We start from the raw sequence: 72,089 nt of genomic DNA, 5'->3' as shown, positions 1-72,089 counted from the left end.
ACTTGGAAGTACTAGCTTTCAGAGCGCTGCTTCTTCATCAGGCAACTAATGGGGCAGGATCATAAGACACAAATGAACACAGTGCCACGCAATTAAAATGGTATATTGAACAAACCTAGATTGCTGTTAAGCCTTTCATCTTTTAGAATGGGTTGCAGGTTTCGGTTTATTAATATGTAAATCCCAGAACTTCCTTGAAGTCACGTTCTCGATATAGCTTAAGGTTTTATCAAAGTAAAAGTGACATCTCAGCTCAGACAATGTATTTCTTACTTTGGAGATAGAACCAGTCTGACTCAAGATTAGGATACAAACAGACTCTAACCTGACACTTTTACTGCACTGTCTGTACAACAGGGTACTGGGTCCCTTCTTGTCTGTGATCTTCATAAATAATGTAGGTTAGAATGTTGGGGCTTGAGAATAAGTTTTCGGATGGAACGAAGATTGGCTGGGTGATGAACAATGAGGATGAAGGTGTTAAGTTACAAGAGGACAATAGCAGATTGGTCAGCTGGACAGATCAGGTAGCAGATGGAATTTCATCCCACTAAGTGTGAGGTTTGGAAGAAGGAACAAGCCAAGGGAGTACTCAAGGAATACTTGGAAGCTAAGAGGAATACAGGGGTCTTAGGCTTGTCCACACTTCACTGAAGGTATCAGGACAGATTAATAAGACACTTAAGAAAAAATATGGGCTGCTTGCCTTTTGTGAGTTGTGGCATGGATTATAAGACCAAGGAGGTTATGCTAGAGCTGTACAGGACTGTGATTAGCCCACTGATGGAGTACTGTGCGCAGTTCTGGTCACAACACTATAGGAATCATATAATTCCAACAGTGTGGAAAGAGACCATTCAGCCCAGCAAGTAGAGGTTTATAAAATCATGAGAGGCATGGATCGCATGAATAGACCATGTCTTTTCCCTGGGTTGAGGGAGTCCAGAACTAGAGGGCAGAGGATTAGGGTGAGAGGGGAAAGATATAAAAGGGACATAAGGGACAACTTTTTCATGCAGAGGGTGGTGTGTGTGTGGAATGAGCTGCTAGAGGAACTGGTGGAGGCTGGTACATTTACAGGGCATCTGGATGGGTATATGAATAGGAAAGGTTTGGAGGGATGTGGGCCGGGTGCTGGCAAATGGGGCTAGATTCCCTTAGGATATCTGGTCAGCGTGGGCCGAAGGGCCTGTTTCTGTGCTGTACATCTCTATGATTAGGGAGAGCAGCGTTTTTTTTTAATTTTAATTTGCTGAAGTTTAACATCGTTAAGACTTCAGTTGTGCATAAGTTGTTGGAAGTGATTATAAAAGATTAAATTTACAAACCTCTCGAGAGGCAAAAATTGATGAGGGATAGTCAGTATGGTTTTGTACGAGAAAAATCGTGGCTCACAGACTTGATTGAGTTTTTCAAGGAAGTTACCAAAAGAATTGATGAGGGCAGGGGAGTACATGTTGTTTGTTTGGACTTTAGTAAAGCCTTTGACAAGGTTCCACATGGTAATCTGATGAGTAAATTAGGTCACATGTGATTCAGGGTGAGCTTGCCAATTGGATATGTAATTGGCTTACCAGCAGGAGACACAGAGTACTGGAATATTATGTCCAGTTCTGGTCGCCCAGTTAAGGGAGGGTGTTATTAAGTTGGAGGGGGTTGAGAAGAGATTTGCTAGGATGTTGTTGGGTATGAGGTATAAAGAAAGGCTGGATAGGCTGGGACTTTTTTCACTGGAGCATGGATGTTGATAGAAGTTTATAAAATAATAAGGAGTATAAATAGAGTTAGTGGTAGTTGTATTTTCCCTAGGATAGGGCATTTCAAGACTAAGGGTACAATTTTAAAGTGAGTGATGAGGGATTTGAAAAAGTCATGGGGGGGAGCAAATGTTTTACACATGTTGGTTTGCATGTGGAATGAACTTCTTGAGGAAGTGGTGGATGTGGGTACAATTACAGCATTTAATAGATATTTGGATAAATACATGGATAGGAAAGGTTGGGAGGGATATGGGCCAGGAGTAGGCAGGTAGGACTGGTTTAGTTTGGGATTATGTTTGGTATGGACTGGTTGAACCAAAGGGTCTGTTTCTGTGCTTTATGACCAAGTTACACTTTATTTACACACGAATGCAATACTGCCTCATATACAATGAGGTACTGAAATAACTCCATGAAGATTGGTATCCCGTCAACAAATCACCCTTTATTTACCTGTGGAGAGCACTTGACACTGACCCAGCTAGCTCAGAGGTGTCTTCTAGCGAGAGCAGAGCTCCTGCCAATCCTGTTTATATCAGCCAGGTATGGTTATGTCAGCCAGGGCTCCCTGATTAGACCAGGGAGTTCCCAGTCGGAGAACTCATTCTCTAAGGTCCACCTGACTGACCCCATTCCTGTCACTAAATCCTTCTCCCTTGAAGTCCTGAGACGTAGGCCCATTCTGTCTCCTATAGCCTCTCCTGGGGTGGTTCCTCTGACTCTCCCTTAGATGCAGTTGGTGTCTACTGGACCATAAAACGCCTCTTGCACCCAGAGCTTCTTGGCTGAAACTCATTTTCTGTTTCAGGCAGTAATGGCGTCAGGGCTGCGACATCAGCCATCTTTGTTTCGTTGCCAGCGGTTTCCTTGACACTGAGTGGAGGGCGGGTTCTGACAGCATTGTCGGATGTTCTGAGGGGCCGGGTATGTTTTGCCCCTGCCTCGTTTGCGAGGTTCCAGCTTTCATGTGGTCCAAGTGCTTGCTCAGGACCGCTCCCCCTACCCGAACCTCGTTTGTCGCAGGACCTGACCTCGCATCAACCCACACCTCTTTACCCTTGCAGGGCCATTCCCGTAGATTCGACGCCAAACTTCATCCCCTGTAGGGAACCGTGCCTCTCTTTTCGATGAGTCTTGACTCCAGTGCTGGCGTTTCTGATGCCATTTCACCCCCAAGATCTGGCAGAATCAGATTTAACCTGGTGCAGAGTCTTCTCCCCATTAGCAACTCTGCCAGAGTGCTCCCTGTGGGCGCGTGAGGGGTGGTCCGACAATCCAATGGGAACCGCGACAGTTTGGTATCAAGTGAAGCTGTGGGCTGTTTCTTTAAGCCTGTCTTCAAAGGCTTGCTCTTCCCACAAGACCATCGGTTGATGGATGGAATGGACCTCTCCTTACATGCCGAATACCATTCACTTTCAGAAATTTTCAAATTCCCTGCTGCTAAATGATAGCCTGTTGTCTGTGACCAACACCTCTGGGAGCCCGAGTATTGCAAAATATGCTTGGAACCTTTAAAGACCATAAGACCAGAAGAAATAGGAGTGGAAGTAAGGCCATTTGGCCCATCAGTGAGGTAAAAACAATGATTCCTGATGAAGGGCTTTTGCCCGAAACTACTTGGATGCTGCCTGAACTGCTGTGCTCTTCCAGCACCACTAATCCAGCATTTGGCCCATCAAGTCCACTCCGCCATTCAGTCATGGCTGATGGGTGTTTCAATGCCACTTACCCGCACTCTCCCCGTGTCCCTTAAATCCTTGCGAGATTAAGAATTTATCAATCTCTGCCTTGAAGACATTTAACATCCTGGCCTCCTCTGCGCTCCATAGCGATGAATTCTACAGGCCCACCATTCTCTGGCTGAAGAAATGTCTCCTTATTTCCAGTTCTAAATTGACCCCCTCTAATTCTAAGACTGTGCCCACAAGTCCTTATATCCTCACATGACGGAAACAATTTCCCAGCGTCCACCCTTTTAAGCATTGTCCTCGAGTTTGACAAATAATCTCTATGCACGTCCAAACACTTTGAATGGACATTCATAATGAATAAGAACATACAGCCTACGAAAGGACCGGCAGTCAACATCCAATCAAGTCCATGGTTTAACCCAACCATTCCCATAGGGCAAATGGCATTTGGTGGGCCTTGCAGAATCGTGCAACTGCTTCCTGGTCAACATGTCCAGGATTCTCTCTCGGTCATCTTGCAGATTGAGTCAGTAGTTAGGAAGGCAAATGCAATGATAGCATTTATTTTGGGATGATTTGAATATGAAAGCAGGGGTATAGCTCTGAGGCTATGGTCAGGCAACATTTGGAGTCGTGTGCGGAACTTTGGGCCCATATCTCAGAAACAATGGACTAGCCCTGGAACATGTTCAGAGGAGATTCACAAGAATGGTCCCAGGCGTGAAGGGCTTAACATATGAGGAACGTTTGAGACTCTGGGTCTATACTCAATGGAGTTTAGAAGGATATGGGTAGATCTAATTCAAACTTACAGAATACTGAATGATTGGATTTGGGAAGGTGTGACCATTGATAGAAGAGACTAGAACTTGCAGGCACAGTCTTATAAAGGGACGATCTTTTAGAATGGAGATAGGGAGAAACTTCTTCAGATGGAGTGTGGTGAATCTATGAAATCTACTGCCACAGAAAGGTTGTGGAGGGCAGGTCATTAAGTATATTTAAGATGGAAATCAAAAGGTTCTTGATTGTTAAGAGGATCAAGGGTTACTGGGAGAAAGCAGGAGAAGGGGGTTGAGATGGATTACTGGGCTAATGGTAGACCACTTGGTAGTGTGGATGAGCAGAGGGATCTTGGTGTCCATGTACACAGATCTTTGAAAGTTGCCACCCAGGTAAATAGTGCTGTGAAGAAGGCATATGGCGTACTGGGCTTTATTGGTAGAGGAATTGAGTTCCGGAGTCCTGAGGTCATGTTGCAGTTGCATAAGACTCTGGTGCGGCCTCATCTGGAGTATTGTGTGCAGTTTTGGTCTCCATACTACAGGAAGGATGTGGAGGCACTGGAACGAGTGCAGAGGAGGTTTACCAGGATGTTGCCTGGTATGGTAGGAAGATCGTATGAGGAAAGGCTGAGGCACTTGGGGCTTTTCTCATTGGAGAAAAGAAGATTTAGGGGAGATTTGATAGAGGTGTACAAGATGATTAGGGGTTTAGATAGGGTTGACAGTGAGAACCTTTTTCCGCGTATGGAGTCAGCTGTTACTAGGGGACACAGCTGTAAATTAAGGGGTGGTAGGTATAGGACAGATGTTAGGGGTAGATTTTTTACTCAGCGGGTTGTGAGTTCATGGAATGCCCTGCCAGTAGCAGTGGTGGACTCTTCCTCTTTATGGTCATTTAAGCGGGCATTGGACAAGCATATGGAGGTTATTGGGCTAGTGTAGGTTAGGTAGGCTTCAGTCGGCGCAACATCGAGGGCTGAAGGGCCTGTACTGCGCTGTATTTTTCTATGTTCTAAACTTATCAGCCGTGATTGAATGGCGGAGCAACTTGATGGGCTGAATGGCATCATTTCTGCTCCTACATCTTATGGTCTTATGTAAGGTGGCCTTGACTCCTTTGTCAGTCCCTTGATTATCCCTAAAAGATTTCCGGATTTACTTAATGAGTACCTCACTCTAGCAGTCAATAATTAATCAAAAAATGTTGAGTCAATTGAGATGAATCTTTTTCTACCAACTCTGCCCCATCAAACTTGAGCCAGAACCTTTCACTATAATCACTGGTCACTGAAGCAGCTGCTCCTCATAGGAGACCAGAACCAAGGTTATACCCTTAACCTGTGGGGGTTCTCTGGTACAGGTTCTCGGCCTAGCTGAGGTGTTAAGCAAATTTAATACAGTGGAGGCGCTGGAATGTTAAATGTCTTCCAGACAGAAATCGATAAATTCTTAATCCCGCAAGAAATTAAGGGATATGGGGAGAATGCGGGTAAGTGGAATTGAAATGCCCATCAGCCATGATTAAATGGTAGAGTGGACTCGATGGGCCGAATGGCCTTACTTCCACTTCTATATCTTATCGTCTTATTGTCTTAATGGTTGGAATTCAGTGCATTTTTGTAAAGATTGGTTCTACAATCATTCATACAGCCACGCTGGTATCGACCTTCATTAGAACTGGGTGACCCTTTAACCAGACATTGACCTTGACTGGTTCTGATTTAGAGTTATAGAGAATTACAGCATGGAAACAGATCTTCACTCTAACTCTTCCATCTCAATGTTAAATTAATCTAGTCCCATGTGCCAGCATTTAGCCCATACCCCTCTAAGCCCTTCCTATTCATATACCCACCCAGATGCTGTTTAAATGCTGTAATTGTACCAGCCTCCACCACTTCCTCTGGCAGCTCAGTCCATACACGTGCCACCCTCTGTGTGAAATAGTTACCCCTTAGGTCCCTTTAAATCTTTCCCCTCTCAGCTTAAACCTATGACCTCTAGTTCTGGACTCTCTTGGGAAAAGACCTTGTCTGTTTACTCTCTCCATGCACCTCTATAAGGTCACCCTCAGCCTCCCACGCTCCAGGGAAAACAGCCCCAGCCTATTGAGCGTCCCCCTGCAACTCAAATCCTCCAACCCTGGCAACATCCTTCTAAATCCTTTTTGAACCATTTTGAACCATCTTTCCTATAGCAGAGAGATCAGAATTGCATGCAGTATTCCAAAAGTGGCCTAACCAATGTCCTTTACAGCTGCAGCAGGACCTCCCAACTGCTATACACAATGCACTGACCAATATTGCTAAGGATATTGCTAAGCAATTTAACTGTTCAAACCATGTGTAGTTGAACTTTCCAGGGTGTGCACGGTCCTGGATACAGGCCTATGAGTTCTCTTACTCAAGTCAGGCCTAGGGGTGTCTCTTTTGTTGTCTCAAGTTCATATACTGGCAGCAACTACAATGGCCTTGGCGAAAGTGAGGACTGCAGATGCTGGGGATCAGAGTCGCAATTTAGAGTGGTGCTGGAAAAGCATAGCAGGTCAGGTGGCATCCGAGGAGCAGGAAAATCGCGTTTCGGACAAAAGCCCTTCCTCAAACTACAATGGTCTGCCATCCTTAATGACAGTTTGACACAGCTTGGCTTTGTTTTTTTGGGTTTTTGCTGTGGGCTGACCTCTGTTCACGATATATTCTGAGTGAGGCTATGCAATCGCCTTCACTCAAGAGGAGTTCCCCAAACTCGGTCAGCCTGGCAAGGGTGTCCACTTCCATCGGAATACCATGCAACTGGAGTTGTGGACAGCGAAGAAGGATGTGGCAGGTTACAGCGGAATATAGATAAGTTGCAGAGCTGGGCAGTAAGGTGGCAAATGGAATTCAATGTAGCTAAGTGGGAAGTCATTCACTTTGGTAGGAGTAACAAGAAGATGGATTACTGGGCTAATGGGTAGACTACTTGGTAGTGTGGATGAGCAGAGGGATCTTGGTGTCCATGTACACAGATCTTTGAAAGTTGCCACCCAGGTAAATAGTGCGGTGAAGAAGGCATATGGCGTACTGGCTTTTATTGGTAGAGGAATTGAGTTCCGGAGTCCTGAGGTCATGTTGCAGTTGTATAAGACTCTGGTGCGGCCTCATCTGGAGTATTGTGTGCAGTTTTGGTCGCCATATTATAGGAAGGATGTGGAGGCACTGGACGAGTGCAGAGGATGTTTACCAGGATGTTGCCTGGCATGGTAGGAAGATCGTATGAGGAAAGGCTGAGGCACTTGGGGCTGTTCTCATTGGAGAAAAGAAGGTTTAGGGGAGATTTGATAGAGGTGTACAAGATGATTAGGGGTTTAGATAGGGTTGACAGTGAGAACCTTTTTCCGCTAATGAAGTCAGCTGTTACCAGGGGACACAGCTTTAAATTAAGGGGTGGTAGGTATAGGACAGATGTTAGGGGTAGATTTTTTACTCAGCGGGTTGTGAGTTCATGGAATGCCCTGCCAGTATCAGTGGTGGACTCTCCCTCTTTATGGTCATTTAAGCGGGCATTGGACAAGCATATGAAGGTTATTGGGCTAGTGTAGGTTAGGTAGGCTTCGGTCGCTGCAACATCGAGGGCCGAAGGGCCTGTACTGCGCTGTATTTTTCTATGTTTTCTATGTTTCTATGTTCTATGTTCTAACTCATTTGGCGCACTTGCTGCATTTTCCAACGGCAAAGCCACCTGTTTGAAGTCCATTTGGGCTTTCGCTGGTAAGCGCTTTTGCATGTTTATGCCATTAATCCCACACACCAAACGGTCTCTGTGCATCTCACTTCGGGTTAAACTAAAATCACAGGCCTCTGCAAGTTGTCTCCACCTCGTCAAAGATCCCAATATGGATTCCCCTAGTTCGCGAACTGCCAAGTGAAACCAATAGTGGGATCGTAATATTCCTTAGCTAAATCCTTAGCCATGGATTGAGATTGCCTGCTTATTGTGCTTCCTCTATGCTTTTTGGTACAAAATGTAATAAACTCCAGATTCCTTCACTATCTGCAAACAGGAAATATTGTACCTTTTAGTAATTTGAATGTGAACCTTGACCATAGACTGTACTCATTTGTTAGTTTTTGTTAGGAAATGTCTTAACACAATGTTGTTTTGTTCAATGTTTGACAGGCAGAGGTCTATTACTCCCACACACAGTTGTCTCTTGAGTCAGTCGATTTCCATCTAGCACATACATCAATGTTTCCGTAAACTGACTACCTTGACCTCTTCCTTTGAGTAAAAGAGGAACTACTGCAATGAAAGAGGGCTAATGCAGCGGTTCAGCCTTGGTGTGAGTTGATACTTGTTTTAAACATGTTTAAGTCAAGTCAATCATTAACCTTTTAGCAAAGCAGAAGAGATAATAGAGTGAAATCCCCCGATGATACAGCGTCAAATACCACAATCCTTCACTAACTGTTCCTCTTAGGTTTCTAAATAAGCTTTTGTATATTGTTTTTAAATTGTTTAGAATAAATGTTAGGCCTGATGCACAATCATCTCCAATTATTCACTCCACCCCATGTCCCTTCATGCAAACACTATTCCCCCCCCCCCGCCACCACTTGCCTTTAAGAGTTCAAAAATGTACTGTTCATTTCAATCAGCGGGAGATCGCAGAGAATAATCAGGCATCATTCTTCCTCCCCTCTGTTAAACCCTTTCCATTCCCACCAGCTACAGCGACCAGCTCTACATCTCTAAGTTGTTTCCAACTGATGTGGCACTTAATTGTGTCGGGATACAGACATGCCAAGGAAGGTCGAACATGGACTGGACCGAGCTAATCATAGAACCCCTACAGTGTGGAAACAGATCAGCTGGCCCAAGAAGTCCAAACTGACCCATTCCCTTACCCTATTGCGCTGTATTTCCCCTGACTAATGCATCTAACCTACACATCCCTGAACACTATGGACAATTGAGCATGGTCAATCCACCCTGACCTGCACATCTTTGGACTGTGGGAGGAAACCAGAGCACCCGGAGGAAACCCACGCAGACACGGGGAGAATGTGCAAACTCCGCACAGACAGTCACCCGAGGCTGGAATCGAACTCGGGTCCCTGGCGCCATGAGGCAGCAGTGCTAACCACTGAGCCACATACTTTTAATGATTTGCTTTACTTACAACATTCAAACAGTTTGCAAAAGCACAAAACCATACACACTATCTGTGGGCCAAAGGAGATTTGCATTTACTAAAGTGCTGTTTGAAATGGTCCAGCAAACCACTCAGTTGAGGGGAAATTAGGGATGGGTTGCAAATGCTGACCTTTACCAGTAGTGCTCATACCTCAGAGAAGAATAAACGGAAGTAAAGTTAGAATAATCACAGCGTTCTCCAGTACAGAAAGAGATCCTTTGGTCGAAATCATCCAAGCCGACCAGATATTCTAATTAAATCTAGTCCCATTTGCCAGCATTTGGTCCATATTGCTCTAAACCCTTTCTATTCATATACCCATCCAGCTGCCTTTTAAATGCTGTAATTGTACCAGCCTCCACCATTTTCTCTGACAGCTCATTCCATACATGCACCACCCTCTGCTTGAAAAAGTTGACCCCCTTCAGTGCCTTTTATACCTTTCCCCTCTCATTTTTAACCCATGTCCTCTAGTTTTCGACTCCCCTATCATAGCTATTGATACATCTGTGCTCCTGAAGGTTTTCTTTTTGAAAACCTCTATAAGGTAATCCCTCAGCGCTCGAGGGGAAATAGCCCTAGCCTATATAGCCTCTGTCAATAGCTCAAACCCTCCAACACCCAGCAACATCCTTGCAAATCTTTGTGGACTCTTTCAAGTTTAACAACGTGCTTGCTATAGCAGTGAGACCAGAATTGAACACAATACTCCAAAAGTGGCCGAACCACTGACCTGTACAGCCACAACATTATGCGCCAACTCCAATACGCATTGCAGTGGTCACATGCCAAGGTCTTTAAGAGGCTTCCTTTTCTTGGACCTTCTTCCTTTGGGCAGAGCTTCTCAAGGCTTCTGCAAATGCAATGTTAGACCTGCCACAACGTTTTCCTGGTGGCAATTACTGGGATGTGGTTGCCGGGGAGACCTGATCGGGGAATTGAATATCCAAGGGTACACTGTGTTTCAGAAGGGCAGGATAGAAGCAAAGGAGGTGGTGTAACTCTGTGACTAAATGGACAGTTCAGTGTTGTCGTGAGAAATTATATCTGCATTATGACAGGGGGGTAAGCTCTCCTGCTTAATTTAAACCAGCAACACAGAAAAGATTTCACAGCAATCTGTGAAAATTTGAGAGGTCAAGAACTATTTAAAGTAAAAATTAACAACTTTATTTCTTAAAGTACAACAAAGAATAATTAACTAACAACTATTTACAACTGTATTTTCTTGGAGTAATCGGTTGTGGAGCCAACCAACCCAGGAGCAGGCTAAACCAGATTTGTCAATGTGTAATGAGATGGGATTAATTAACGTGGTCAGAATGAAGCGTCATCTAGGGAAGAGAGATTATAACATGCCAGAATTTCAAATTCAGTTTATGGATGAGAAACTGGAATCCCACACAAGCATTTTGGAGATGAACAAAGGTAATCACATAGGCATGAGGATAGATCTGTCTTGAGTGGTCTGTGTGAGAATATTAAATGGTAGGACAGTTGATGAGCAGTGAAGGATGTTTAAAGAGACACTCAAGTATTCTGAACTCATTCCTCCAACCTATCTTTTGCCTTCCCCTTCTACAATACTAGTCTGATAAAATCTGTAAAATAAGATTGACAAAACAAAACTTCCTATCTCCAAATGAGGCAGCTTTTGGTTCTTCTCAGGTTACTGATCAATAAAAGTACCTTGAAGTGAGTTATTTTTCAGGTAGTCTGTACGTATTGGCTTGGCAGTTGTCCTCTCAACTGTCCAATTTTTTCTGGTCTTATATTTCCCAAAGCATCGGATTGAGTCATTGGCTTTTAAGATTGCCAATATACTCAATTCAAACTGGATTGGAATTTTTTTGGGGGTATAATTTAAACCAATTAGCCTAATTTGGATCTGTTTTTTCTCCAGGCAACCAGCTACACTAACTGCTGGACTAATAGGTTACATTATATCTTTTTTGCAGAACATTTGGTGCTGTCAGGTAGTTCTGTTGCTTTTCACTCTCTTACAGGTACAGTACGCCCACATCTTCATAACAACTGGACATGAAGATGCAGAATCAATCTGGGTAGATACAAGAAATAGCAAGGGGAAAAAAATCTGACAGGCAGTAATCTGGGTGCCCAAACACTAGGCCTGCATTTGGGGAAGGTATAAACTAGGAAATACGGGGGCTTATCAGAAAGGTATAGAAATCATTATGGTAAAATTCTAACCTGCATATGGATCGGAATAATCGAATGGCCAGGGAGAGCCTTGAGGGGAAGTTCATTGACTGTATTTTCTTGGAGTAATCGGTTGTGGAGCCAACCAACCCAGGAGCAGGCTAAACCAGATTTGTCAATGTGTAATGAGATGGGATTAATTAACGTGGTCAGAATGAAGCGTCATCTAGGGAAGAGAGATTATAACATGCCAGAATTTCAAATTCAGTTTATGGATGAGAAACTGGAATCCCACACAAGCATTTTGGAGATGAACAAAGGTAATCACATAGGCATGAGGATAGATCTGTCTTGAGTGGTCTGTGTGAGAAGATTAAATGGTAGGACAGTTGATGAGCAGTGAAGGATGTTTAAAGAGACACTCAAGTATTCTGAACTAAAATGTATTCCAGAAAGGAAGGATAATTGTAAGGCAGTAAAAATATTCCACGGCTTAGCAGGGAAGTTAAAGAGAATTTATAAAAAAAACAAAAACTAAGGCTATTATATTGAAAAGGTGGGTGGCAGACTGGAACTTTGAGAAATTATAAAGATCAATAAAGGATTATTATAAAGTTCATAAAAAGAGCAAAGGTAAATTATGGAAGAAAACCAGCGCAAAATGTAAAAAGGAAAAACTTCTGTAAGTATATAAAATGGAGGAGAGTAGCTAAAGTGAATCCCTTGGAAAATGAGAATTGGGAGATGATATTGGGGAACGTAGAACTGGCAGAGTCAGTAAGTTAATATTTTCCTTCAGTTTTCACAAGGGGAGGACACTAGTACCACCCCAAAATCAGCAGGTAATGCTGAGGTTATAGAAAGGGAGATACACAGAGCAATCATCATCACAAGGGAAAAAGTACTGAGCAAACTACTTAGAGCAGACAAGTCCCCAGGCCCTCAAAGACCCACATCCTCAGGTCTTAAAGGAAGAGACAGCAGAAATAGTAGATCTGTTGGTTATTATATTCCAAAATTCCCTGGATACTGGAAAGGCTTCAATAGATGCTAAAAAATGCTAACACAGCACCCTCCTTCAAAAAGAGAAAGAGGCAGAAAGTAGAAAGAAACAGAAACAGATCATTTTGTTTAACATGTGTTATTGAGAAATTGTTAGAATCCATTATTAAGGAAGTAATAACAGGGCATTATGAAAGTCAAAACACAATCCATCAGAGTCAGTGTGACTCTATGAGGGGTAAATCATGTTTGACTAATTGCCCAGAGTTCTTTGAAGATGTAAGAAGCAACGTGAATAATGGGGATCCTGTTGATGCAGTATATCTGGACTTCCAGAAGGCAATGGATAAGGTACTGCACAAAAGGTAAGATCGCATGGGTATGGAGTAATTTATTAACTTGGATAGAGGATTGGCTAACCAATAGAAAAGTTGAGAGAAATGGGTCCTTCTCCGGTTGGCAGGATGTAACTAATGAGGTTCGAAGGGTTTGGTTCTCAGGCCCAAGGTATTGACATTCTGTATTAATAACCTGGAAGCAGAGGCAGAAGGTACTGTAGCCAAATTTGGTGATGACACTAAAATAGGTAGGAAAGTAATTTTCAATGAAGAAGTAAGAAATTTACAAATGGACACAGATGGGACAAAATATGGGAGATGAAGGGTAGCATGGGTAAGTGTGAGATTTTGCATCTTGGTCAGAGGAGTAGAAAGGGAACTTATTCTCTAAATGGGGAGAAACTTCAAAGAGTACCTCTGGCCAGATGGATCTGAGTGCCCTTGTGTATAAATCACAGAGAATTAGTATGTAGGAACAGTAGGTAACAGGAAGACAAATAGAGTTTTGCCATTAATCACTAAAAGATTTGATTATAAAAGTAAGGAACTTTTGCTGCAACTGTACAAGGCATTAGTGAGACCGCACTTGGAGTACAATGTATAATTTTAGTCCACTTACTTGAGAAGGGGTGTAGTTGTATTGGACGCAGTTCACAGGAGGTTCACTAGATTGATTCCAGAGATGTGGGGTTTGTAAAGAGATATTAAGCGATTTAAGCCTGTACTCTCTGGAGTTCAGAAAAATTAGAGGAAATCTAATTCAGATATAAGATACCAAAGGGATTGACAAAGTTGGGAAGGATGTTTCCAATTTACAATGAGATGTCATAGCTTTAGGATCAGGGTCAGCAGATGTAAAACAGAGATGCAACAAAATCATCTCTCTTAACCTGTGGAATTCACTACCCCAGCATGCAGTGAATGCTGCGATGCTGAGTAAAGGTAAGGAGGAGGTAGACTGATTGGTAATTCGTAATGCATTAAAGGGTGATGTGGAGCAGGCAGAAGAATGGAGTGGGGACCAAGATGAGGCCAGCCACGATTGTATTGAATAGCGGAGCAGGTTTGACAGGCTGAATGGCCTACTCCTCCTCTGAGTTTTTATGCTCTTAACTTAAGAGTTTGAGATGCACAGGGCATGTAAGGAAGAACACTTTAACACAGCAAATAACAATGACTTGGAACTCACTCCCAATGAGGGCAATGGAAGCGAAGACAATGAGTAACTTCCAAAGGAACTTGGATGGGCTTTGGAAGGAGATACACTTACAGGGCGACAGGGATACCTTAGTGGCAACCATTGCAATGATGAATGACCTCCTTCTGGGCCATATGACCCCCTTCTGTGCCATAATCCAAGTGTCAGACATGGTTCCTTCATAGAGGTACTCAACACTGTTCACCAGACAAACAACTCATCTCTGGAATCAATCTACTGAGCCTCCTCTGGACTGCCTCCGATACTCAATTGGAGTCACTCAAGTAAATGTCCTCAGCCCAACCCCTTCAATCTGCTTCATCAGTGGGTTCACTTTCACCTTCCCTTTATAATGCACGGAGATGTTTATTTTTTAATGTGGTATTGGGTTCCATTCTCAGCTGGGAGCAATGAGAGCAAGAAAACAGTCAGTTTTTGAGCTGGTTTGTGACAAGTAACATACACCTCCCAGAGGAGAGAGTCAAGCCATCTTGACATTCAGTAGCATTGTGGAATCCTCCATCTATAACGTCCCGGGGAAATTACCGTTGACCATGAACTGAACGCTGTCAGCAATATCAATATCAAGGCGAATCCAAGATTGGGAATTCTGTGATGAGCAACTCATCAAAACAATATCCACCGTCCACGAGGCGCAATACTCCCCACTTGACTGGATGAGTGCAGTCCCAAAAACACTCAAGAGGCTGAACACCATCCAGGACAAAGCAACCCCACTTGATTGGCACCATACCCACCATTGTTGCTGCATTGTATAGCGCCTGCATGATTTGTTGGAATGCCTAACCAAAGCTTCTTCAACAGAACCTTACGAATTGCAACTTTTACTGCCCTTTTCCTGATTTGGAAACATACTGCCATTCCGACAAGTGTAACTGCTTCAAATACACCATCCTCAGCTCAAAGTGGGAATGCCAGGACACTCAGTGAAGAGCATGATGGGACATGATTTGACGTCCCTTGATCAGTATTGGCCATTGTGTACATGGATGTACAGTGACCATGGAGACTTGTTGCTATCCCCTCTCAATCAGATTTCGGTGGAGAATGGGAAAACTGGTCAGACTGTGGGAGACCTGGCCTTCCTCAGTCACAGAAATAGTCACCACCTCATCCACAACTGAAGGACTGAAGAGTTTAACCTGGGGAAAAGGGAGGAGAATTAGAGCGTGAATGTGCTTCCTGCAGCATTCCATCAGTCAGTGAACTGGATAACTGCCACTGTCTCCCGATAGTTTCACTCAGCGAAGTTAGCTCTTGACTGATTGAACTAGTTAAAGATTAACCTGGTTCATTGACCAGGGACTGCTGGCTGGACACTGTTTAGTACAGGGACCGACGCTGCTCTCACAGGATGGAGAGAGCCCGACTCACTGCCATTACTGTCTGGTCACTTCTATCTCTTGGTGAGAGTGCATTTTTCATGTTGGTATTGAGGGTTATGTAGGGACGATGTGGGGTGGGCGGGGGTGCTGGTGAGGATTATGTTAAATACAACGGATTTCACAGTCTTTCCCTGTCTCCATTTGGAGTTAAACTGGCTGAACATTAACCTGCGATTCTTCTTCCCCTTGTAGTTGACTCTGAGGCTTTGACCATCTCAGTGAGTAAGAGGCTGATTAATGCAGCAGTCGGAGACCCTGTGCTCCTGTCGGTGAGACCGTCGGAGAGGGTGAGGAGTGGATCTTGGAAGCACAACGGGTCAGATGTACTTGTGTGGATTAACAAAGCAGCAGACATTAATAATATTTACAGGGGACGGGTGGAGTTCTTACAGAGTAATGGCTCTCTCCTGCTCAAATCAGTCACTGCTTCAGACAGCGGAGAGTACAGCGTTACCATGAACTCATTCGGTGATGCTGTAGCGAATGCAACAATCATCCTTTCTGTGTTTGGTGAGTAACAGGAATGTTTTCCTTAACCAAGTCGTTCATGCATCGCTTGTTCACAGGCTGCGTGTGAAACATGTTGGTTTGGGATCATTTATTTTGTCGATCCTGGAAGTCGAATTCTGGCAAGGGAACCACTGAGAAATGTCCTTGTTCAGCAATGAGTAGGGCCTCTGTACCTTAGGTGAACACACACAGATTACAACCATCTACAAGACACACGACGGCAACTCCCCAAAACTCCACCGACATGACTTTCCAAACCGGTGACCACTTCCTCCTCAGTTTAACTCCCAAGCTTCCTCCCCCTACTGTTGGTCAGCTCAGCCCCAGCCAGTGTGAGGGAGACAGACTCTTATAGTTGTGAAGGGTTTTTTTAAAAAATCAGTTTGTGCATGGGATTATGGGCATCACTGGCTGGGCTAACATTTGTTGCTCACCCCTAATTGCTTTGGATAAAATGGTGTTGGGTAGCTTTTATGAACTTTTGTATTCCCCAGGCAGTGGTGGCTTCCACAGTGCAGTCGGAGTTTCGGGATTTTGAAACCTGGTGACAGTGAGGCAACAGAACATCTAATTCCAAGTCAAGATGAAAAACCTATCTATTTCTACCTTATAGAGCCATCAATACATATAGCATGGAAACAGACATTTCGATCCAACATGTCCATGCTGATTTATTTTCCCAAATTAAACAAGTCCCTCTTGCCTGCATTTGGCCCATATTCCTCCAATCTTCTCCAACCTTTCCTATCTGAGTACCTGTCCAAATGCCTTTTAAATTCACCTGCCACTTTCTATAGCAGTTCATTCCACATACAAACACACTCTAAGTGAAAAGGTTAGCCCCCCCCAGTTCCCTTTCCCCTCTAGTTTTGAACTCCCCCACCCCTAGAGAAAAGACCTTAGCTATTCACTTCCTCTCCTCATGACTTTGTGACCCTCCATAAGGTCACCCCTCGACCTTCTTCAGTCGAGTCTTGAATCCACTTAATGACACAGCCTCTGCAGTAAATGACCTTGTGGGAGCAAATAAATCAAGAAGCCCCAACTTTTTTTTTAATGTCAAAAATTTACTTTATTCATAAAATATTTTGATGATCTGTACAATTGGTCATGCCATACATCCGTAAACATTCCATTTCTTGGTATGCAGAGACAGAGTAATATGTACAGGTCGGTACGATTACATTTTTAGCTGAGGCGTCAGCAGAGCCCAAATGACTGCGTGGGCCCCCTGTTCTTCTTTAGGCAGGCAGATGTGACATGGTGGTCTTTCTTTTTTTTTGTGGTTCAACAATCAGTAACGTTTATTTTTTTTTTATTTCAAAAATATACTTTATTCATAAAAAGATTTGATGGTCTGTACATTTGATCATGCCATACATATGTCCACAGTTACAAACACAGATTCGAATTTATCCTTGTCATTTACAATCCTGTGCATTTTTCAATCTTGTACATATATTTGGCTGAGGCATCAGCAGAGCCCAAAAACACGTCCGCATGGGCCCCCTGTTCTTCTTTAGGCAGGCCGATCTTACACGGTGGTCTTTCCCCACCGCGCCTTGGCGGCAGCTGCCCCAAGCTTCAGCGCGTCCCTCAACACGTAGTCTTGGACCTTGGAATGTGCCAGTCTGCAACACTCGGTCGGGGTCAACTCCTTCAGCTGGAAGATCAACAGGTTTCGGACCGCCCAGAGAGCGTCCTTCACCGAGTTGATGATCCTCCAGGCGCAGTTAATGTTCGTCTCGGTGTGAGTCCCGGGGAACAGGCCGTAGAGCACGGAGTCTCGCATCACGGCGCTGCTCGGGACGAACCTCGACAAGCACCACTGCATTCCTCTCCAGACTTCCTCTGCATAGGCACATTCCAGAAGGAGGTGTGTGACAGTCTCGTCCCCCCCGCAGCCACTTCGAGGGCAGCGTGCGGTGCGGCAGAGAGTCCGGGCGTGCATAAAGGATCTCACAGGCAGAGCCCTTCTCACCACCAGCCAAGCCACGTCTTGGTGCTTGTTGGAAAGTTCTGGCGATGAGGCATTCTGCCAAATGGCTTTGACAGACTGCTCAGGGAACCGCTCGACAGGATCCGCCCTCTCCTTTTCCCGAAGGGTCTCAAGGACGCTACGTGCTGACCACTTCCTGATGGACTTGTGGTCAAAGGTGTTTTTCCTCATAAATTTCTCCACGAAGGACAGGTGATACGGAACTGTCCAACTACTCGGAGCGTTCCGCGGCAGTGAGGCCAGGCCCATCCTTCGCAACACCGGGGACAGGTAGCTCTTTTTTTTTTATTTCAAAAATATACTTTATTCATAAATGATTTGATGGTCTGTACATTGGATCATGCCATACATATGTCCATATTTACAAACACAGATTCGACTCTATCCTTGTCCTTTACAATCCTGTGCATTTTTCCATCTTGTATATATACATATATTTGGCTGAGGCATCAGCAGAGCCCAAAAAAAACGTCTGTATGGGCCCCCTGTTCTTCTTTAGGCAGGCCGATCTTACACGGTGGTCTTTCCCCACCGCGCCTTGGCGGCAGCTGCCCCAAGCTTCAGCGCGTCCCTCAGCACGTAGTCTTGGACCTTGGAATGTGCCAGTCTGCAACACTCGGTCGGGGTCAACTCCTTCAGCTGGAAGATCAACAGGTTTCGGACCGCCCAGAGAGCGTCCTTCACCGAGTTGATGATCCTCCAGGCGCAGTTAATGTTCGTCTCGGTGTGAGTCCCGGGGAACAGGCCGTAGAGCACGGAGTCCCGCGTCACGGCGCTGCTCAGGACGAACCTCGACAAGCACCACTGCGTTCCTCTCCAGACTTCCTCTGCATAGGCACATTCCAGAAGGAGGTGTGTGACAGTCTCGTCCCCCCCCGCAGCCACTTCGAGGGCAGCGTGCGGTGCGGCAGAGAGTCCGGGCGTGCATAAAGGATCTCACGGGCAGAGCCCTTCTCACCACCAGCCAAGCCACGTCTTGGTGCTTGTTGGAAAGTTCTGGCGATGAGGCATTCTGCCAAATGGCTTTGACAGTCTGCTCAGGGAACCGCTCGACAGGATCCGCCCTCTCCTTTTCCCGAAGGGTCTCAAGGACGCTACGTGCTGACCACTTCCTGATGGACTTGTGGTCAAAGGTGTTTTTCCTCATAAATTTCTCCACGAAGGACAGGTGATACGGAACGGTCCAACTACTCTTTCCCAACATAAAAGTGTCTTAAACAGTGAGAGTAAAAGTAGCTTCCAAAAGCGCAGATCCTGCCTGAACAATGTCGTTAACCCTTTCTTTGTGACATTGACATACAAAGTAGATTTTGAACGTTGAATGGTGAATCCCACGCAAAGCTGTACAAAAGGTTCCACACAGAAGGTAATCACATGAACTGGAAGCTGTTGGTATCTTTGGACCCAGCAAGGTTTGTGACTCAATGGGGAATTGATCAGTAAGTGATTTACATGAGCAATGTAAAGAAATGTTCTAAGGAATTTGATTGGAGCTCCTACTTTTTCTCATTTCTACAACTCATTCGGGAGTCAGTAATGTTTTTGTGCCACCCCAGTTGCTCTGGGATGGTGACGCTGAGCTGCCTTCTTCAATCGATGCAGTCCGTGTCTCTCGTGCTCTTTGGCCACTGTGCTCTTTGGGAGGGGGTTGACAGATTTTGACCCAGTAATATTGATGGTGTAATATAATTCCACATCAGTATGGCGTGTGAATTGGAAGGGAACTTGGTTTATGTTTCCGTCCATCTGCTTTCCTTCTTCTAGATGGTAGAGGTCACAGGAGAAAGTGAGGACTGCAGATGCTGGAGATCAGAGTCGAGAGTGTGGGGCTGGAAAAGCACAGCAATATTCTCCTGCTCCTCAGATGCAGCCTGACCTGCTGTGCTTTTCCAGCACCACACTCTCGACTCAGTAGAGGTCACAAGTTTGGAAAGTGCAGTTGAAGGAGCCTTGGTGAGTGGCTTTAGTGCATTTGGTAGATATTTATTATTTGATGCTCCTGAGTACCGAGGGTAAAGGTACATATTTCTCCCTTCCACCTGGAATTTCCACCAAGATTCCCATCCACCTTCCAAAGACCCATTCTCCCACTTCCAACAGACCCTTCCACCCAGACCATGTAACTCTCCACCCCCTCAGCTCCCTGCCTCATTCCTGATGAAGGGATTTTGCCCAAAACATCGACTCTCTTGCTCCTTGGATGCTGCCTGACCTTCTGTGCTTTTCCAGCACCACACCCTCAACTCTGATCCCCAGCATCTGCAGTCCTCACTTTCTTCGAAGAGAATGCACTGACAATAGTCAGTTGTAGTGAAGCAGACAATGTCTTAGAACTCCCTTACCCGTATGTGAAATAGGGCAGGGGGTGGTATTTATTAAGGTGGGGTTAGGAGCAGGCGTGGGCCATTCACCCCCCCCCTTGAATCTATTCCACCATTCCAATGGGATCATGGCTAATCTGGGCTCTGGTTCCATAAACCTTCCTTTGGCCCATATCCCTTAATATCTTTGCTCAACAAAAATACATCCATCTCAGGTTTAAACTTAACAACTGATCCAGCATTCACTGCCATTTTTGGGAGAGTGTTCCAAACGTCTCCCACCCTTTGTGTGTCGAAGTGCTCCCCAAAATCTCTCCTGAATGCTCTGTCCCTAATTCTCAGGTGATGTCCCCAAGATCTAGAATCCCTAACCAAATAGTTTATCTACCCTGTCTTGTCCTGTTGTGGTTGATGTAAGACAAAAACACCCCCCTACACATGCACACACCTCCATCTCGGGGAAGCATTGAAATTACTTTCAAAGAATAGATTTATGTGATTTACACCACTTGGCAGACACATTTTGTGGGTGTCATTGGTTAGGCCAGCATTTATTGCCCAGAGGGCAGTTAAGAGTCAACCACATCGTTGTGGATCTGGAGTCACATGTAGGCCAGACCAGGTAAGGAGAACAGATTTCCTTCCTTAAACGGCATTTGTTAATTTTTTTTTCTGCCAGTTACCAATTACATGGTCACTCTCTGATTCTTCATTCCAGATTTGTATTCATTCGAACCTGGACATTTTCCAGAACTCTGGAATTATATTCTGGCAATGATATCACTAGGGTTACCACCTACCCCATATGAAACTGGATGGAATTTATTGATTGCAAGGTCGATGCATCAAGTTCTGAGGAATATTTATTTTTGTCACTAGGATCTTGAAGCCACTGATTGACATCACATTGCTGTTTAAATCTAATGCACTCTTTAGCAGAAGTGAATGAGTCCACTAATGTTATTGAAAAGGTGAAGGAGCTGGCCAATAGGATGAAGAGGAAATGATGGCCAAGTGTTATTAATGCCAGACTGTTAGTCCAGACATTCAGCTGGGGACCAGGGCTCAAATTATGCATAGTAGATGATGAAATTTTAATTAATTTATTTTTAAACTCTGGCATTAAGAATCAATTAATGACCATGAAACCATTAATTATGGTCAGAAAAACCTAAATGGTTTATTCATGTTCTTTAGGGAAGGAAATCTGCCATCCTCACCTGGTCTGGCCTACATGTGACTCTTGATGTGGTTGACTCTCAACTAATCTCTGAAATGACACGGCAAGTCACTTAGCTCAAGGGCAGATCTGGATGGTAGGACATGCTGACCAGGCAGTGATGCACATGTCGCGTGAGTGAATAAAATAATCAGCAGGAAGTATTCGTTTCATTCTGAACATACACTTCCATTTTCCAGAAAAGGGACATATGGCTTGATACTTTCAAACCAGTGGAATTATATTCAATGAAATTCGATTAAAAAAAAAGCCTTAACAATAGAAAGCAAAATAGGGAGAGTGACTTCTCAGTGCTTTTCAAGCAATGTCCTGGCTGAACTGGAAAAGGAGTCAGGCGAAACTGGAAGACAGTGAGTTCCACTTCACTACATGGAGCTTGTTCAGCCAAGAATTCTCCAGCACCGAACCAACCTACAGCCTGACGTCGTAAGGTTTGAGACCTTTGTCATGAGTTTGGTAAAATACTCCAAATGAGAAGAAGACCTGAATACAGTTCGTTGGGCCTTGAACGTCAATATACTTCCTTGTTAAAAAATTGTCCGTTTCTGGAACATGTTTTTCATTTCCATTGCTTTCAGTGGAGAATAAAAATCTGTTTTTTTACATCTGCACTAGCTGATCTACCCTGATTACAGAGAAATTAAAAAATAAAACATGTTCACATTCGGAATGCTGATGGCATGAAGCTATCTACGGCTGGAGCTGTTCAATTAAAATAAAACCATGTATTTCATTATTCTATCTTCGATTAATTCTTCTGTTTCCAATCCACAGAGCCAATCTCCTCTGTGTCTATTATATCCAATGTTTCGAACACAGTGAAAGAGAATGACACAGTGTCCCTGAGGTGCCATGTAATGGGAGATTGGACCGAAATATGTTGGCTCTTCAATGGGAGTCTTGTCAACAGCAAAGGGAGGACAACATTTTCCTCAGGAAATGCCATGTTGATGATAATTCATGTTGACACAAGCAATACTGGCAACTATCGATGTATTGCACGTAGCCCTGTGAGTGAAAAAGCAAGCGAGCCCTATTCCTTGAGCTTGGAGAGTAAGTACAATGGATTCACATTGATTTGTATTGAACAATTGGGTGCTGCATTTTATATGTTAACAGTCTGAGCGCCTGGAGGTATTATATTGTGTTCACAGCCCTACACAACTACAACTTGCCTCCATCAGTAGCAATTGTGTCTCACAGCATTTAATATCAGATTCCGTTCCTGTCCTGTTCGGGTTAAATTCCTGTTCTGTAACAGGCTGGATGACACTGAGGTGAAGCCAATGGAGTATCTACATAGGACCAGGATCGGCCATTCAGTTCATTGAGCCTGTTCCACCATTCAATGGTTGATCTCCTGTCTAGCTCCATATACATGGCTTTGACCCTTTGCTCAACAAAGCCTTATCTATCAGATTTAAAACTAATAGCTGATCCAGCATCCACTGCCATTTGTGGAAGACAGTTCCAAACATCTGCCACCTTTTGGGTGTCGTAGAATCATGGAGTCATACAGCACAGAAACAGACCCATTGGTCCAACCAGTCCATGCCAAACATAATCCCAAATGAAACTGGCCCCACCTACCAGCTCCTAACCCATATCTTTCCAAAGCCTTTCTACTCATGTATATTACCAAATGTCTTTTAAACATTATAAATGGACCTGCATCCACTACTTCCTTAGGAAGTTCATTCCACCTTGACTGGGTCATCCACTTGACTAGATCACCATGCAGGCTGGGGGAAGGGCGGCAGCTCAGTGGTTAGCACTGCTGCCTCGTAGCACCAGGGTCCCGTGTTCGATTCCTGCCTTCAGCAACTGTTTGTTGTTTGCATGTTCTCCCCGTGGGTTTGGTCTGGTTTCCTCCCACAGGCCAATGGTGTGCAGGTTAGGTGAATTGGCCATGCTAAATTGCGCAAGTATCCAGTGATGTGAAGGCTAGGTGGATTAGCCATTGGAAACGCAGGGTTACAGAGATAGCTTAGGGGGTATGGTGGAATGAACTTCAGAGGATCCATGTGCACTCTATGGGCTGAATGGCCTGCTCAACACTGTTGGGATTTTACGATGGCTCTGTGTTAAACATTTACCCCTCATGTCTTTTGTAAATCTCCTCTCACCTTAAAATGTGTCCGCTAATCTTGAAATCCCCCATTCTGGGGAAAAGACAATTACCATTAACTCTATCTATACCTCTCATTATTTTATAAACTTCTATCAGGTCACCTCTCAACCTCCTCCCCTTTAGTGAAAAAGTCCAAGACTATCCAGCCTTTCTTTATAACTCAAACCTTCCATACCTGGCAACATCCTGGGAAATCTCTTCTGACCCCTCTCCGGCTTGATAACATCCTTCCTATAACTGGGCGACCAGAACGGGACACAGTACTCCAGAAGAGGCCTCACCAATGTCCTGTACAACCTCAACATGACACTCCAACTCCTATACTCAAAGGACTGACCCCTTGAAGCTATAAATTTACAGATGAACTACATTCCAAGAAACAGGACAAGGGCCAAAGTGCTTCCTAGCATCTCATCGGAATGTTCTGGCCCTAATTTTCAGACAGCGTCCCAAGTTCCAGAATCTCCAACCAGTGGAAATAGTCTATCTTTGTCTACCCTGTCCTATCCTGTTAATATCTAGGGTTGGAACCAATATATCGTCTCCTTACCAGCTGGGTGGCACAGTGGCTCAATGTTTAGCACTGTCCCATCAGCACCAGGGATCAGAGTTTGGTTCCAGCCTTGAGTGACTGTGTGTGAAGTTCTCCCTATGTCTGTGTTGGTTCCCTCCAGGTGCTCCAGTTTACTTCCATAGTCCAAAGATGTGGAGGTTAGGTAGATTGGCCATCGGAAATTGTCCTGTTGTGTCCAGAGATGTGTAGGCTGGGTGAGTTATCCGTGTGGGGATAAGGTGGGGTTTCCTTTGAAGTGTCAGTGCAGACTCGATGGGCCGAGTGGTCTTTTCGTGCTGTGTAGGAATTCTAGGTGCTATGATTCAGAAGGAAGTTAATTGATGGCCAAGAGTTGGAGGAAATTGGAGTTAAATTAGCTCTGAACCATCTTCCTGCCCATCTTTGAGTGGATTCTTTTGTGTCCACCTGAGACAACAGACAAGACTTGAGATTCACAAATGCTTCAGGAAGATCACATTTCAGACAGTACAGCACTCCCTCCCTCCTTTGTGGACATGTCCGTTTAGATTGTGGATAGTGCAGATGTGCAAAGTGACTGAGGGTTCCTGTTGTTCAGTCACCGAAGGCTAAGCCAGCTATAGGAAGGCTAATGGAATGTTAGCCTTTTCTGCAAGAGGATTTGAGAATCAGGATTTTGTGAACAATTGGCTGAAGTGTTGCTTGAGCCCATAACATTCTGAGGCGGGGAGAAGCGTATTATCGATGATCCAAAAAAGAAATCAAGATACCTTCTCAAAAAAGTGCATGTTGTCCACTTGACTAGGTCGCCATGCAGGCTGGGGGAAGCACGGTGGCTCAGTGGTTAGCACGGCTGCCTCTCGGCACCAGGGACCCAGGTTCGATTCCTACCTTGGGCAACAGTGTGGAGTTTGCACATTCTCACTGTTGGTTTCCTCTAGGTGCTCCAGTTTCCACTCACAGTCTAAACATGTGCAGGTTAGGTAAATTGGCCATGCTAAATTCCGCAAAGTATCCAGAGATGTGCAGGCTAGGTGGATTAGCCATTAGAAAGGCAGGGTTACTGGGATAGGTTAGCCATTGGAAACGTAGGATTACCGGGTTAGGTTAGCCATTGGAAACGCATTGGATAGGTTGGGGGGGGGGTGAGTGTGGATGGGATGCACTTCAGAGGGTCCGTATGTACTCAATGGGCCGAATGGCCTGCCCCCGCACTGTAGGGATTCTATGATGGTGAAGACAAAAATGTGATACATTGAGAATTGAATTCTTCTGAGTCTGAGAAAAAGCATTTGAGATGTTTACCATTCTACCAGAGGGTTAAACACATTTGTGGTATTGCAATTATACCCTTGTGAGTCCACTAAGAGTTTTTCTATCTCACCCATGAGGTGTGGGTGTTGCTGACATTACCGATCCCTAATTGCCCAGCGGGCAGTTACTGTCAACCACATTACCATGGGTCTGGAGTCACACGTAGGCAGATGTTCTTCCTCAAAGAAAAGGAGTGAATGGTTCAGAACAGGATTACAAAGTTGTTACCAGGGTTGGAGGGTTTGAGCTATAGGGAGAGGCTGAATAGGCTGGGGCTGTTTTCCCTGGAGTGTTGAAGGCTGAGGGGTGACCTCATAGAGTTTTACATTAGGGGCATGGATAGGGTAAACAAAGTATTTTCCCTGGGGTGGGGGAGTCCAGGACTAGAGCGTATAGGTTGAGGGGAAAGATATAAGAGAGACCTACAGGGCAACTTTTTCACGCAGAGTGGGGCGTGTATGGAATGAGCTGCCAGAGGAAGTGGCGGAGGCTGGTACAATTGCAACATTTAAGAGGTATCTGGATGGGTATGCGAATAAGGAGGGTTTATAGGGATATGGTCCAGGTGCTGGCAAAAGGGTCTCGATTAGGTTGGGATAGCTGGTTGGCATGGACTAGTTGGACCAAAGGGCCTGTTTCCGTGCTGCCACAGCTCAATGACTCTATCGCTAGATTGGGATTTATTTTATAACCACAGTTGCATGTTGACATTAGGCTAGTTTTTAGTTTTTTATGAAAAAACATAACCTATTTTTCAAATTAACCCGTTCTGAGTTGTTGTTACACGCCTCTGGAGTGCGTGGGTCTTGAACCCAGAACTCCCAATCCAAGGGTAGAGATATGACCACGACATCACAAGAGGGCCCTATCTTAGCTTTTGAATTTGTTTTTAACTTACCTATTTTACTAATTAACTTTATCAGAGACTTTATCACACTGTTCTGGAGCAGGTGGAACTTGAACATCAGCCTCCAAACCAGGGGTAGGGTTATTACCACTGTACCACAGGAGGGCCCTATGCTCGTTTTTTTTATTTAACTTACTTTTCTAATCGACATGTTCAGAGGTGCTGTTACACTCCTCTAGAGCAGGTAGGTCTTAAACCCTCCCAGTCCGGAGTAGGGATACCACAAGAGGACTATTTGCTAGCTTTTTATTCCAGATTTAAAAAAAAAAATCGGATTCATCTGCCACTATGGGATTTGAACCGAGGGCAGAAAAGAATTGTCCCTAACCCAGAACAATAAACTGGAGCTCAGGTTTAGATTAGAATCCCTACAGTATGGAACCAGGCCCTTTGGCCCAACGAGTCCACACCGACCCTCCAAAGAGCAACCCACCAAGACCCCATTCCCCGACATTTACCCGTGGCTAATGCACCTATGGGCAATTTAGCACGGCCAATTCACCTAACCAGCACATCTTTGGATCGTGGGAGGATACCAGAGCACCCAGACATGGGGAGAATGTGCAAACTCCCCACAGACGGTTGCCCAAAGTGGGAATTGAACTCGGGTCCCTGGCGCTGTGAGGCAGCAGCGCTAACCGCTGAGCCACCGTAGCACCCAATTATTAACCCACTACTGCAGCACCACCTCATTCACCTAAATGGTGTCACCTTGATCTGTAACGCAATGAACTTCTTTTGCAGATCAGACCAGTTCAAAGGATAGCAAAGGATACTCAGGATGGCTTTTGGTGATACTCGCGCCATGTCTAATAATGTAAGTAACTCCAGCTGGATTCAATCTTCACAGTAAAACTTAATGGTGCTGCCTACTCAAAGCAGCACTTTGAAGTCAACACAAAAAGCTCACTCGTAATTATGTTGAAACGTTTGAACGTGGGGAAGGTAATTAAGCTGCGTCGTTCTGATCGTTGCAGATGCTGTGTGGTCTTCACCAGGAACAGAATAAGCTGTTGTGACCAGCAATGCTCCTGCTCCTTCCTCAGCAGGTGAGAGTCACGTTTCTTCAGAAGCTTGCTGTAGAATTTCACCCCTTGAGTTCAATCAGAGTGGGCAGGCAGCACGTTAGAGAAACACGCCGAAATTTCAAAAAAGCGAGAATGTGCAATAAGACCTGGGTGTCCTTGTATACCAGCCGCTGAGAGTCGGCATTGCAGCTCCAGCAGGTAACGAGCAAGGCAAATGGTGTGATGGCCTTCATAACGAGAGGACTGGAGTGCTGGAGCATGGATCTGGATTAGACTGGTGCTGGGAAAGCGCAGCAGGTCAGACAGCATCCGAGGAGCAGGAAAATCAACCTTTCGGGCAAAAGCCCTTCATCAGGAATGAGGCAGGGAGCCTCCAGGGGTGGAGAGATAAATGGGAGGGGGGTGGGGTGGGGCTGGGAGAAGGTAGACAAGAGTACAATGGGTGGATGGAGGTGGGGGTGAAGGTGCTAGGTTGGAGAGGAGGGTGGAGCAGATAGTTGGGAAGGAAGATTGGCAGGTAGGACAGGTCATGAGGATGGTGCTGAGTTAGACTAGATTAGATTACATTACAGTGTGGAAACAGGCCCTTCGGCCCAACAAGTCCACACCGACCCGCCGAAGCACAACCCACCCATACCCCTACATTTATCCCTTACCTAACACTACGGGCAATTTAGCATGGCCAATCCACCTGACCTGCACACCTTTGGACTGTGGGAGGAAACCGGAGCACCCGGAGGAAACCCACGCAGACACAGGGAGAACGTGCAAACTCCACACAGTCAGTCACCTGAGGCGGAAATTGAACCCGGGTCTCTGGCGCTGTGAGGCAGCAGTGCTAACCACTTGGCAGGTTGGAACTGGGGTAAGGTGGGGGGGGGGGGTAGGGGTAATGAGGTGAGTCTGTTTCAGGACATGGTTGAAGAGCTGTAGGGCAGAGGAGATAACTTGGGGGTTGCAGTAAGAGAGAGACTCACTCCTTGCAGAGAGTAGAGCATAGCTTCTTCAAGATAGGCATCCTTGCAAAGGCCTTGCTGCTATTGTACAGCGCCTTTGTGAGATCACAGCTGGAATACTCTGTGCAGTTTTGTTTTGTTTATCTGAGGAAGACTGTTCTTGCTGGAGCGAGAGAGAGTGCAGCAAAGTAATAACAGGCTAATTCTTGGGATGGCAGGACTGATGTTTGAGGAGAGGTTGAATTGGTTAGGAATTTCACCGCTGGAGTTCAGAAGAATGAGGAAGGAGATATAAACAAATACAATTGTAACAAGACCAGATATTGTGAAACTTGAAAGGGTTCAGAAAATACTTACACGGATTTGCCAGGGTCGGAGGGTTTGAGCGACAGGGAAAGGCTGAATAGACTGGGCTGCTCTCCCCCGGAGCGTCGGAGGCTGAGGGGTGACCTTATAGAGGTTTACAAAATCATGAGGGGCATGGATAGGATAAATAGACAAGGTATTTTCCCTGGGGTGGGGGAGTCCAGAACGAGAGGGCATAGGTTGAGGGTGAGAGGGGAAAGATTTAAAAGGGACCTAAGGGCCAACTTTTTCACTCAGAGCATGGTACATGTATGGAATGAGCTGCCAGAGGAAGTGGTGGAGGCTGGTACAATTACAGCATTTGAAAGGCATCTGGATGGATAGGAAGGGTTTGGAAGGATATGGGCCAAGTGCTGGCAAATGGGACTAGGTTAGGTTGGGAGATCTGGCCGGCATGGACGGGTTGGGCTGAAGGGTCTGTTTTCGTGCTGTCCATCTCTATGGCTCTAAGACTAGAAAGGAAGGATGTTCTCAGTGACAGGGGAGTTCAGAACCAGAGGTCTGCTGTCCCATAACACGGGGTAAATCATTTCGGAGAAATCTCTTTACCCAGAGAGTGGTGAGCCTGTGGAATTCTCTATCACAGAAAGCAGCCAACTATTACACAATTTTAAGGAGGAGTAGGATATAAGAGGTTAAGTGGATCAAAGGGTATAGGGAGAAAGTGGGAGCAGACCTTGGAGTTGGATGATTAGCAATGATCTTAACGAATGGCTCAAAAGGCTGAATGCCCTATTCCTGCTCCTCTTTTCTACGTTTCTATGAGTGTTTTACCAAATATTATGTCAATGCAACGATATTGGAAAGAGTAATTTGCAGAGAAACCCGTCTATTCAATCTGACTGGGTCATGCTAACATTCATATCTCTGCACCATCTCATATATTGAGCTAAAATCTCTTCAACACATCTGGAGGCTGATACAATTACAACATTTAAAAGGCCTCTGGTGGGTATATGAATAGGAAGGGTTGAGAGGGACGAGCGCTAGCAAATGGGACTAGATTAATTTAAGATATCTGGTTGGCATAGACGTGTTGGACCAAAGGGTCTGTTCTGGGCTGTATATCTCTATGACTCTATGACTCTAAATCAGTGCTATTCTCGCCCCCAACCTCTCTGTTCTGCCACTGGTTTCGATCATGGAATTGTTGTGAAAGTAAATATTTAAGTAAGCATTTCACAAACTGTACTTTCCAACCCCCATTCCACCAAATCTCATCTGAAATGTCAGCATAAATAAATCTTTATTAGGTAAAAACAATGACTGCAGATGCTGGAAACCAGATTCTGGATTCGTGGTGCTGGAAGAGCACAGCAGTTCAGGCAGCATCCGAGGAGCAGTAAAATCGACTTTTCGGGCAAAAGCCCTTCATCAGGAATAAAGGCAGAGTGCCTGAAGGGTGGAGAGATAAATGAGAGGAGGGCGGGGGTGGGGAGAAAGTAGCATAGAGTACAATAGGTGAGTGGGGGAGGGGATGAAGGTGATAGGTCAGGGAGGAGAGGGTGGAGTGGATAGGTGGAAAGGGAGATAGGCAGATAGGACAAGTCATGGGGAGAGTGCTGAGCTGGAAGTTTGGAACTGGGTTGAGGTGGAAACTTCCAGCTCAGCACTGTCCCCATGACCTGTCCTACCTGCCTCCCTTCCTTTCCACCTATCTGCACCACCCTCCTCCCTGACCTATCACCTCCATCCCCACCCCCACTCACCCATTGTACTCTTTACTACCTTCCTCCACCCTCCCCCTGACCTACCTCCTCCATCCCCATCCCCATCCACCCATTGTACTCTTTACTACCTTCCTCCACCCTCCCCCTGACCTATCACCTCCATCCCCTCCCCCACTCACCCATTGTACTCTTTACTACCTTCCTCCACCCTCCCCCTGATCTATCACCTCCATCCCCATCCCCATCCACCCATTGTACTCTTTACTACCTTCCTCCACCCTCTCCTCCCTGACCTACCTCCTCCATCCCCTCCCCACTCACCCATTGTACTCTTTACTACCTTCCTCCACCCTCCCCCTGACCTACCTCCTCCATCCACTCCCCACTCACCCGTTGTACTCTTTACTACCTTCCTCCACCCTCCCCCTGACCTATCACCTCCATCCCCATCCCCATCCACCCATTGTACTCTTTACTACCTTCCTCCACCCTCCCCCTGACCTACCTCCTCCATCCCCATCCCCATCCACCCATTGTACTCTTTACTACCTTCCTCCACCCTCCCCCTGACCTATCACCTCCATCCCCATCCCCATCCACCCATTGTACTCTTTACTACCTTCCTCCACCCTCCCCCTGACCTACCTCCTCCATCCCCATCCCCATCCACCCATTGTACTCTTTACTACCTTCCTTCGTTCTCCCCCGACCTATCACCTCCATCCCCTCCTCCACTCACCCATTGTACTCTTTACTACCTTCCTCCACCCTCTCCTCCCTGACCTATCACCTCCATCCCCACCCCCACTCACCCATTGTACTCTATGCTACTTTCTCCCCACCCCCACCCTCCTCTAGCTTATCTCTCCACCTTCAGGCTCTCTGCCTTTGTTCCTGATGAAGGGCTTTTGCCCGAAACGTCGATATTATTGCTTCCGTATTTAGGGTCCACTTGCTTTCTTAATGCAAGCAAGGATATTGAGACAGCAGTGCAAGCGGGTGGCATAGTAACTCAGTGGTTAGCGTTGCTGCCTCACAGCAGCAGGGACCCTGTTCCCCTCCACCCTTGGGTGACAATCTGTGTGAAGATTGCATGTTCTGCCTCTAATGTGCGTGTGTGTGTGTGTGTTTCTGTCAGGTGCTGTGGTTTCTTCCCACAATCCAAACATGTGCACATTAAGTGGATTTGCCATGCCAAGTTACCCATTGTGTTCAGGGCTGTGTGAAATGTGCATGGGAAATGCAAGGTTCCAGAGCTGGGGATGGATCTGGGTGGGATGTTGTTTGAAGGGTCACTGTGGACCCATTGGGCCGAACGGCCTGTTTCCACCCTGTCGAGATTCTATTTTTAAAAAGTGTGAAATAAATTCGCAAGAATCATGCGAGAACTAGGGGCAATAGTCACTGGGGAGAATTAAGCATTTCAGGCTTTTACCTCAGCAAAGAGAAACGCCTTCTTAAAGAACTCTTGGAAATGATTAGAAAATTTGAGTCTAACACTAGAGAGTATAAATTAACCAAGAATTAATTCAGTAGAGAATTCAAGAGAAATGTCTGTCGGGAGAGTGGTGTAACAAGGAACATAGTACCAATGAAGAGTAATTAGGATGATTAGGATACAAATGGATGCATTTAAGGCGAGTTTACATAAGTACATGATGAGGACTGTAATGGAAAATAATGATGATGCAGTTTGATGCTATAGGCTTGGTAGATTAGATTACTTACAGTATGGAAACAGGCCCTTCGGCCCAACAAGTCCACACTGACCCGCCGAAGCGCAACCCACCCATTCCCCTACATTTACCCCTTTACCTAACACTACGGGCAATTTAGCATGGCCAATTCACCTGACCTGCACATCTTTGGACTGTGGGAGGAAACCGGAGCACCCGGAGCAAACCCACGCAGACACGGGGAGAACGTGCAAACTCCACACAGTCAGTCGCCTGAGGCGGGAATTGAACCCAGGTCTCTGGCGCTGTGAGGCAGCAGTGCTAACCACTGTGCCACCGTGCCGCCCTCACCTGTGCATCATAAACAGGGCCCCAGGCAATTTCGTATGCAGTTAGTTCTATGCAATATGTAATTAGAGAGTAGTTAGTTTTAACTATCAACTATAAATTGTTGACACTGAGCATTTTAATAATACAGTGAATATATGAATCAATTTTAAATTAAGTTAGTGGTTTTCTGGTTGTTCCAGAACTAATTTCAGGGGAAGGTGCTGCTCAGAATGTAACACAGATACCAGCAGCTTCCAACCAAAGGCAACAACTCTTTCCTTTACATCCATCTGCCGATTGCTCCACAAGCTCACGTTCACACTCACACGAACACACACACACACACATTCTCACACTTGCACATTCACACACAGACACAGACACACATACATGCGCACACACATATGCACACACGGAGCCTCTCTCTCGTTCTCACATACACACACACAGAGCACCACTCTCTCCCTCACATACTCATTGCCACACAGACAAACACACACTGTCAACACACAAATGCATTGACACCTCCACTCTTGCACACACACACACGCAAGCACACTCTCATATACACACACTCATGCTTGCGCATTCACACACACGCTAACACATGCAAACACTCACACACCTACTCACACGGGCACTCACACACATTCTCATTGCCATCCATGCTCATACCGACAAACGCACAGCCATGCACACACATACAAACTCACACTGACACACACACAGTCATGTGTGCGCACGCACACATACACACACAGATCCACAAATTCACACTGACATACACACAACCATTCGCGCACACACAGACCCACAAACCCACACTGACATACTCACACTGATGCACACAAACACAGACATTTACACTAGCACACAAATAGGCACACACACTCACATATACGCACTATACTAATGCTCGCAAACACAGACACACATACAGATACCTACAAATGCGTGCAGACACATGCACATAAGTGTACAATCACACACATGCACAAAACACACACACACACAGACACAAACTGGCGCGCACACACACGCACATACGCGAATGCATAGACACACACATGCATGCATTCATTAAATAATGAGTAATCAATTGTGTCTACTTCAGTTGTTTAATCTTTGAAGCTACAGTAGACGTAAGTATGGATAATATTCTGTCAGCAATAGTTCCTTTGTTACACTCTGTCATAAAATTAAATTTGTGGACAATTGCCTTTCATGTGAACAACATGTATTATCAGACAATAAATGCTGCAAAAGATGCATTTTCTTTCTCCAGTAGGTATTTATTCTATTTTTGGGTGTCGTGCTGTAACCGAAAAGCTTCGGACAACATCACTAACAGTGGGGAAAGCAGGTAAGAGGTCCTTTCTCTTTGGGAGAAGGCTATTCTACTTGTGAAATTAGAATTAGTTCGCAGGATGAGCCGAATATCTAGACGCGAAAACTTACTCCCCTCCCAGGTCACCATGATACTGACAAGCCATCTGAAGCCCAGAGTGGACCCAGTGAGATTTTCTGCTGGGCAAATGTTTTACTGCATGGGGCTCTGAGGGGATGAAAACATTGTAGACACTTGTCCCACTATAGGCAGTGGCTGTCTCTCTCTCTCTCTCTCTGTTCTGATACCATTAAAGAGGCAATTTAAATTTTATTCTGTTGTTTCAGCTGTAAGTTGCAATGGTGTCCGATCACTGCAAATTTAGTTTGGGCATAAAACATGTGGGTCTTTGTTTGATCAGAGCCTGATCATTCCAATTGTAGATTTTGGTAGTTCAGAAGGAGGCCGTTCAGCCGATTGTGTCTGTTCCAGCTCTGGAAAGAGCTACCTAATGAGTGCCATTCTCCATAGCCCTCTAAATTCACCACTGTCAAACATGCGCCCACTCTCTTCCTATGGAATCCACCTTTGCCACTCTCCCAGACAGCGCATTCCAAATCCTAACAACTCTCTGAGCAAAAACATTTAGACAGGTAGATGGATAGGAAAGGTTTAGAGGGATATGGGCCAACTGCAAGCAAATGGGACCAGTTCAGTTTGGGATTGCTGCTCGGGTGAGTTGGACCGAAGGGTCTGTTTCTGTGCTGTATGACTCTATCACTCTGCGTTTCTCCTCACCTCACTCCGAGCTCTCTCGCTGACAATCTTGAAACTGTAACCCCTACATACCGACTAGTGGGAACAGAATAGTCTACTTTACCCTGTTGAAATTTTTCATAATTTGGAACACCTCAATAAGAGTACTCAATAAGAGGTCAAAGTTTCATTTGGGGAGAAATTGCAAATGTTTATCTAATTTTTGATTGTTGAAGTCATTACTGTGCTGCTCAAACGCTCCAAGTCTTTTTGTTTCAATACGTCTATTTCAACCCTCCCTCTACCTCTACCTCTACAAAACCACATTTCCTTTATACTCTTACTTCCTGCCAACTTGTTCCCACTGTCATGTCACTTTTCTCACGATTTCTCTAATTGTAGTTTGTTTTCAGACGCAATCTTCTGCCTCTGTCACTATCCATCCCAGTTGCTCAGTTTGAAATTTGTCTTCTAATCCTTATCTGGCTTCCTTTATACAAATTACGTGACTGCTGTATAGAATATGTTTACCTGCACCTCAACATTTCAATTAATTAATTGTGGGAGAATCTAGGACCAGTCTCTGAAGAAGGGGTCGCACATTTCAGATGAGTTGAGTTGATTTGATTTATTATTGTCACGTGTGCAGTGAAAAGTGTTGTTTTGCATGCTGTCCAGGCAGGTTGTACCACACAAAGCGCATCAGGGTAACAGAACAGAGTGCAGAATACAGTGTTATAGCTACAGAGAAGGTGCAGAGAGAGAGAGAGAGAAAGGTCAGAAGAAAATTTGAGATGTTCAAACGTTTGATTACAATGGGGATCAAGCTGTTCTTGAATCTGTTTGTGCACGTACACAAGCTTTTATATCTTCTGCCCTACAGAAGAGGATGGCAGAGAGTATAACCTGGGGGAGGGGTCTTTGATTGTGTTGGTTGCTTCCTGAGACAGCAGGATGTATAGATGGAGTCAGTGGATAGGAGGCTGGTTTGCATGATCACAAACTCTCTGTAGTTTCTTGCAGTATTGGGAAGAATGGATGCCACACCACACCATTGATGCTTTCTGTGGTGCATCCATAAAAATTTGTCCAGAATCTTTATGGACCTGTTGAATTTCTTTAGCTTCCTAAGGAAGAAGAGGCGTTAATGTGCTTCCTTGACCATCGTGTCAGTATGGGTGGACCGGGACAATCGTTGGTGATCATCACTCTCAGGACCCTGGCACTCTCAACCATCTCCACCTTGGCACCATTGATACAGAAAGGGTGCGCTTTCTACTCTGGTTCCTGAAGTCAATGACCAGCCCCTTCGTTTTGCTGACATTGATGGAGGGATTGTTGACTTGACACCATGCTGTTAAGCCTCCATCTCTTTCTTGTACTCTGGCTCCTCATTGTCTGACATCTGGCGTTACAGTGGTGTTTCTCCTCTCAGAAGGAAGTGCAATTCTTTACCATGTAGGGCTGACCAGGCTGAGTCATTAAGTATATTCAAGGCTGAAATAGACAGATTATTAATCAGTAAGTGGAATCAAGGGTTATGGGGAAATTGCATGAAAGTGGAGTTGAGGGTTATCAGATCGATCGTGATGTCATTGAATGGCAGAGCAGACACAATGGGCTGAATGGCCTCATTCCGTTCCTATGTTTTATGCATCATGTTTCCTTGTTTATCTTGTGTCTGCATAAAGTAAGAAATTGTCTGGGACAAAAGTGGCTGTATCAGTTAGCATGCAATGAATGATTGTCACATTCCACAATACTCAGATGTGATTATAAGCAGATGTGGAGGTGCCGATGTTGGACTGAGGTGGACCAAGTTAAAGATCACACAACGCCAGGTTATAGCCCAATAGGTTTTGGGAATGCGACTTGAAAGAAATTATTTGCAGAAGCACAGAGCATTTTAAGGTACGAATGAAGACCTTTTGTGCTCAGTCTGTCAAAGACGAGGAATAACAAGATGTATGTTCCTCTATTTAACAGCAATCTTGCAGGCACTTGGATGGCATGCTGTTCCGCGAGACGGAAAAAGGAGTGTGACTCACCTTGCATTGAGGAACCTAGGTAAAACCTACTTAAACAGCAATAAACATTGAACCTGTCGGTGTGTATGCAGAGATTACGAAATGACATATTCAGAATTCCGAATGTTGCAGCCCGCCATTCCATTTGGAAGATCTGCAATGTTTTCACCCATTCACATAAATGCATTTGGAGAATACAAGCTAAATGGGAGTCTCAAAGTAAAGTGTAAAGCATTCAGCAGCTCGTGCAGCTCCTTGTTAAAGTAATTGACAAATCTGAGTGCTACTGCACAGTCATCAACTGAAGCGTGAAACATTGTTTTAGTTTCCACGGTTGCTGTGTTGAGTTTGGAGTATCTTCTACTATTGATTCCATCTTTAGAAAGCATTTCAACAATTCCCATGCTTTTGCATCACTCACCATTTGTGAACTGCACATTGTACTGAGTGGAGCTTTCAATCATTTTGAGAGATTTATCAAACTATAGTTTGGCGAACTTAATTGGAGCCTTTTTTGATGACATTCTTTCCTGTTGAGCCAAATCCACACTTGCCTATGCATTTCCAAGGGTGTTTATATATTATTTTTTTTTTTTTTGTCAAGCATACTCCAGTACAAAAGTACAGTGAAAGGTTTTCCGTGTCACCACAGACAGCACTATGTTAGTGTTACAACACAGGGGAATCTCTCCTGCTTAGTGTAACCAGCAACACAGAAAAGATTTATCCCGTGCAGTAATCTGTGAAAATTCGAGAGTTCAAGAGCTATTTAAAGTAAAAATTAACAATTTTATTTCTTGAAGTATAACAGAGAGTAATTAACTAATGACTATATACAATTCCTTCCTCTAACCTATCTTTTACTTTCTCCTCGACAATACTAGTGTGATAAAACCCCCAATTAAGTTTTGCAAAACAAAACTTCTTTTCTCAAAATCAGGCAGCTTTCAGTTTTCTCTGAATTCCTGTCTTCATTTCTTCTTCTTGGGGATTCAGTTTCACAGGTTACTGATCAATAAAGGTACCTTTTAAGAGAGCTATTTTTCAGGCAGTCTTTTTATATGCTGGTGACTTGGCAGTTCTCCTCTCAACTGTTCAATGTTCCTCAGACTTAGACTCCCAAAGCATCGGATTGTGTCATTGGCTTTTAAGATTGTCAGTATACTAAATTCCAACTGGATTGGAGTTTGATATTTTTCAGGGTATAATTTAAACTGATTGGCCTAATTCGAATCTGTTTTGTCGTTTCCAGGCAACCAGCTACCCCAGTAGCTGGAGCCCATGTTCTGTTTTTCAGAACACTTGGTGCTGTCAGGTAGTTTTTGCGAGCGTTTAACTCTCTTAAAGGTACAGTACACCCATGCCTTCATAACATTCGGTACAAGTACCTCGGTACAAAAACTCAAGGTAGAAAGAAACAGGAACAAGGTTAAAAGTTTAACATTACAGTCCTTCTTAGTTTTAAGTTGAAAAATAAAGAAATAAAGTCCAAAGTTCAAACATTGCAGGCTTTCTTAAGTGCTTAGCTTGATTGGGATGGCAGTTTTCAAGTTGGAAATTAATACTGGGGACTTGGATTCTAGCATTTCATTCATTTTGTAAAAAGCTTTGAGGACACTGTACCAGTGAATAATCAGCAGTCATCCCCACGTCTGTTCCCAGTCGGGTTGCTGGACCTGGACAAATGCATTTGCCATTTTCTGTTTGTATACAAATAGCCCTGACGGGTTACAATTTCCAGGCTGCCCCTGCCATGATAATGGGCTTCATTCGTCTGAAATACTGAACATGTTTATTTCCTTCCCCTCGAATCACAGAAAGGGGCCAAATGGCCCGGTCGTGTCTGTACCGGCTCCTGAGAGAGGTACCCCAGACAGCCCCATTCCCCATCCCTACCTCCGTGTCCTTCCAAGTCCATCACTTTCCATCAGTTGGCTGAACACATGCCAGAGCGAATGTTGTAACACTGTAAGTTTATCAACCTTCAAGTCGTGTATAAGTCGAGAACAAGGACTGTGCACTGACCATCCATTCCCACGCAGGACCCTGAGTGGCCTTTCCCTGTCTTGCTGCAGCAGTGTGATAGGAGAGAAGAGTGAATTCCAGGATGAAACGAAAACAGAGTAAGTTTTAACAAAAATGTGTCATTTGATTCAGTGTGAACTGTCAAAAATACACTTAATACTAAATCGTTTGCTATCACCTCACGGTAGAAAGTTTTTTTTTTCTTATTTGATGTCATTTTTATTCATTCGAAGGCTAGCTGTGACTGATTTTATTGCACATTCCTAATTGCCTTGAAAGACCCGGTGCTAAATGGTCTTGCTCTGGTGCAATCTAATAGATGTTCAAAGCAGGGACCAGATTGGGGTCCCAGTTTTCACACCCAGAGCCAGTGAAGGAACAACTATATCGTCCTGATTCAGCTAGTGGGTGGTTTGGAGGGGATCAGATGGTGGTGTTCCAATGGATCTGCTGCCTTTAGCTTTCTAGACGGTAGTGGCTGCTGATTTGGAAAGTCTTTGAAGGTCTGTGCCTCACAAACCTTCCCTAATGTCAATTACTTCGACCTGACCTGCCCCTATGTTTCTTTAAAATCTTAGAATCCCTACAGCGCATACAGAGGCCATTCAGCCCATTCATTTTGCACCACCTTCTGAAAAGCATCATGCCCAGACTCACCACCCCATCTCTGTAACCCAGTACTAATCAGGGTTAACCCATCCCTGTGCACTATGGAACAGTTTAACATGGCCAACCCACCCTAACCTGTACATCCCTGGGCACTATGGGACAATTTAGCATGGCCAACCCACCCTAACCTGCACATCCCTGGACACTATGGGACAACTTAGCATGGCCAATCCACCCTAACCTGCACATCCCTGGGCACTATGGGACAATTTAGCACGGCCAATCCACCCTAACCTGTACATTCCTGGGCACTATGGGACAACTTAGCATGGCCAATCCACCCTAACCTGCACATCCCTGGGCACTATGGGACAATTTAGCATGGCCAATCCACCCTAACCTACACATCCCTGGGCACTATGGGACAATTTAGCATGGCCAATCCACCCTAACCTGCACACCCTGGGCACTATGGGACAATTTAGCATGGCCAATCCACCCTAACCTGCACATCCCTGGGCACTATGGGACAATTTAGCATGGCCTATTCACCCTAACCTGCACATCCCTGGGCACTATGGGACAATTTAGCACGACCAATCCACCCTAACCTGCACATCCCTGGACACTATGGGACAATTTAGCATGGCCAATCCACCCTAACCTGCACATCCCTGGGCACTATGGGACAACTTAGCATGGCCAATCCACCCTAACCTGCACATCCCTGGGCACTATGGGACAACTTAGCATGGCCAATTCACCCTAACCTGCACATCCCTGGGCACTATGGGACAATTTAGCATGGCCAATCCACCCTAACCTGCACATCCCTGGGCACGATGGGACAATTTAGCATGGCCAATCCATCCTAACCTGCACATCCCTAGGCACGATGGGACAATTTAGCATGGTCAATCCACCCTAACCTGCACATCCCTGGGCAATATGGGACAACTTAGCATGGCTCATCCACCCAACACTCTGCACACCTTTGGACTGTGGGAGGAAACTTGAGCATCCTGAGGAAACCCACACACACACAGGGAGAATGTACAAACTCCCCACACACAGTCACCTGAGGGTGGAAACAAACCTGAGTCCCTGGTGCTGTGAGGCAGCAGTGCTAACCACGGAGCCAACATGGCACCCTTTCCTGTAGGCACAAAAGGTGCAATTGTGTCAGCTTTTAACCATTCCATGTCTCAGTGATTTCCATATTCTTATCAGCATATGTAAAACAATTTCCTCTAAATTCTGACTTGATCTGTTACAGACCACCTTACTTTCTTGGGCCCTCGTTCTCCACTTTCCCAGCATCAAGAACACTTTCTCGACACCTACCCTATCCATGCCCTTCATAATTTGAAGATTTAGATGAGCCACCACTGCAGGAAAGCATATTAACCCAGGCAGCTTCATCTTTCATTTCAGATGTCAGTTCCCAGTTCTGGCAGCCTCATTATCTTCTCATTTTTTGCAGCTTTTCCAGGGGCCAATATTTGATTTGCAAAGTGGAGGGCAGACCTAGGTGCAGTACTCCAAGTCTGGCCTAACCCAGGTGCCAAGTCATAGAGTGATACTGCGTAAAGCAGGCCCTTCTGCCCAACTCGCCCGTGCAGACCAGTGTTCCTGAACTGAACTAGTCCCATTTGCCTGCGTTGTAGGGGGTTTTGTCGAACCGAGGGGAGGCACTTAGTGGAGTCGCAGGTAGACAGGCTGGTGAAGAAGGCTTTCGGCACACTTGCCTTCATCAGTCAGAGCACTGAGTACAGGAGTTGGAACGTCATGTTGCACCTGCGTAAGACAGTGTTGAGGCTACGTTTGGAATAAGTGGCTCTGATATAATCTGATAGAACATAGAAAAGTACAGCGCAGTAAAGGCCCTTAGGCCCATGACGTTGTGCCGAGATTTAATCCTAATGCAAAACATAGCAACTTGACCTACACACCCCTCAACTCACTGCTCTCCATGTGGATGTCCAGCAGTCGCTTAAATGTCCCCAATGACTCTGCTTCCACCACCACAGCTGGCAATGCATTCCATGCATTCACAACTCTCTGCGTAAAGAGCCTTCCTCTGACTTCTCCTTTGTACCTTCCTCCTAATATCTTCAAACTATGACTCCTTATATTAGTCAGTCCTGCCCTGGGGAAAAGTCTCTGGCTATTGACTCTATCTATTCCTCTCATAATCTTGTACACCTCGATCAGGTCTCCTCTCTTCCTCCTTCTCTCCAGAGAGAAAAGTCCGAGCTTATTCAACCTTCCTTCATAAGACAAGCCCTCCAGTCCAGGCAGCATCCTGGTAAACCTTCTTTGCACCTTCTCCAAAGCCTCTGTATCTTTCCTATAGTAGGGCGACCAGAACTGGACACAATATTCCAAATGTGGTCTCACCAGGGACTTGTAGAGCTGCAGTAAAACCTTGCGGCTGTTAAACTCGATCCCCCTGTAAAGGAAAGCCAAAACACCACAAGCTTTCTTCACAACACTCTTGTGCGATCTCGTGATATAAGAAAATTAATGGGACTGAAATCGCCTTATAGCCAACACAGTTCATGTTCTACAAATAATGGTCTAAATTCTTCAATCGTCATAAATCCAATTGTGCTGAAGAAACATGGGTTATAGCAGAACTTGCACTGTGCATCATTCTAATCGCCCTGTTGTAGGAAGGATATTATTAAACTGGAAAGGGTGCAATAAAGGTTTTGGCCCACAAATCTCTATACTTTTCCTAACCAGGCATACCTATCCAAAGGTCTTTTAAATGTTGTAATTGTACCAGCATCTACCACTCCTTTCAGCAGCTCGTTCCATGTAGGCATCACCCTGTGAATGAAAAGGTTGCCCCTCATGTCCCTTTTAAATATTTCCCCTCTCACCTTACACTGCTACCCTCTAGTTTTAGACTCCCTGACCCTTGGAAAAACATTTTGGCTATTCAACTTGTCGGTACCCTTCGCGATTTTATAAATGTCTATAAGGTCACCCCTCAGCCTCCTACATTCCAGGGAAAAAAAGGTCTCAGCTTATCCAGCCTCTCCTTATAAATCAAACCCTCTGCCATTCGAGTGTAATGTAAATTCTTAGCAGCTCTACTCCATTAGAAATGAACCCCATTGCATTGTATTTTGTTAATAATCAAACACCCAGTGTGATTTAATTTGAAAATTTCAACCACATCCCTTCCATTCACAGTCCAAGTCATTTAAATATAAGCTAATGTGGGATCCTAGCTTGATATTGAGCTGACAGAGAAAGTGGTAGAGATGGGTACAATTACAGCAGTTAAAGGATATTTGGACAGGCACATGGATAGTTAAGGTTTAGAGGGATATGAGCTAAATGTCAGCAAATGGGACTAGTTCAGGTTAGGAAACCTGGTCTGCATGGACCATTTGGGCCAAATGGCCTGTTTTTTACGCTGTATGACTCTGTGACTGACCTGACTGATTCTATGCCTCTATCTCACCTAAAACACCTTGGCACTGACCTCCCCAGTTCCTCATTGAAGTACAAGCTTAGATCATGAGCTGGACTGCTAAAATGGAGTTTGAACTTGAAACCTCATTCGACCAAGGGAGACTATATTACACTGGATTCACTGTCCACCATAGATAGTCCATGAATTTACAAGGATGTTGATGGGGTTGAATGGATTTGAGGCTTGGGAGAGACTGAATAGGCTAGGATCTTTTACCCTGGAGGGTCAGAGGCTAGGAAGTAACCTTTTAGATATTTATAACATCATGAGGGGTGAATGGACAAGGTCTGTTTTTTTCCCAGGGTATAGGAGTCCAGACCCGCGGGAATTGCTTTAAGGTGAGAGAGGAAAGAATTAAAAGGGACCTGAGGGGGGCACTTTTTCACGCAGAGGGTGGTACATGTATGGAATGAGCTGCTAAGAGGAAGTGGTGGAGACTGTTACAATGACAGCATTTAAAAGATCTGGATGGGGAGATGAACAGGAAGGGTTTAGAGGGATATGGGCCAAGTGCTGGCAAATGTGACTAGGTCAGATTGGGACGTCTGGTCAGTGCGGACAAATTGGACCGAAGGGTCTGCATCTGTGCTATACATCTCTCTGAGTGCATGACTGTCCTGTTTTGAATAGGAATGTGAAATTTATCGTCTTCCAGTCCTCTGTTACCATCACGTTATACAGAAAAGTTGAAGAATTCTGATCATCATTAGTTTGTTTGTTAACTTCTGGTGCACATCAGCCAGTTAGGAATGACATCTGACCCACCAGCACTGCTAACCTTTATTTTTATCCTATCCAATGTCTCTACCACCTCATCCTTTACAGTAAGGGTAACCACATTCTCCTCTTTCATGAAGGCAACAAAAACACTCACTTAGAACCTCAGCCATTCCCTCTTTGTCTCCAAGAAGATTGCTTGATAATTTGTAGATCCTTTCCTGAGCATTTTTGTACCTTCACTTTACGCTACGGTGGCTCAGTGGTTAGCACTGCTACTTCACAGCACCAGGAACACGGGTTCGATCCCACCCTCGGGCGACTGGAGTTTGCACATTCTCCCCACGTATACGTGAGTTTCCTACGGGTGCTCCGGTTTCCTCCCACAGTCCAAAGATGTGCAGGTTAGGGTGGATTAACCATGCTAAATTATCTCATTTTGTCAAGGGATGTGCAGGTTAAGGTGGATTGGCCATGCTAAATTGTCCCATAGTGCCCAGGGATGTGCAGGTTAAGGTGGATTGACCATGCTAAATTGCCCACAGTGTCCAGGGATGTGCAGGATAGGGTGGATTGACCATGCTAAATTGTCCCATAGTGTCCAGGGATGTGCAGGATAGGGTGGATTGACCATGCTAAATTGTCCCATAGTGCCCAGGGATGTGCAGGTTAGGGTGGATTGACCATGCTAAATTGCCCATAGTGTCCAGGGATGTGCAGGATAGGGTGGATTAGCCATGCTAAATTGCCCCGTGGAGTCCAGTGATATGCGGGTTAAGGTGGATTAGCCATGATTAATGTGGGGTAATGGGGATGGGGTAGGGTGGTGAGTTTGGGTGTGATGCTGTCCGGACAGGCAGTGTGGACAGGATGGGCCGAATGGCTTGCTTCCACACTGTAGACCTGTGAAATTTTGTTTGTGCAAATACTTATTGTATTTTTCATTTCTTCCTTTGCTTGGCTGTCTATTGCTGTGGAAAGTGACGTTGATCACGAGCTCCCTTTTCTGAAATGAATAGATCTGGTTTTATTTTCCAGAATTTATCGTGGCATCTTGCTATCTTGCTGTAGCGGCAGGTCTCCCAATGGAACAACGAGGACAAGGTAAAAGTTCATATAATTTGCTTCTTTATTTCTTTTTTACCAAAACTTCTCAATACTTTGGTTTAATAGCCTGGTGTGTGGTAAACTGTGAGTGCTGAAGCTACCTGGACCTGCAGGTCCTGGGCCTCCTCCATTGCCAAACCCTAACCACCTAACGCCTGGAGGAAGAATGCCTCATCTTCGATCCGGGATCCTGCAACCAAGCGAGATCACTGTGAATTTCATTAGTTTCCCCATTTCCCTACCCTCGACCTTATCCCAGTCCCACATTCCAATACGGCACTGCCCTCTTGACCTGTCCATCGTCTTTCCCACCTATCCACTCCACCCTCCTCTCCAACCTATCGCCTTCTCCCCCAACGTCGTCCACCTAATGCATTCTCAGCTACCTACCCTTCCACCCCATCCCCAACCCCCTCCCATTTATCTCTCAGCAACCCCGGCCCTCAATCCTCATTCCTGATGAAGTGTTTCTGCTGAAAATGTCGATTCTCCTGCTCCTCGGATGCTGCCCGACCTGCTGTGCTTTTCTAGCACCGCACTCTTTGACTCTGATCTCCAGCATCTGTCGTCCTCACTTTCGCCAATCCCTCAGATGCCAAAGCAATTCATCCCACGGGACCCAGAGACATTCACTTTGTGATTCTGCAGAAAATTCTACAGTAGGGAAAAACTCTGAGGGGAGTACACCCCACTTAAGGAAAAAAACAGACAATTGCGCAAAGATGAATGACCAATCAGGATATGACAAATAAAAAGCACAGAATAACTGAAGGGCTAATCAGGAGGAAGAACGTAGAGTGACAGGTGGCTTGCTAGAAATGTAAAACTGGTTAGCGAGAGTTTCTGCAAATATCTAAAAAGGAGGTTGCAGATGGATATAGATAGGTTCAGCGACTGTCCAGATGGAGTATAATATGGGGAAATGTAAAGTTATTTATTTTAGCGGGGAGAACACAATAACAAAGTCTAATTTAAATGAACCACGTGTGTAGAATTCTAAGGTGCTGATCGATCTAGCATAGGAATCACAAAATGTTATTCTGCAGATACAACAAGTAAATAATAAAGCTACTGGAATGCTATCCTTTACCACGTCATGCTTCAGTTATAGGGCGTTGTTGGGACCATACCGTGAATACTGAATGCGGTTTTGGTCTCTTTATTTAAGGAAATTTATAAATGCATTGGAGACATTTTGATTTTGATTTGATTTATTACTATCACATACCGAGATACAGTGAAAAGTATCGTTTGGCGTTGTAGTCAGACAGTTAATACCATACATAGGTACATCAGGGTAATAGAACAGTGTTACAGCTGCAGAGAAGGTGCAGAGAAAGATCAACTCTATTGAATGCGAGGTCCGTTCAAAAGTCTGATAACAGCAGGAAAGAAGCCTTCCTTGAATCTACTCACATGCATTTTCAACCTTTTCTGTCTTCTGACCGATCAAAGAGGGTGGGAGAGATTGTAACCGGGATGGGAGGGGTCTTTGGTGAAATTGGTTGCTTTCCTGAGGTAGCAGGAAGTGTAGAGAGAGTCAATGGACAGAAGGCTGTTAGTGAGATAGACCGGGCTGCGTGAACAGCTCTCTGAAATTTCTTGTGATCTTGGGCAAAGCAGTTGACAAACTAAGCTGTAACGCATCTGGATAGTGGGGGGTGGTAATGCATAATTTCCTTAGCTTTCTGAAGAGGTTTCACTGGCTCAATATCTGAACGAAGTGGGTTGTCTTAGAAGGAAAAGTTGAACAAGTTAGGTTCCTTCAATCCAGTGCTGCGGAAGGTGAGGAGTGAGTTGATTGGGGGATGTAAGGTCTTGACAGGAGGGAGTAGAAGTGATGTTTCCTTTCGTGGGCAAGTCCAGAAGTACGGAACACTTCTTAAAACCAGGACTTGTCCTTTTAGGATGGAGATGTGGAGAAATATTTTATAGGCTCAGAACATATTTTTAAAGCAAAAGTAGATAGATTTTTGTCAGGCAATGGAATCTCAAGATTATTGGTCATTGATGTGAATATGAAATTTGGAACACAAGCAAATCATCTTATTGAATGGTGCATATTTGCCCAGGTATAAAATTGGTGTTTAGCAATGGTCGTCCATCACCTGTTATCAATGGCAATCGATATTTGAGATTTCCCAAGTTCTTTTTTATAAAATCATCATACATAGGAGCCAGAGGAGACCACTCAGCCCTTTAGCCCCAGGTTGTTTTTCTGCCTCAATTCTTGCAATTTCTAAAAAATCCCTTGATGTCATTGGCATTCCCAATTAATCCCTGTCACGGTCAGACTCGATGACTGACATTCCACAGTGCTTCCGGGCAAGAGAGTCCCACAGGTTCATCATCTTCTGGGCCTCAGCCCTAAGCGGCTTCTTCCTTATTCAGAGACCGTGTCCCCTTGTTTTAATCTCCCGGTCACAGGGAGCATCCTCTCTGCATCCACCCTCTGGAATAATATTAAAAATGTTGTTGCCTCAATGGATTAACCTCTCTTTCTTCTAAACTTGAAGGCCCAGTCCCCTCATTCTCTCTGGGATGGCTGGCTAGCTGTTACCTATGGGGATGAAAGCTGGATGGAATAACTCAATACGTGACCTACCCATAGATTGATCGAAGTGAAGCTAGACATTATAACTTATTTAATACTCACTGCAAAATGAAATACATTAGAGGTCTCAAGCGTATCCAAATATTGATTCAGGAAGTCTAGTTTTATTGGCCTAATCTCAAACTAGCAATGTGGCATTGGCACGAGATGGTATGGGCAATATGCTGTGGAGCCCAAATCAATACAATTAGGGAGGCGATGCCCCAGTGGTATTATCGCTGGACTATTAATCCAGAAACTCAGCTAATGCACTGGGGACCTGGGCTCAAATCCTGCCATGGCAGATGGTGGATATTCAGTCTTAATAAATATCTGGAGTTATGGATCTCATGACGACCATGAATCCGATGTTGATTATTGAAGAAGACATCTGGTTCACTGATGTCCTTCAGGGAAGGAAACTACCATCCTTACCTGGTCTGTGACTCCAGAACTACAGCAATATGGTTAAGTCTTAACTGCCCTCTGAGTAATAAATACTGGCCTATCCAGCGATGTCCCATCCCATCGGTAATTTTTCAAAAAGCTGCGCATAATTTTAGTCATAGTGCATCTCTTGTGTTTGTTTTTATAAACACAAAGCCTACGGATTTTAATAAGGATTCATATTAATATTAGTTCTGCATGTAGGTTTGCTTGCTGAGCTGGAAGGTTCATTTTCAGATGTTTCTTCGCCATATGAGGAAACATCATCAGTGAGCCTCTGGATAAGGCACTGGTGATATGGCCCACCTTCTATTTATGTGTTTAGTTTCCTTAGGTTGGTGATGTCATTTCCTCTGGTTATGCCATTTTCTATTCTTTTTTTCAGGGTGTGGTAAATGGGATCCAAGTTAATAAGTTTGTTAATAGAGTTCTGGTTGGAATGCCATGCTTCTGGGAAATCTAATGTGTGTCTCTGTTTGGCTTGTCCTAGGATGGATGTGTTGTCCCAGTCGAAGTGGTGTCCTTCCTCATCTGTATGTGAGGATACTAGTGAGAGTGGGTCATGTCTTTTTGTGGCTAGTTGATGTTCATGTATCCTGGTGGCTAGTTTTCTGCCTGTTGTCTAATGTAGTATTTGTTACAGTTCTTGCATGGTATTTTGTAAGTGACATAAGTTTTGCTTGTTGTCTGTATGGGATATTGCAAGTTCATTAGCTGCTGTTTTAGTGTGTTGGTGGGTTTGTGGGCTACCATGAGCCAAAGGGTCTGAATAGTCTGGCAGTCATTTCTGAGCTGTCTTTGATGTAGGGGAGCATGGCTAGGGTTTCTGGACATGTTTTGTCTGCTTGTTTGGGTTTGTGGCTGAGAAGTTGGGTACCTGTTCTTTTTGAATACACTGTATAGGTGATTTTCCTCTGCTCTGTGTAGTTCCTCTGTGCTGCGGTGTGGGGTGGCTTATTGAAATAATGTTCTAATGCAGCTTGATTTGTGGATGTTGGGATGATTAACAGAAGCAATAAGCTGTAAGCTGACCCAGCCCATAGGGAGGGAATTCCAGAATTTTGACCCAGTGACAGTGAAGGAACGTTGATATATTTCCAAGTCAGGATGGTCAGTGTCTTGGTGGGGAACTTGCAGAGCGTGGTGTTCCCATGTATCTGCTGCCTTTGTCCTGGGAGGTGCTGTTTAAGAATCCTGGGCAAGTTTCTGTGGTACACTTTGTAAATGCTACACACTGCTGCTACAGTGCATCCATGGTGGAGGGATTGGATGTTTGTGGATGTGGTGCCATTCAAGTGGGGGCTACTTTCCTGGATGATGTCAAGATTCCTGAGTGTTGTTGGAAGTGTAGTCATTCCAAGCAAGCGGAGAGTATTCCATCACATTCATGACTTGCGCCTTGCAGATAATAGACAAGCTTTGGGTGTCAGGAGATGGGTTACTCACCACTGTATTCCAAACCTCTGACCTGCTCTTGTAGTCATTATATTTACATGGTGAGTCCAGTTCAGTTTCTGGTCAATGGTAACTTCAGGATGTTGATATGGGGGATTCAGTGATGATAAGACCATTGGATGACAAGGGGCAAAGGTTAAATTGTCTTTCATTGGAGATGGTCATAACCTGGCATTTGAGTGGCACGCATTTTACTTGCCTCTTGTCAGTCCAAGTCTGGATATTATCTAGATCTTGTTGCATTGGGATTGCTTCAGTACTTGAGGAGTTACTTACAGCAAGGGATCACCAAACAGTGATAAAGAATGGAAGTCGGTCCTGAGTATCCCTAAAGCCAGAGGTACTCAGGCCATTTGTGCTCTCCTTACTGTCCTAATGGAGGAAAGAAAGAGAATGACACACACGGTCTAGTGTGCCTCAGTTTTCCACTGGACTAATCCATTTTCCTGTCGCACATGCACTTGAGATGGTTGAGGTTATGATGGCCAGAGACAGGGTAGATAGGAATAAGCCTTTCTCCTTGATGGAGGGATTAGTGTCAAGAGTGTGGTGCTGGAAAAAAGCACACCAGGCCAAGCAGCATCTGGGGAGCAGGAACATTGATGTTTCGGGCAACAGCCCTTCATCAGGAATGAGGCTGGGAGCCTCAGGGGTGGAGAGATAAATGGGAGGGAGATGGGGCTGGGGAGAAGGCTGGGGAGAGTGCAGTAGGTGGATGGAGGTGGGGATATAGCTGATAGGTCAGAGGGAAGGATGGAGCAGACAGGTAGGAAGGAAGATAAACAGGTGGATGGGTCATGAGGATGGTGCTGAGCTGGAAGGTTGGAACTGGGTTAAGGTGAGAGGGAGGGGAAATGAAGAAACTGGTGAAGTCCACATTGATGCCATGGGGTTGGAGGATCCTGAGGTGGAAGATGAGGTGTTCTTCCTCCAGGTGTCAGGTGGGAAGGGAGTGGCGGTGGAGGAGGCCCAGGACCTGCATGTCCTCGGCAGAGGAGGAGGGGGAGTTAAAGTGTTCGGCCACGGGGCGATGGGGTTGATTGGTGAAATGTTCTCTGAACTGCTCCTGGAGTGACGAGGAGCTATAGATTTAAGGTAAGAAGCATAAGGTTTAAAATGAATGTGAGGAAAACCTTTCTCACCCAGAGGGTGGTGGGAATGTGGAACTCACTCCCTGTAAGAGTGGGAGAGGCAGAAGAAGAATTTTGATGTGCACTTGTGATGCCAAGGCAATCCGTGCATTTGGCCAAGTGTTGGAAAATAGGAACAGAATAGTGGCTGTTTTTGACTGCTGCAGACTCGATGGGCCAAAGGGCCTTTTTCTGTGCTCTAGACCTCTGTAACTCAGGAGGCTGAATGAATGAGACATGGGTGACACTGAACATGTTGCGCACCCTTTACAAATCTGTCCAGCTCATGGTCAGAATGTTCCCCATCACCTTCGGAATTTTCTCAGGTTGGAACATTCTTTTTGTGGGTGTGTTAGTGTGCTTAGTTCAAATGACTGTCGTTTTTCAAGTTGCATGTTTAATATTTGTGGCTGCTTGTCAAAGCCAGCTACACTTGTATCTTTGCTGAAATGTGTGTTTGTTCGGAAGGCATTGCTGTGGTACATGGATGTCTTGCTGCAAAACAAGATTAAAAGATGGTATTGAAACCAGGTGAGTGTCTATAATTTCTTTTAAAAGATGCATTGGAAAAGTTGAGTCAGCATCATCACCAATTATAGTTTCAGGTCACTGACTCTTTATGAGTGGGTACTATTGTTAGAGAGTAATGTTATGGGGCTTGAAGTGAAAGTTAAGATCCCCTATGCGAAATTACTGATTACTTTCCCTGTGAAATTCATCTGGGCAAAATCTATTAATTTTGTTTGAAATTAAACGTTCAAAAAGACAAAAAACTATTACCGTATATATGTGAGTAATAGTCCAAATTTTTCACTACTTTATAAGACTAAATTTATGGGATTCACTATTACATGGGCGCTAATTTTGAGGGGCCGAAATTCGTGCCGCGTCTTTAGTTGAAGTCCACCTGATCTCTCGATGATTAAAGAAAAAAAAATTAAACATGGTAAGTTTGAAAACCTGGAGCAGAGTATAACGGACCGGAAGACTAAATCATAAATGTTGATCTATTATCTGTGAAGAGCTAGGATCGACTTTTTTACATGAATACCTGGAAAATTCCAGAATTTTTGCCCAACAATATGAGATCGACTTTTACTTGAGTATATACGGTATTAAAATCTTGAACTTTACTGATTATACTTAAGTGAAATGTGGGCTTTTTGTCACAGTTTTTACTTCCAGTTTTTCTGATTTGATTCATATTTTAGTTCCAATTTATCAACATTTCTTTTGCAACTCTTACTACTGACTGAGGGGGGTGTCCCTCTCGTCTCAATAATCCAATGATCAGAGCATTTATGACAATGCTTTTTAGATGTGGCCAATTATGTACATGGTTTCAAAAGAATCAGAAAGAGCCATCAACTAGACTTCTTCAACAGACACCAAAGAAATTAGTAATTTCTTTTGAAAACTGAACTTATCTGGTAAAGATGCAAAGCTGATTAATGTACAGTTGGAAATATTAAAGTACCCTTCTAAATAACTCAAAACATATAAGCAGAAAAAATTAACTTTCTCTGCAGAGATTAATTTTGCAGAAATAAAAATCAATTTTTTTCGGTAATAGTTGTTAAAGAATAGAGGCAGACAGCACAGACACAGACCCTTTGGTACAACTCATCCATGCTGACTAGACATCCCAATCTGACCTAGTTCCATCTGCCAGCATTTGGCCCATACCTCTCTAAACCCTTCCTGTACCCATCAAAGTTTAAATATTGTAACTGTACCCACCTCCACCACTTCCTCTGGCAGCTCCTTCCAAATACACACCACTTTCTGTGTGAAAACGTTGCCCTTCAAGGCATTTTTATTCCCACCTTAAACCTATGTCCTCTAGTTTTGATCTACTGCACCCTCGGAAAAAAGACCTTGGTGATTCACCCTATCCACATCCCACAGTCCTTAATGGAAAAAAAGATAAGGTTTGAAACATTCAAGATAGCTTTCAGTCAGAGTCCTCATACACGTAGATGGAGTATCACTGAACAGAGATGATCGTCATCGGGACCTTCAAATCCACTTCATTCATGAGAGGTCATGCGAGAACCATCAGGAATAACCTCATCAGAAGTGTATGAGAAGCTTTGGCTGCAGTTGAAGTTTTGTGATGATGTCGCTCCTTTAACAAGGTTATGCTGTCCTTGGCTTTTTTCTTTCAGAGAGGTCGTAAAAGAGACGGACTCCGAAAAGTCTAAGTTGAAGGGTTTCTGGGCCAGTTTGATTATAGTTGACAGATACTGCCTCAGGCAATAGGTTTTCAAGTTTTTGGGGAAAAAAGCACTTGTACAATCAAAGTGCAGTGGCCAGTTCTCCCAGCTCAGTTTTTCTCTGGTTTAATTTGGTTTATTTTAGCAGTAGTGTTGTGAAGCTGTGGACCCAATGGTGGTAATCTCTTTCTGACATCTCTCCTGTAAGACCCCATGTTTGATTTTACCTTTTGTGCCGAGGGGTGTTTATGGGGATTGTTACAAGTATTTGGAACAGTGTCATTAAGTTGGGATCATCAGTTGGGATGTCAGATAGATTGTTAGTCTGTATTCTGTTCTCTTTTGTTTGTGTTTCATTCAGTAATCCTGTAAATAAATTCCATTTTGTTTCAAACTAAGTGGTTTGACCAACTGCATCACTTCCGGAATATCCACCATGCACCTGCTTAAAACAACTAGCAAAGTGAGAGTCTGTGCTATTTTCCTGACATGTTTTGAGGGGGGGGATCTGGCCTGGTCTATAACTGGAAAATAAGTGCTAAACACTGAAACACTCAAAGTCAGAAACAAAAAAAAGCCTCACATAGCCAAAGGGGCTTATCAACAGAACGTGTTATACGCAATTTTCTTTCAAGAGTCATATAATTATAGAGTTGTATACTTTGATTTATCATTATTACATGCACTGTGTGACAGTGAAAAGTATTGTTTTGCATGCTAAACAGACAAACTATACCATATATAAGTACATCAAAGGATAGAACAGAATGCACAATATAATGTTACAGCTGAGGTGCAGAGCAAGATCAATCTTAATATACCAGGGATCAGTTATAAAGTCTGGTAACAGTGGGGAAGAAGCAGTTCTTAAATCCGTTGGTGTGTGTTTTCAAACATTTGTATCTCCTGCCTGATGGAAGAGGGTGGAAGAGAGTATTACCAGTGTGGGAGGGGTCTTTGATGATGTTGGCTGTTTTCACTAGGCAGGGGGACGTGTACATGGGGGTCAATGGAAGGAAGGCTGGTTTCATGATGGTTTGCACCTTTTTCGCTCACAGTACTTTTCGTGGATTGTGGCTGTCATGTTGTGACCGCGGATTTGAAAAGGACGAACAATCGCAAGAATACAATGAAACCAGGTATCGGACTCCCTCCCCTCCCCTTCCTCTGGATGTTGCGCAACAGTTCAGCGGTGTCTGAACAGGATTACGTGGCGATATCTGCACCTTGCAGGTCTTCATCGTTTTTACTCACTCTCAACGTTCTGGCGAATGGGTGTCAATGTGGTTAGCGATGAACTGTACAGTTCTTGAGAGAGCCCCTGAGAGTGAGGGTGTGTTGAGTACCATGGATGGAGCATGAGGTGAGGGACACTGCGTGATACACTGAGAGTGATAGAGGATGAGGCTAGGTGGGAGGTGGGTGTCATCGCAGAGATAGGGAGAGTTTGAAGTGAGAGAGAAGTGACACTTCACCTGGCAGAGAGATTTCTTCCTGCATTGGAGATAATTCCTCCGCATGTTCACTGGGGGAGTGAGGGAAGAGGGGGCCCTTCCTCTGTAACATAGTGTTCAGGGATGTGCAGGTTAGGGTGGATTGGCCATGCTAAATTGTCCCATAGTGCTCAGGGATGTGTAGGTTAGGGTGGATTGGCCGTGCTAAATTGTCCCATAGTGTCCAGGGATGTGCAGACTAGGGTGGATTGGCCATGCTAAATTGTCCCATAGTGCTCAGGGATGTGTAGGTTAGGGTGGATTGGCCGTGCTAAATTGTCCCATAGTGTCCAGGGATGTGCAGACTAGGGTGGATTGGCCATGCTAAATTGTCCCATAGTGCTCAGGGATGTGTAGGTTAGGGTGGATTGGCCATGCTAAATTGTCCCATAGTGCTCAGGGATGTGTAGGTTAGGGTGGATTGGCCGTGCTAAATTGTCCCATAGTGTCCAGGGATGTGCAGACTAGGGTGGATTGGCCATGCTAAATTGTCCCATAGTGCTCAGGGATGTGTAGGTTAGGGTGGATTGGCCGTGCTAAATTGTCCCATAGTGTCCAGGGATGTGCAGACTAGGGTGGATTGGCCATGCTAAATTGTCCCATAGTGCTCAGGGATGTGTAGGTTAGGGTGGATTGGCCGTGCTAAATTGTCCCATAGTGTTCAGGGATGTGCAGGTTAGTGTGGATTGGCCATGCTAAATTGTCCCATAGTGCTCAGGGATGTGCAGGTTAGGGTGGATTGGCCATGCTAAATTGTCCCATAGTGTTCAGGGATGTGCTGGTTAGGGTGGATTGGCCATGCTAAATTGTCCCATAGTGTCAAGGGATGTGCAGGTTAGGGTGGATTGGCCGTGCTAAATTGCCCATAGTGTCCAGGCATGTGCAGGCTAGGTGGATTGGCCATGCTAAATTGTTTCATCGTGTCCAGGGATGTGTAGGTTAGGGTGGATTGGCCGTGCTAAATTGCCCATAGTGTCCAGGGATGTGCAGGTTAGAGTGGATTAGCCATGCTAAATTGTTCCATAGTGTCCAGGGATGTGCAGGTTAGGGTGGATTGGCCATGCTAAATTGTCCCATAGTGCCCAGGGATGTGTAGGTTAGGGTGGATTGGCCGTGCTAAATTGCCCATAGTGTCCAGGGATGTGCAGGTTAGGGTGGATTGGCCATGCTAAATTGTCCCATAGTGCCCAGGGATGTACAGGTTAGGGTGGATTGACCATGCTAAATTGTCCCATAGTGCCCAGGGATGTGCAGATTAGGGTGGATTGGCCATGCTAAATTGCCCATAGTGTCCAGGGATGTGCGGGCTGGGGTGGATTAACCATAGTATAAGTGCAGTTGTTGGGATAAGGTAGGGGCCTGGGTCTGGCTGTGATGCTGTTTGATGGTTGGTGCAGACCTGATGGGCTGAATAGCCTCTTCCTGTACTGTCAGGATTCTCTGATTCTAAATAGCTATAAATGTGCAGGGGTTATTAAACTGGGAAGGGTGCAGAAAAGATTTACAAGGATGTTATTGGGACTGGAGTGTTTGAGTTATAAAGAGAAGCTAGAAAGGCTGGTACTTTTTTTTCCCTGGAGTATAGGAGGTTCAGGATTAGCCTGATAGAGGTATATAAAATCATGAAGGGTCTGGATAGGGTGAATAGCCAAGATCTTTGCCCCAGAGTAGGGGAGTCTAAAACTACATGGCCTTGGTTTAAGGTGAGAGGGGAAAGATTTAAAAAGGTCCTAAGGGGCAACGTTTTCACACAGAGGGTGGTGAGTGTATTGAATGAGCTGCCAGAGGAAGTGGTGGAGGCTGGTACAATTACAGCATTTAAAAGACATTTAAACAGGTACATGAATAAGAAAAGGTGTAGAGGGATAGGCAAATGGGGCAAGTTCAGTTTCGGAAAACTGGTTGGCAAGGATGGGTTGGGCCGAAGGGCCTGTTTCTGTGCTGTATGACTCTATGGCAGCTCCACAATGCCAACACTTCAATAATCTTTTCATTATGGGATGCTGGTATATTCCACCATGATGTGGACTTTCGGCTTGTGTGAGGATTGGGCTAGCACTGAAACAGAGGGGCTGGGTGGGTGGTAAGCCTTTATAGAGGTTTGCTTATATTTTTCTGTTTCTCTCTCTCTCTCTCTCTCTCTCTCTCTCTCTGTGACTTTATCATTTTATCCCTTTGTCTCGGATCTCTCCTGTTTGCAGTAATTTGAGAATAAGAATTGCACAGTGCACATCTTTCTCAGTCCATCCTGAACGGTGTAATACTTCACTCTCTGCGTATAGGACCTCGATGATCCTAACGAGATGGGCGGCGAGTATTTTGTTCGGACAGTTGATTGTTCGGATAATCGATATGATCGTAAACAAGTGGCAATTTGAGTGCTGGTTATCTGAACATTTCTCAGTTAACCGACAGTGCATGCCATAATAGTGTTTAACTGATAACTGATCTATCGTTTACAAGCAGTAATGTATAAGTGCCATTCATCCCAACATTTCTCGGTTATCTGGCAATAAACACCATAACGCCGTTAAACTGATAAATGAATGCTGAGTGGCCTAATGCTGTTTTTACAGGACCTTGAGAATCGTATTCGGATAATTGATGTTCGGATAATTGAGGTTGTACTGTATATGCCACTGAAAATGTATTTTCCAGCCTCATACATGTAATAAGGCTGTCTGACAGGTAGAGATGGAGCATTATTGTATCTTTTAACCCTCCTTATGCTTTGTTCCAGAGAACTGTGTGATTGCTGGGTCGCATGCTGCAACAAGGGGCAAGAGGAGTCCAGAGATGTATATGTTAACCCCATAACTTGGTGAGAGGCTTAAGCCTTTGGACAACTACAAACCACCTGATTAAATCAGCAAAAGTGGCAGAATTTTAATGATCAGATTTTGCATTAAGTGCATTCGATCAGTTTGTCATCGTACAAAAGTCACATGACAAACTTATAGTCGTGGAGTCATACAACATGGAAACAGACCCTTCGGTCCATCTCGTCCATGCCGACCATAATCCCAAACTAAACAAGTCCCACTTGCCTGGGCTTATCCCTCGAAACATTTCTTATTCATGAACTTATCTAAATGTCTTTTAATTGTTGTGACTGTACCCACATCCACCACTTCCTCTGGAAATTCATTCCACACATGGAACACTCTCTGTGTAAAATAATTAGCCTTCACATCCTTTTCAAACCTTTCTCCTCTCTCCTGAGCAATATGCCCCCACCTGAGGGAAAACACGCCTACCGTTCACCTTATCGATGCCCCTCATGATTTTATAATCCTCTATGAGGTGACCCCTCAAGCTCCTACGCACCCGTGAGAAAAGTCCCAGCCTATCCAGCCTCTGCTTATAATTGAACCCTCTATTCTCAGCAACATCCTGGTATATCTTTTCTGAGCCCTCTCCATCCTTCCTATGATAGGGGAGACCAGAACTGGACATAGTATTCCAGAAGAGGCCTCACAACATCCTACACAACCTCAACATTAACGTCCCAACTCCTATACTTAAAAGTCTGAGCAATGAAATTTGATTTGGGGCATGCCAGTCTCGTGATTGGAACATGGTCAGCCAGGTGGACCTCCGAGAATAGGGGTTTGCTGATTGTCATAGAGATGTACGGCATGGAAACAGACCCTTCGGTCCAACCCGTCCATGCCGACCGGATATTCCAACCCAATCTAGTCCCACCTGCCAGCACCCGGCCCATATCCCTCCAAACCCTTCCTATTCATATACCCATCCAAACGCCTCTTAAATGTTGCAACTGTACCAGCCTCCACCACTTCCTCTGGCAGCTCATTCCATACACGTACCACCCTCTGGGTTAAAAAGTGGCCCCTTAGGTCTCTTTTATATCTTTCCCCTCTCACCCTAAACCTATGCCCAAAGGGGACGTGATGACAGGGTAGCAGCCTTTGTGGAATTATTTCAGACCTCATGATAAGCTTTGAATTAAACAACTTCAGACATAGCTGGGGACCTGCAGGCAGAACCGTTGCTCCATTTTAATGCATTTTCGAAACCGTTTATATGTCAGAACAGTTACCTCTGTCTGCATGTTTTAGGAGGTCACTCTTGGAACTCAGAGTCCAAAAGTGTGGTGCTGGAAAAGCACAGTCGGTCAGGCCGTATCTGAGGAGCAGGAGAGCAGACGTTTCGAGCAGAAACCCTTCATCAAGAATCCTGATCACCCCTGATGAAGGACCTATGCCCGTAACGTTCACTCTCCCGCTCCTCGGATGCTGCCTGACCAGCTGTGCTTTTCCAGCACCACACTTTTGGACTCTGATCTCCAGCAGCTGCAGTCCTCGCTTTCTCCCGTGTTTGCACTTCAGTCACAAATTATCGTCTGGCTCTCTCTGTCCCCAGGAATGAAACCTTTTGTGTTCTCTGAGCCCCGAGTCACAGTAAAATAGCATTAATCCTGTACAGCCACAGATTGAACTTGGGGCAGCTCAGTGGTTAGCACTGCTGCCTCACAGCACCAGGGTCCCAGGCTCGATTCCAGCCTCAGGCCTGTGTGAAGTTTGCACACTCTCCCCGTGTCTGCGTGGGTTACCTCTGGTTTCTTCCCACAGTCCAAAGATGTGCAGGTCAGGTGAATTGGCCCTGCTAAATTGCCCGTAGTGTTTGGTGCATTAGGAAGAGGGAAATGGGTCTGGGTGGGTTACTCTTCAGAGGGTCGGTGTGGACTGGCTGGGCTGAAGAGCCTGTTTCCACACTGTAGGGAATCTAGAAACCCCCTGAATTATTTTCATTTTGTTTAGCACCACAGGACAGCAGCAGGCAAGGCATTTCAGGTGGACTTCAACAGGCAGTGGTAAGTCACAAGACACGATCATCACGCAACTGCAGTGAGCACCTGGAATAGAAGCAGAAAGTACTGGAGAAACTCAGCAGGTCTGGCAGCTTCTGTGGAGAGAGAAACAAGGTTAACATTTCAAGTTTGATAAGACCTTTTTTGGACTCACAATGTTCATTTTGTCTTTCCCCTCTGCAGAGATGTTTCCAGACCTGCTGCAAGTATCTACAGTGCTTTCTGGGTTTTATTTGACATTTCCAGCGTCAGCACCTATGTGCTTTAATTGCATTGAGCAGCTGGTGTAGTGGACACAAACACGGGGTTATGTTGGAGAAACTCAGCATCCATCAAGAGAGAAACAGAGTTAGCATTTTGAGTCTGGCCCGACTCTTCTTCAGAACTCTAAGGTCACTTCTGAATCACTGCATCCAATTCTGGTCGCCCTGCTATAGGAAGGTTGCCATTAAACTGGAAAGGGTGCAAAAAGGATTTACAACCATGTAACCGAGACTGGAGTGTTTGAGTTATAAGGAAAGGCTGGTTAGGCTGGAACATTTTTCTGTAGGCTGTAGGAAGCTGAGGGGTGAACTTATAGAAGTTTATAACGTCATGAGTGGCATAGTGGCTCAGTGCTTAGCACAGCTGCCTCACAGTGCCAGGGACGTGGGTTCTATGCCAGCCTCAGGTGACTGTGTGGAGTTTGCACATTTTCCCCGTGTCTGTGTGAGTTCCCTCTGGGTCTGCTCCGGTTTCCTCCCACAGTCCAAAGATGTGCAGGTCAGGTGAATTGTCTGCTAAATTGCCCCACAGTGTTCAGGGCTGTGTAGGTGAGGTGCATTAGTCAGAGGTAAATGTAGAGTAATAGGGTAGGGGAATGAGTCCGGGTGGGTTATTCTTCAGAGGGTTGGCGTGGACTTGTTGGGCCAAATGGCCTGTTTCCACACTGTAGGGATTCTATGATAGATAAGGTGAATAGCAAAGGTCTTGTCCCCAGGGTAGGAGAGGAGAAAGATTTAAAAGGGACCTGAGGGGCAACCTTTTCACACAGACTGAGTGATGTACATATGGAACAATGTGCCAGAGGAAGTGGTAGAAGTGAGTACAATATTTAAAGGACATTTGGATAGGGATATGGATAGAAAAGGGTGAGAGGCACATGGGTCAACTGTGGGCAAATGGGACTAGTTCAGTTTGGGAAATCTGGAGGGTACGAACTTGTTGGGCTGAAGGGTCTATTTCTGTGCTGTACAACTCTAACCACTCCAGAACCGAGTTCTGAAGGAGAGTCATGAAGGATTCAAAACATTAACTCTGCTCTTTCTCTCTCTGCAGATGCTACCAGACCTGTTGAGTTTCTCCTGCATTCTCTGTATCCGTTTCAGACATCTAGCATCTGCAGTATTTTGATGCACTTGATGGTTTATTAGAGTCAAGGTTTATTTATTTCCCCCAACGATGGGTGAAAATGTCGTGAAGGTTCTGCCAGTGGGTCTGCTGTCCCCGTTGTCGAGACAACTTAATGCTGTATCAACGTGGGTCATGAAAGACTCGTGTCCAGGGAAGTGATTCTTAGCTTCCAGCCTGGAGTCATTGGTCAGCACCAGCACCTGCACTGTTCTACTGTTCTATTCTCTAGTCCAGGCTAATGCTTATGGAGCCAGAGGCTGATGCTCATTCGTCCACAGTGTTAACAAAGAACCACTATTCAGTCTTACTGGGCATGATGCATTTGGCTTATTCATTGAGGCTCAAGAGGAGAAGGGAGAGCGGCAAAACAACTTCCCCTCATTAGAATCCTATCAACACCAATAACACTTGATCAACCTCAGTGACCGTTATACCAAAGTGAACACACTATTAACATTGCGGGCGAACTGAACTGCAGTGGGCATATGATGGACATTGAGCATGATGTGCACTCGAATTATTGAACATATCTCCCCCATCCTGACAAGACTGTTTTTTTTGTTCATTCACTGGATGAGGGCACCATTGGCTAGCCCAGCATTTATTGAGCATCACCTATTACTCCAGAGGGCAGTCAAGAGTCAACCACATTGCTGTGGGTCTGGAGTCACATGTAGTCCAGACCAGGAAAGGATGGCAATTTCATTTCCTTAACGGCCTTAGTGAACCAGATGGGTTTTTTCCCTAACAATGGATTTGAGGTCATTGTTAGACACTTAATTCCAGATTTTTATTGAATTCAATTGAAAAAATTCAAATTCCACCATCTGCTGAGGAAGGATTTGAACCTGGGTCCCCACCACACTGCCTGGGTCTACTGGATTAATATCACTAGGCCATAACCTCCCCTGTTGTACAGCAGCCCCACCAAATTACACATGAGGTAAATGATATGAGAATGTAGATGTTGTCATTACAGAAAAAATATATGTTTCACAGGGAGTAGGTGGCATTTTTGTGACGTGGGAGGGAGGGTATTGAAGAAAAATTAAATTGAAAACCCTAAATTAAATGATGTTTGCATACGTAGATGTTGGTTTATTTTAATCTCCGCTTATGAATGATTGCAAGATGACAAGTAAAGAGTCATTGGTAATCTGGGGTGGACAGGGAAATGGAGTTGAGGTCAGAGACATGAGCATTTCAAATGGCAGGAACCGTCTTGAGGACCGAATGGCCTACTGCTCCTACCTCAATATGATCCTATGATTCCCCAATGGCCGCTGAAGTTTCTTTTTCAGCCCCAATAAATGAACAGGATTAAGGATGCGAGGACAGCAACATTTGGATAATGAAATAAATGGAAATTGAAGGGAAGTTGACCAATTGTTTTTGGATGAAAGTTAAATTGCTTTCCTTTTTGTGCACAGATGCTGCTATGGAACAGCCTGGACAAAGCAAAACTTGTGAGAAAAATCCAGGAACAAAATGCAAGTACAGTTTTCCGTATATTTATACATAGATTAGAAAACTTCTATTTTGAAGTGAACTGATACAGTCATACAACACAGAAACACACCCTTTGGTCAACCAGTCCGTGCCGACCATAATCCCAAACTAAACTAGTCCCACCTCGGCACATATCCCTCCAAACATTCCTTATTCATTAACTTATCTAAATGTCTTATAAACATTGTAACTATACCCACATCCACCACTTCCTCCTGAGTTTCAGTCCACACATGAACAAACCTCTGTGTATAAAAGTTATCCCACATGACCTTTTTAAATCTTTCTCCTCTCACCTTAGAAATGTGCGCCTTCATCTTGAAGTTCCCCCACCCTAGCAGCTGTTCATGTTTTTGGAGCTTGGGTTGGGCTTCGCTGGAAAACGTAAGCCAGCTCAGGACTGTAATGTCAACTTGAAGGCAAGGTGGTTTCATTGAAATGGCAGGCAACTGCAAAGTTGGGGTCTGGGGGAATCTGTACAAGTCCAACAGGTTACACCCGAAGCTGAGGTTAGGACCAACCCATCCTTGCAATGGGGTTTGCTAATGCTGTTGGTGGGTAGTGCAGTAGAGGGGCCATGGATGTAATGGAAGCCATATCCTGTAAGGGGAGCACATGCTGAAGCCATCATCACATTTAAGAAGTCCTTAGTCCTTGAATCGCCATGATGTACAAAGCGATGAGCCAAGTGCTGGAAAACTGGAGTAGGTCAGTGCTTGACTTGTATGGATGCACAGGCAGAAAGGTCTCTTTTTTTGTTTGCTGTGAAGCCTTATGTCTATATGGCTGTAATAATTGGAATTCCTGAAACGTTCCTTGGAATACTGTTTTCCAATGGGACTTCAGTGTGCTTTAGATTTTTCCCTTTGTATCTTTGGCTTTAATGGATCTCCTTTTTTTCCTGCAGCACCATCAAAGGCATTTCCCATATATGCTGCAGTTAATAAGAAGAAACGCAGGGGAAACGGTACGTATGGCCTTGATTATTCTTGCCCACGTGACTGGGTGGCATGGTGGCTCAGTGGTTCGCACTGCTGCCTTACAGTGCCAGGGACCTGGGGTTCGATTCCACTCTCGGGTGACGATCTGTGTGGAGTTTGCACATTCTTTCCCGTGTCTGCGTGGGTTTCCTCCCAAAGATGTAGAAGTTAACCCACCCAGACCATTACTCCAAGTTTAGCCCTGACTAATGCACCTAACCACGCACCCCTGAACACTATGGCCAATCCACCCTGGCCTGCACGTCTTTAAATGTGGGAGGAAACTTGAGCACCCAGAGGAAACCCACACAGACAGTTGCCTGAGGCTGGAATTTATTCCAGATGAAGGGCTTTTGCCCGAAACGTCGATTTCGCTGCTCGTTGGATGCTGCCTGAACTGCTGTGCTCTTCCAGCACCACTAATCCAGTATGAGGCTGGAATTAAACCTGGCTCCCTGGCACTGTGAGGTAGCAGTACTAATCATTGAGCCACCGTGATATGTTGGCCTCCATACTGATAGGATTGGTGTACGGGAGCAGGGAGGTCTTGCAGCAATTGTACAGGAGCCTTGGTGAGACCACACGTGCAGTTTGAGTCTCCTTATCTGAGGAAGGATGTTCTACCGATAGAGGGGGTGTAGCGACTGATTCTTGGACGGCAAGGCTGACATACGGTGAGCGAATGGATCAGGAATTTATAGAATGAGACCTATCAAATTCTAACAGGACTAGACAGAGCATATACAAGGAAGAGTGTTCCCAATGACTAGGGAGTCCAGAACCAGGGGTCACAGTCTAACGACATGGTGTCGGCCATTTTGGACTTAGATACGGAGAAATGCCTTCATCCAAAGCCTGTGGAATTCTGGGCCACAGAAAGCAGTCGAGGTCAAAACTTTGGATGTATTTAAGAAGGGGTGAGGTATCATTCCTGCAGCTGAAAGAATCAAAGTGTATGGGGAGAGAGGGGGAACAGGGGAGGGAGTTAGAACATAGAACATAGAACATAGAAGAATACAGTGCAGTACAGGCCCTTCGGCCCTCGATGTTGCGCCGATCCAAGCCCACCTAACCTACACTAACCCACTATCCTCCATATACCTATCCAATGCCCGCTTAAATACCCATAAAGAGGGAGAGTTGTATGATCCGCCATGACCATACTGAATGGCCTACTCATAGTCCCATTTTCTATGTTTCTATAAAATAATAAACCAGGGTGTGGTTCAGTTTTTGATCTCGCTACCACCAGATTAACTTTGATTTTTTTTATTCACTAACGGGACATCGCTAGCTGGGCCAGGATTTTATTGCCCATCCCTAGTTGCCTCTTAAGAAGGTGGGGGTGAGCTGCTTTCTTGAACCGCTGCAGTCCATGAGCTGTAGATTGACCCACAATCATTTCTTTCTTGAGACTTCGTAGCGACTGATACAACTGAGAGACTTGCTGGGCCTTTTCGGAAGGCAACTAGGAGTTAGCTACATTGCTGTGGGTCTGGGGTCACATGTAGGCCGGACCAGGTGAGGAACATTAGTCGGCCAGATAGGTTCCTCTGACAATTGACAATGGTTTTATGGTCATCTGTAGATTCCTAATTGCATTAAAATTGAATTCAAACGCCCCCCCCCCCCCACCCCACCTTCGCCATTGCATTATTCAAACCTGAGTCCCCAGAGCATCATCTGGGTCTCTGGATTAACAGCCAAGCAATAATACCAGTCGGCCATCATCTCCCCTTAAAAAGACATTCGGGAGGAAGGATGGAAGGTCATATAACTCGATTGAGATGGATTACAGTGGAGGGGCACTTGGGTGAAGTCTGAAAACTGGGACCGCTCTGAATCTCATGGAGCTGTGCTGCAATCTCCTACAGGAGGGAGAGAAAAGGCACATCTGTGTACAATAAATTTTCCTCCGTATCAGATGCTGTCAGTTATATTCAGAGACTAAAAAGCTTGGCCTAAGTGTTTAATCTTTGTTTTGCAGAAACTGTTAACCTTGGAAAAGGTCCACCTTCCTCCAAGGTAGGAGCTTAAAGTTGTGATATAATCTGCAGAAGATGTGTTAAGTTGGCAAAGGACACTGGTGTCAGTCTATTTTTACAGCAAGCCTAGTTATCTTTACCCATGTTCCATGATCCTCTTTGATATGTTGAGGGGTACCGACACAATTGACTGCGGTGAGGCCTAAGATTAGACCAATCCTGGGTGGACATTCTGTGTTCCTGACATTGCTCCCATTTTGCTGACAAGCTTCGTAACGTCCCTTAAGCAGCAGTAAACCAAAGAGCGAGGAACAGGTAGACAATAAGACTGTAAGAAATAGGAGCAGCCAGAGGCCTGTAGGCCCCTCAATCCTGCACCACCATTCAAATGGATCATTGCCTGGTCACGTACACTCTCCTGCCCTTTCCCCACAACCCTTAAAGATCCAAGTGATTAAGAATCTATATAATCTATAGGGAGGGAAACAGCCATCGTTACCTGGTCTGGCCCACATGTGACTCCAGACCCATAGTAATATGGTTGACTCTTAACTGCCCTCTGGGTAGTTAGGGATGAGCAATAAATACTGGTCTAACCAGCGACACCCACGTCCCCAGAATGAATAAAAATACCTCAGCCTTAAACATGCAGAAATACTCTGCCCCCACAGCTCTCTGCAACCAGGAGTTCCAAAGATTCACAACCATCTGAGAGAAGACGTTCCTCCTCATCTCAGTCTTAAACTTGCGTCCATTTATTCTGGGACTGTGCCTTCTGGTCCAAGACTCTCTCATGAAGGGAAATAATAACTTCCCCTGGAAACCCCCTTAAGAATCCTATGTATGTTTCAATGAGATCACCTCTCATTCTTCCCAATTCCAATGAGTAGAGCTCTCATCTGTTTAAGCTTTGCTGACAAGATCCAACTGATCAAGAATCTAGTTAATCTATAGGGAAGGAAACTGTCATCCTTACCTGGTCTGGCCCACTTGTGACTCCAGACCCGCAGTAATATCGTTGACTCTTAACTGCCCTCTAGGTAATCACAAGACAATCCCTCCATACCTGGGATCATCCGAGTGAACTCAGTGAGTTAGCTCAGTGTTCAGCAGGAAAGGGGGTAAGTGTAATGCATGAACTTCAGTCTTGTATCAGCACGGATGGACTGATTTCATGTTGCCTGTTTAGCAATAGAATGTACACAGTGTGATCGGGGGTGGTGTAACAGAGTCTGTGGGCTTTTGAATTGAGTTGCAGGATCTTTGATGATAGTCCAGGTAATATTAATCCATTTGCTTTTCAGCTGAGTGAACCTCCCTGTCATTGTATCGACCTGCAACATCCAGACACTGGCTCCAAAACCAGCGATGTGATTCCCACCGAGCACGCGCCCCAATATGCTTCTCTGAAATTCTAACCACCGGGCTGTGTTCACCAGTCCCTGTTTGTGTATTATCTCTGTTGCACATCTCACTTTGAAATTTGCATGATACTCCCAGGACCATTTCTGATACGTGGATGTCGTCAGAACTCCTTCACCTGCCTCTGCCACATTCTTGCCCGAGCCATGAATACCTGCGCCCTCTCTCTCTCTCTCTCTCTCCTATTTATGGAGTCTGGAAGCCAGCCATTTGGCCCATCGAGTCCACACTGACCCTCTGAAGAGCACCCCATTCAGACCCACTCCGCTACATTTCCAGTGGCTAGTCCATCTAATCTGCACATCCCTGGATACCATTGGCAGTTAAGCATGGCCGGTCCACCTGACCGGCATGTGTTTGGACCATGAGAAGAAACCAGACCACTCAGAGGAAACTCGCAAAAACAGAGGAAGACTCGTGCACACAATCCATGTTTGTTGGCTTCTTTAAAAAGAAACCACAGAAGTTGCTGGAGAAACTCAGTGAGTCAGGCAGCAACGGTCGGGAGAAAACAACATTTTGAATCCCGTGGCTCCTCATTGTCTCCGGACTCCTTTCCCAACCTCTCTTGCAATATTTTGGCACACACTCCTTAAGGCTTGTCAATCGATCCCAATTCGTGGAAGGTCCCTGACAAAATTAGTTTCTGTCTGAGTTTTAAAATAAAACCCACATGACCCACATGAGGGTTACCTCAAACTATAACAGGATCGGGAGCAGATGGGCCAATGGACTGAGAAGTGGCAGATGGAGTTTAATTCAGATAAATGCGAGGTGCTGCATTTTGGGAAAGCAGATCTTAGCAGGACTTATACACTTCATGGTAAGGTCCGAGGGAGTGTTGCTGAACAAAGAGACCTTGGAGTGCAGGTTCATAGCTTCTTGAAAGTGGAGTCACAGGTAGATAGGACAGTGAAGAAGGCAATTGGTATGCTTTCCTTTATTGGTCAGAGTATTGAGTACAGGAGTTGGAAGGTCATGTTGCGGCTGTACAAGACATTGGTGAGGCCACTGTTGGAATATTGTGTGCAATTCTGGTCTCCTTCCTATCGGAAAGATGTTGTGAAACTTGAAAGGGTTCAGAAAAGATTTACAAGGATGTTGCTGGGTTGGAGGATCTGAGCTATAAGGAGATGCTGAACAGGCTGAGGCTGTTTTCCCTGGATGTCGGAGGCTGAGGGGTGACCTTATAGAGGTTTACAAAATTATGAGGGGCATGGATAGGATAAATAGGCAAAGTCTTTTCCCTGGGGTCGGGGAGTCCAGAAGTAGAGGGCATAGGTTTAGGGTGAGAGGGGAAAGATATAAAAGAAACCTAAGGGGCAACTTTTTCACGCAGAGGGTGTTACGTGCATGGAATGAACTGCCAGAGGATGTGGTGGAGGCTGGTACAATTGCGACATTTAAGAGGCATTTGGATGGGTATATGAATAGGAAGGGTTTGGAGGGACATGGGCCGGGTGCTGGCAGGTGGGACTAGATTGGGTTGGGATATCTGGTCGGCATGGACGGGTTGGACCGAAGCATGTTTCCGTGCTGTATATGTCTGTGACTCTATAACTCTCTGACATCCCAAAGCAATTTCTGGTTGATCAGGGATGACCCATGTGCCTTGAACCAGAAACTTGGCACATTCTGGGGAATGCCCCTGCCACACTGAGTGAGACCATTTCCTGGTCGGGGAGCCAGATCAGATATTGTTGCATTCAAATCGATGTGTGTTCTTTGCTCTTTACTGACCAATTCCAGCGACAGTAGCAGATGGAGGGAAACACATGTGAAATGGCTCTTGGTCCTCCAAGCGGGTCATGTTGGGAATTGCAGGGTTTCTGATGAGCAGCAAGAGGGTGCCCATGGCTCATCAACTTCTCATTGATCTGCAGTACACCAGCTCTACCGCGTAGTTGCAAACCGTCCCCTCCTGCTGGGATTTATGGAAATTCTCTTCATGAACATTTAGATTAGATTCTCCTACAGTATGGAAACAGGCCCTTCAGACCAACAAATCCAAACCGACTCTCTGAAGACTAACACATGCAGGCTTATTTCCTGACCCTATATTTACCCCAACTAATGCACCTAACCCTATGTGTTAATTCACCAGGATTGACGGAGGGTACTGCAGCACCCAGAGGAAACCCCACGCAGACACGGGGAGAATGTGCAAACTCCACACCGACAGTCGCCCCCGAGGTGGGAATCGAACCCGGGTTCCTGACGATGCGAGGCAGCAGTGCGAACCACTGAGCCACCATGCCACCCCAAGTTTAACGTCTGGTTTCACTAGGTGACCCCCAAAAAAATGGCCAAATAAAAGGAGCAAACTGGAAGAAGGTGTACCCACAATTGGGTAAAACTCGAAGCTTGCAGGTTCATTGGAGTTTCAGTAACCTGTGTAAAAAATCTTGTCTTAATCTGTGGAATAAAAGTGTGTTCATTTGGGTAAAAAATTTGAATCAATCTGTGCAAAACTCTTTAATTTGAGAAAAAGCCTGTGCAGATCTGGGCAAAAATGCGGTATCAGTTTGCACAAAGAATGTGGGTTAAATTGTGCAAATGTCTTGTGTCAGTTTGTGCTGTGAGTGTGTGCCCAGGGGCTGCCCAGGGTTTGAATCTGCAGTTTTGTGTCTGTGTGTATTCCCAGGCTGGGTCCAGTGACAGGAGATGGGGGTAAGGACAGGGACAGAGTGGGGCAGCCCTGGTCTAAACCTGCTGCTTTCTCCCAGGCACCCCCCCCCCCAACAAATCCACAAAGATGACGGTTGGTGTGTTCCATACCTGTGACCTATGGGAGGTGTGTTCCAGGTAATGGGGCTGGGAGCTGACTGGATGAGCTGGGATTTGGGAGGAGATGGGATTTGAGTGACAGACATGGTGGGGGGGGAGGTATTTAAACCTGGCTCAGGCAACCATGAGCCTTTTGCCGTGTGGAGTGACCAAGGGTGGGTATTAGGGTGTTAGTGTCTCTCTTGCTCGGTCTGTGAGTGAGAACGTGAGTTGTGTTTGAATGTCATCCTGTTTTGGATCTTAGAAGCTTCCCCAAAGCAGGCTCTGTCCCTGATGGGGGACACATGCACAGAGAGAGTGAGAGAGAGAGAGAGAGAGAGAGAGAGAGAGACAGACAGACAGACAGACAGAGACCATGGAGAGGGAGCTGGGACCAGCTAGAATGGTGAAGATGGCCTCCTTCCCCTCTCCATGTATCTCCTTGCCTCATCTTTGTCTCTACCTCTCTTTTCCCTTCCATCTCTCTTTCCTTTCTCGTGTCTATCTCTGTTCACTATCTCTCTCTGTGTCTGTGTGTCTGTCTCTCTTTTTCGGTGTTCTGTGTGTGTGTCTCTCTCTCTCTCTCTCTTTCTCTGTGTTTTGTCTGTGTGTCTGTGTGTGTGTGTGTGTCTTTCTGTGTGTCTGTGTGTCTGTGTGTGTGTGTGTCTGTGTCTTTCTGTGTGTCTCTCTCTCTTTGTGTCTCTGTGTGTCTCTGTGTGTGTGTCTGTGTCTGTCTCTCTCTCTCTCTCTCTCTCTGTGTCTGTGTCTCTCTCTCTGTGTGTGCCTGTGTCTCTCTCTCTCTCTGTGTGCCTGTGTGTGTCTCTCTCTCTCTCTCTCTTTGTGTGTGTCTGTGTGTGTCTCTTTCTCTGTGTCTCTCTTTTCGTGTGTCTGTGCCTCTCTGTGTCTGTGTGACTCTCTCTTTCTGTGTGTGTACCTGTCTGTCTGTCTCTGTGTCTCTCTCTTTCTCTCTGTCTGCCCCCCTGTGCTTGTCCTCCAAGTGTGTCAGTGGCTGGGAAGTATTGGGGAAGGGGCTATTTATGTCCTATATACCCTCCCACCCACCTTGCTGAGCTCTCCCTTGGGGTGTGGGTGGGGTACATAAGTTGACCGCGCCCCCTGCTGCATAGCAAGATCCCAGTCCCACAATCCCAGGTTGACATTCGGCCCATCATGTCTATCTCCGCTCCCCTGTTAAATGCCCCATGTCCAGACCCCCCACCCCCACCCCCACGGACTCCCTTCAGGTCTTGCCCCTGAAAGGCGTCTCGTTGAACTCCCCCCTCCTGACGGAGACCTCTCATCCCTGATACCCTGTCGTGGCCCCACCCAGAGAGCAGACACTCTCTGACCTTTTGACTGAGAGTGGTCGGGCACAGCAAGATCCTATCTCCAGTTGTTCCCTATAGCACCCTCTTTCTCCCCTTACCCACCCACCCCACCAAACACTGAGGGAGGGGCTTTAGCTGTCACCTCCTGCACTTCAGTTTGCACCAAATATTTCCAACCCACCCCCCCCACTAAGATGTTGTCTGTCCCCCCATTTGGCAGCCCCTCACCCAATACCCCTCATGTCAATGTCTTATTTCCCCCTCCTTCCCCCCTCCCCACACCCGTATACCTTTACACCGCTCCACATCCCGCCTGCCGAATCAAATTCCCCCCTCCCTTAGTTTCTCCCCCAATCCTGAAGTGCCCACAATTTAGCATCTCCCAATCCTTCACCCCTCCCCAAATCATACCCAGCCCCCATGTTTTGCTCCCCTCATGATTGGCACCCAGACTTGGAGGGGGTGGGGGAGAGGATGGGGGGAGGGGGGAGGGGAGGAGGGGGAGGGGGTGGGGGAGAGGATGGGGGGAGGGGGGAGGGGGGAGGGGGGAGGGGAGGAGGGGAGGAGGGGGAAGGGGGTGAGGACTGGGAGGAGGACTGGGAGGACGGAGACTGAACAAGGCAACAGTTCCCAAGAACGAGGGAGGCACCAGAGAGCTGTAGGAACACCACAATCCCTTTCCCGAATGAGAGTGTGTGTGTGTGTGTAAATGAATAAGGAGACAGGACAGGTTCAGATTATTCTCTCTCTCCCTCCCGCTGGTCTGGTTCTGGTTCTGGTTCCAGCTCTGGCCTGACGATCCCTCGGGGCAGAGACTATCTGATTCCCTCTATCTGCACCGTCCGGAGTTCCAGCTCCTGGATCTAATCCCCTCCTCGGGGTGGGGGGGGGGTATAGACTGAGAGGGAACTAAAAATCGATTTGAAATAAAATACAGCAGCGACACCAAAAGCACAGCAAGATCCCACTGCTCTCTGCCTTCCACAGTCTTCCACTTTACCCTGATTTGGAGATGCTGGGGTGTACAAAGTTAAAAATCACACAACACCAGGTTATAGTCCAACACGTTTATTTGGAAGCACTAGCTTTCGGAGCGCTGCTCCTTCATCAGGTGATTGTGGAGTACACAATTGTAAAACACAGAATTTATAGCAAATGTTTACAGTGTGATGTAACTGACATTACACATTGAAAAATACCTCGATTGTTTAAGTCTCTCATCTGTTAGAATGACCGTGATTGTTTCACTTGTTTCACATGTAAATCACAAAATTGTTTTAAAAGTTACATTCTCAGGTTAATTGTAACAATTGATGTCAGCCCAGATAAGATGTTAAGATGTTGAAGGTGTTAGCCCACTGTGTTCCCTGTCTGTGCCATAATGTTTCGACTAATTCTAATCTAAAAAGCGAGTTAACCAGTTTTCCTAAACTGAGCCAGTCCCATTTGCACTTTTCCTATCCTCACAACGATCCTAATGTCTTTTAAATGTTGTAATTGTATTCGCCTCTATCACTTCCTCTGGCAGCTTCTTCCATACACGCAGCACACTGTGTTAAACAGTTGCCCCTCAGGTCCTTTTTAAATCATTTCCCCCTCCCCTTGAGCATATGCCCTTTATTATTATCTATCCCTCTGTAAGGTCACCCCTCAGCCTCCTATGCTCCTTGGGAAAAAAGTCCCAGGCTCTCCTTACAACTCAAGCCTTCCAGTCTTGGAAGCAGTGGGATTGGGGGGAGAAAGTACCCAGCACGGACCAACTCAAGGTTCCCATGTGTTCTAAAAGATGGGAGAGAATCAGACAAACACTCTCACAGTGACCGACAGTCAGGAAGGGACTGGAGGGTATTTTGATTTCCAAATGGCACCAGGTTAGGACAGGCTTAGATTGTGAAACAAATTTGACAAAGATTGATTGGAAAGTAAATTGTGAAGAGGAGGGACGGAGTTTTTCAAGTTCAGAGACAAAGCACATCAATGAA

The 72,089-nt window shown here is 45.3% G+C and overlaps 1 protein-coding gene across 4 annotated transcripts; it reads left to right on the top strand.

The window, feature by feature from the left end:
* The first annotated feature begins 15,450 nt into the window (after nt 1-15,450).
* Nucleotides 15,451-68,469, top strand: LOC140458903 (uncharacterized). 4 transcript variants are annotated; one of them, XM_072553652.1, is made up of 17 exons: nt 15,451-15,540; nt 15,712-16,029; nt 22,364-22,642; nt 27,218-27,290; nt 27,451-27,522; nt 33,788-33,862; nt 36,569-36,649; nt 38,652-38,732; nt 44,489-44,554; nt 50,651-50,713; nt 53,457-53,537; nt 56,632-56,712; nt 58,676-58,728; nt 61,548-61,607; nt 62,534-62,593; nt 64,594-64,631; nt 65,896-68,469. In XM_072553652.1, the coding sequence occupies exons 1-17, from the start codon at nt 15,489-15,491 to the stop codon at nt 66,007-66,009; spliced, it is 1,647 nt and encodes a 548-aa protein (XP_072409753.1). In that variant the 5' UTR covers nt 15,451-15,488; the 3' UTR covers nt 66,010-68,469. The 4 variants fall into 4 exon arrangements, with proteins under 4 accessions (XP_072409753.1, XP_072409755.1, XP_072409752.1 ...); XM_072553654.1 differs by having other exon boundaries at nt 33,785-33,862; nt 68,118-68,469; XM_072553651.1 differs by having other exon boundaries at nt 33,785-33,862.
* The last annotated feature ends 3,620 nt before the right edge of the window (nt 68,470-72,089 follow it).

Source organism: Chiloscyllium punctatum, chromosome 34, assembly GCF_047496795.1.
Source record: "Chiloscyllium punctatum isolate Juve2018m chromosome 34, sChiPun1.3, whole genome shotgun sequence".
NCBI classification, from domain to species: domain Eukaryota; kingdom Metazoa; phylum Chordata; class Chondrichthyes; order Orectolobiformes; family Hemiscylliidae; genus Chiloscyllium; species Chiloscyllium punctatum.
The sequence above is the reverse complement of the archived record's forward strand: the minus strand, read 5'-3'. Positions and strand labels throughout refer to the sequence as shown.

Coding starts and splice junctions, on each gene's coding strand:
- LOC140458903 (XM_072553651.1), top strand. CDS start 15,489: ATGGAGAGAGCCCGACTCACTGCCATTACTGTCTGGTCACTTCTATCT. Junction 50,714..53,456: donor AAAGATGGTATTGAAACCAG/GTGAGTGTCTAT, acceptor TTTCGCTCACAG/TACTTTTCGTGGATTGTGGC. Junction 58,729..61,547: donor GTGGACTTCAACAGGCAGTG/GTAAGTCACAAG, acceptor TTTTGTGCACAG/ATGCTGCTATGGAACAGCCT.